General features: G+C 45.8%; 4 protein-coding genes across 6 annotated transcripts in view; 2 read left to right on the forward strand and 2 right to left on the reverse strand.

Annotated features, from left to right (window-relative positions):
- The window catches only part of ATP6V1G1 (ATPase H+ transporting V1 subunit G1), a 7,586-nt gene extending 7,137 nt beyond the window's left edge, over positions 1-449 (forward strand). Inside the window, exon 3 of the mRNA XM_047768249.1 lies at positions 1-449. This exon is cut by the window's left edge and continues 352 nt beyond it. The gene's annotated coding sequence lies outside the window, so the exon portion shown is untranslated.
- A 2,942-nt stretch (positions 450-3,391) lies between these two features.
- TMEM268 (transmembrane protein 268) lies at positions 3,392-35,775 on the forward strand. 3 transcript variants are annotated; one of them, XM_047768248.1, is made up of 9 exons: positions 3,392-3,588; positions 11,652-11,835; positions 16,839-16,948; positions 19,901-20,008; positions 21,103-21,252; positions 26,127-26,237; positions 26,801-26,881; positions 28,044-28,226; positions 32,770-35,775. In XM_047768248.1, exons 2-9 carry the CDS (start codon positions 11,727-11,729, stop codon positions 32,947-32,949), a joined length of 1,032 nt encoding a protein of 343 aa, XP_047624204.1. In that variant the 5' UTR covers positions 3,392-3,588; positions 11,652-11,726; the 3' UTR covers positions 32,950-35,775. The 3 variants fall into 3 exon arrangements, with proteins under 3 accessions (XP_047624204.1, XP_047624202.1, XP_047624203.1); XM_047768246.1 differs by lacking the exon at positions 3,392-3,588 and adding an exon at positions 9,089-9,206; XM_047768247.1 differs by lacking the exon at positions 3,392-3,588 and having other exon boundaries at positions 9,394-11,835.
- LOC125120855 (translation initiation factor IF-2-like) lies at positions 8,138-10,649 on the reverse strand. The gene is made up of 2 exons (XM_047769256.1): positions 10,562-10,649; positions 8,138-9,521 (listed from the first exon to the last, which is right to left on the reverse strand). The coding sequence occupies exons 1-2, from the start codon at positions 10,647-10,649 to the stop codon at positions 8,611-8,613; spliced, it is 999 nt and encodes a 332-aa protein (XP_047625212.1). The 3' UTR covers positions 8,138-8,610.
- A 13,751-nt stretch (positions 35,776-49,526) lies between the features above and the next one.
- On the reverse strand, positions 49,527-54,404 carry TEX48 (testis expressed 48; the record flags this gene model as incomplete). Its single annotated transcript, XM_047769257.1, has 3 exons — positions 49,527-49,858; positions 51,724-51,852; positions 54,215-54,404. Coding segments are annotated over 3 exons (423 nt in total), but the record flags the coding sequence as incomplete, so codon positions are not given.
- Positions 54,405-70,618: the final 16,214 nt, after the last annotated feature.

The raw sequence follows: 70,618 nt of genomic DNA on the forward strand, positions 1-70,618 counted from the left end.
TAGAGCTCATCCAAAGATTTATCTTCTTTCTTCATACTTTTTAGAAATTTAATGTGTATACGTTGTGTGTTTTCATATGCCTTTTCGCTCAAGCAGCATACACATCAATACTGACTTTTTCTTTCTTAGATATAGTTTTTAAAAAAAACAATTTTCTTAAGAAAGAAAGGGATTAAAGATTTTTTTTCCCCTAAATCTTTCTTGAAGGTCAGGGGCTTTTATCTATGAAAAAGTAGTAAATAGTTATTTGTAACCTATGTGAAGCAGCAGCCAGCCTTAAAATAGTCTTTTCTGGCTGAGGGTTAGAACAATGGGTACTAGTATAATTGTTTGGGCTGCTTTTAGTTTTTCTTAATCAAAATTACTAGATAATAGAATTCAAGAACTTGTTACATGTTACTACTTGATGTACCAATGCTGTACTGATAAAAGTACTTTTAAAAAAGTAAGGACTCTGTCATGCATTTTTTTCCCCAGTTTCATCCTTTCTCATGATGCACAGTGAACTTTGACCCAGATGTTCAGCATGTCACTGAGGAAATTAGTACATGTGTCACATTCTCATGCATACTTAAAAAATGCTCATGGTATGCATCTCAGCGGGAAGGAAATCACTTGTGATTTCACCCAACAGCTGTTTTGAAAAACGGGGTAAGCAACTAGTAAATGAGAAGTTTGCTTTTTCTCTAGAGCACCCTGTCCTAGGCAGCCTTGGGCAGGTTATAAGCATACTTCCTTCCTGGTGGGCTAAATGCTCTGTGTAGCACCTATACTAACTTCACACTAACACTTTAGAATTAAATCCCCACACCGCCCCACTTGTAAGCCAGAAGTCTTTGGCCGCAAGATAATTTCTGGTTGGTAGAAACAATCGAAAGAGAACATTGCTCTGAAACTCTGAGAGAATTAGGTGGCCTTTTAAAAAATTACATAATTTTTTATATGACTCAGGATGGGTCCATCTCAGGGCTGTCTCTGGTTCCTTTTTAAAGAATTCATCATCAGAAATTTTTTTTTTTTGGTCTTTTTGCCTTTTCTAGGGCCACGCCCTTGGCATATGGAGGTTCCCAGGCTAGGGGTCCAATCAGAGCTGTAGCCGTCGGCCTATGTCACAGCCACAGCAACGCAGGATCTGAGCCGCATCTGCGACCTGCACCACAGCTCACGGCAACGCCGGATCCTTAACCCACTGAGCAAGGCCAGGGATCAAACCTGCAACCTCATGGTTCCTAGTCAGATTTGTTAACCACTGAGCCACGATGAGAACTCCCAGAATTTTCTATACAACCTTTTCCATTCTTCACTGTTAAAGTACTCCAGTCAGGCTTGCCACGTCATTGAAAGTGCTTAAAGATGAACAGGTTGGGGTCCACTCTTCTGTCTGCTTGATCTTCAGTGCTGTTGAACAGGGTTGATGTCTCCTCAGGCCACTTCCTCAGCTTCCCTTCTGCAGTAATGTGCTACCTGGCTTCTCAGTCTCTTGCTGCCTCCTCCCTGTCTCTTCCCAAGGATTTGTTCTTAGATGTCTCTACACTCTTCCCCCTGCTGAGACCATCTACATTTCATGGCATTAGTACCATCTATATTGGAGATCCAGATTTATATCTCCAACTTACCTCTTCTGAATTTGAGAGTTCTCAGATTGCTTGATATTTGTCTTTTGTTTTTTAGAGCCGCCCCCGCAACACATGGAGGTTCCTAGGCTAGGGGTCAAATTGGAGCTATAGCGCTGGACTCCACACCACAGCAAGGTGGGATCCAAGCCACATCTGCAACCTACACCACAGCTCGTGGCAACCCCAGATCCTTAACCCACTGAGCAAAGGCCAGGGATAGAACCAGTGTCCTCATGGATACTAGTTGGGTTCGTTAACTGCTGAGCCACGGCAGGAACATCGATGGTTCTTTTTTGTTTTTAACAATTTTTTTATTCTAGTTGATTTACAATGCTTATTTGATATTTTGATTTAGGTATCTAATAAGTATCTCCATCCTAACGTGTCCCAAACTATACCTGGTTTGGCTAAGACCTTACTCTTTGTATTGCTAAGTGTAGCAACTCCAACCTCGACTACTGCAGATAACAGATTTCCCAAACTGGAGGACCATGAAGGAGGAACACCACATTCAATGGTGTAGACCCAGTATCCTTAACCTGGTGGCCACCAGTATTTTCATGATGGACTTAGAGTTGTGCTTAGCTGATTCCTTGACTCAACTTCCAGCCAACCACCTGAATGCCGCCAGCATGACAGAAGCAACAGAGGGAAGGATTTCAAAAAGGGTGTGAACTAGGGTTAGTGGAGAGGACAAGATCAGATCTAAAAAGAGCTTGGTGACCTGGGAGAGGGAACTAAGGAGTTTGAAGAGTGACCTGAATGTAAAGTGAGCAAGGGGAGAGGACCCAGTGGCTGGTGGAGGTGGTGGTTTGAAGGAAGTGATGACATTTTTAAATGCTGGCGGGAAAGGTGATGGGACTGGAGAAGGCTTTTAGGTGGGGTGAGATCCCTGAGGGAGCTCCGTGAAATCCAGGGCACTGGTGGAGAAATGAGGTCTGTGGTTGTCCACCTTAATTGTACCCAGCGAAAATGGTGGCTGCTAAGAACCCCCCCCCACCCCCGGGCCAGTGAATCAGTCTCTGGGGGTGGGGCCAGGACTAAGATTTTTAAACATTTCCCTTTGAGAGGGGCTTCCATTGTAGCCTGACTTGAGAAATCAGCATCTGGTAGGTTCTTTGCCCACTAAGGCAGATGCATTGGTTCTAATGTAGAATGACCCTCATGACACACATGCATAACTGTGTGATCTGTTCCCATTGAGCATAAAAAGCTATACACATGCCTATACTGCATGTGCACAGTGTATCTAGAAGACAGAAGACATTGGTGCAAGCAGTGATTATCTCAAGGGAAGGTCTGGGCTGTGGTGGGAGGGTTACTTTTTATTCACTTACCTACCCAGACTTTCAGCAGTGTCCTTGACCTCTCCCCACTAGAGGCCAGGAGTACCCCTTCAGTTGTGACAATCAAAAATGTTTCCAGACATTGTCAGATGTCCCCTGGGGGGCAAAAGCATGTGGTTGAGAAAATACCCTTCTACAGCAACAACAGCAGAATTACTGACAGTACCATGTGATTCCTGGAACATTCTCAGTACTCAATAATGTTTCCTTATTTTCCACAGTGTGCCTGTCCTTTCCTTGTCCTAATCATCCTTGATTAAAGTCTAATAATAGCTCTTATTGGTCTGGGGGGGGGGTAATACGCTGAAGTCTCAGTGGCTTAAGACAACGAAGGTGTATTTTTTATGATGTTTGATACAAGCTGAGTGACCAGGGTAGCTGTTCCCCCTGTGGTGATTCGGTAATTCAGATTACTTCCACTTTGTGGTGCTACATTTTTAGCACGTGGTTTCCATGATTTCAGAGGCAGAGGAAGAAAAAGGTAGTAAATGTGCACCGGCTCTTCCATGCTTCAGTCCTGAAATAATACGACACTTGTTCTTAGCTCATTGACCCACGTGGATTACATAAGCCAACCTGACTCGACAAGGGAGACTAAGAAATGAGGCAGTGCCTATGGTTGTTTGGTGAGTAAAAAAATGTCTCTGCTACATTGCTAACAGTAGCTGTCTCCATGCCAGCTAGTGATTGTCACGTGCATTGTCAGTAAACAGTAGTATTTTGAAACTCATTTTTTTTTTTTTTCTGAGTAGTAGGTCTCAACAGTGGGTTTAAAATATTCAGTAAACCATGTTTTAAACAAGTGTTTTGTCATCCAGGCTTTGTTGATCCTTTTATATTTTAGAGTGCAGGCAGAGTAGATGTAACACAATTCTTAAGGGCCCTAGGATTTTCGGAATGATCATTGAGCACTGGCATCAACTTCGAGTCACCAGCTGCATTAGCCCCTGATAAGAGAGAACCTGTCCTTTGAAGTTTGAAGCCAGGCACTGACTTCTCTCTAGTAATGAAAGTCCCAGACGGCATCTTCTTCCAAAATGAGATTTTTGTCTATATTGAAAATATGTTTAATGTAGCCACTTTCATGAATTATCTTAGCCTGATCTGAATAACTTGCTGCAGCTTTTATGTCAGCAATTACTGCTTCACCTGGTACTTTTATCTAATGGAGATGGCTTCCTTCCTTCAATTACATGAACCAACCCCTGCTAGCTTTGAACTTCTGCAACTTCTTCATCTCTCTCAGCCTTCGTAGATCTGTGAGTTAGGATCTTGCTCTGGATCAGGCTTTGGTTTAAGGGAAGGTTGTGGCGGATTTGATCTTCTCTAGAGACCACTAAAATTTTCTCCAATCATCGATGAGACTGCTTTGCTTTCTTATCATGCATGTGTCCACTGGAGCAGCGCTCTTCATTTCCTTTAAGACCTTTTCCTTTGCATTCGCAACTTGGCTAATTGGCACAAGAAGCCTAGCGTTCGACCTTGGCTTGGCTTTCGACTTGCCTTCCTCACTAAGCTTAAGCATTTTTGTGTTTTGATTTAAAATGAGAGATGTGCACTTCTTCCTTTCCCGTGAATACTTAGAGGTCACTCTAGGATTATTTACTGGCCTACGTTCAATACCGTGTCTCAGGGAATAGGGAGGGCCAGGGAGAGGGACAGATAGAGGAAAATAACCGGTCAGTGGAATCATCAGAAAAACACACAACATTTATCAAGGCCACCATCTTATTTGGGCGTGGTTTCTGGCACCCCAAAACAATAGTAACATCAGACATCACTGATCATACATCACCAGAACAAATATAATAATGAAAAAGTTGGAAATCCTACGAGAACTATCAAAATGTGCAGAGACACGAAGTGAGCACATGCTGTTGGAAAAATGATGCCCATAGACTTGCTTGACGTAGGGTTGCCACAAACCTTTGATTTGTTAAAAAAAAACAAAAACAAAAACGCAGTTATCTCTGAAGCGCAAAAAGCAATAAAACGAAGTATCCTGTGGGCAGGTCTTAAGAGACAGGAGAGGCACATTATTGTTAGTTTGTTGTTTTTGATTTTTAGGGCCGCACGGGCGGCATATGGAAGTCCCCAGGCTGGGTGTTGAATTGGAGCTGCGGCTTCCAGTGTACACCACAGCCACAGCAACGCAGGATCTGGATCTGTGCCACGTCTGTGACCTACAGCACAGGTCATGACAACACCGGATTCTTAACCCACGGAGCAAGGCATACCAGTCAGGTTTGTAACCCACTGAGCCACAAAGGGAACTCCCGAGGCACATCTTTTATTGAAAGATTTGGCAAGTAGTTTAGGGAGAAGAAGCTGCCAGATCATGTCAACATCTCCTTCTTTGGCTTTTAAAAAATTTCAAATGATACTGGCTGACTGGCTCCGGGGTCAAGTGTGAATTCAAAGCTCCCTGTGTTTGGTGGAATGATTGATGGGGATGGGTGGGCTTGGAGAGTCTGGGGGCAGGCAGGCAACTCTTTTTTATTTTATTTTTCTGCTTATAACTTACAAAGGGTAGAGCAGCAGCATTTGCAGATGAGGAGAGAAGTGAGGCTGGTTGTTCTGAGAGCACGATTGTCTACTCTTGTCTTACGGGGTTTTTTTTAAATTAAGATGGGACAGTGGAGCTTTCTAGTTAAAAGCCTGGTAACCTTCAATTGCCTCTGCCTCCCGACCCCAGCCAGATGCCAGTTCTTCCCCTTCAGTCCCTGCCCCCTCTAAGTCCCTTTGTATCATGGCACCTGTCACAGTGTAGAAATTGATGCCTGCACCCTGGGGATTGGTGGCCTTCCTGACAGAAATTCAGAGTAACTCTTTTGGTTTTGACCCCCTTTCTTTCTTTTTCTTTTTCTTTTTTTTTTGTCTTTTTTGCCTTTTCTAGGGCCGCTCCTACGGCATATGGAGGTTCCCAGGCTAGGGGTCGAATTGGAGTTGTAGCCGCTGGCCTATGGACCCCATTTCCTGACAGCGTGTGATGTGTCTAACCCCCTGCACACTGCTGACAAGGACACTTGCGTGTTTAGACCTAAGTTCCCACCTGTATACCTTAGAACGGAGAAGCCACCATGTGATGTGACTTCCAGGATTCGGAGCAATGGAACCTTCTGTGGGACATGCTTTTGGAAATACTCTCTAGGATCGCTCTAATTCGTGGCAAAGCCTAGATCTGGACCCAGGTCTGTCTGACTTCCCAGCCTTAGCAGCTGTATGATTTGGTTCACTTTGTTCAGGCCACGGCAATGTTTCAAGCAGTACGCTACTCAAAGAGTGAGAAAGTCCACAGCTGGCCGACCAGTTCCCAAAAGCAGATCTAATTTTTGATCTTTGCCTTTTCACTTACCCAGTGGTTCTGAAGCTCCACGCTTGAAGAGTCTGCCAGGCTAGGAAGAAGTTCTTTCCCCTCTTGCTTCACCAAGGTCGCCAGATGTTTGGCAGCTAGCCTTCAGACACGGGTTTGTAACCCTGGCAAGCAGGAAGAGACAGATGGTACAGATGTTGAGTAAGGGTGGCTTTGACTGGGGTTTGCAGTTATTTCAATTTGTCTGTAGTTGAGGTCCTGGTCATTTCATTCATAGCTCTTCATTCACCAATTCAGATGCATGTAACAAATACCAAGGGTGTTGGGGGACAGCCATGAGGATGAGCAGAAACAGAACTGTGCCCCAAAGGTTTATTCTCTTTTGGGGAAAGGGGACATTGAACAGTGACCATACCGTGTGCCAGGTGTAGCCAAAGGGTCAGCAAGGGTATCTATGAGAACAGGGGCGTGGCCTGGGCCCAAGACAGGAAAGGGCTCCCAGGAAAAGGGCCCTTTCAGCTGAGACGTGACAGTGTGTCAGTTAACCAGACAGTGAGGTGGGGATGAAGACTGAAGGTTACCTTCCAGATGCAGAAGGATGGCAACCATTGAGAACTGGAAGTGAGAGCACGGCTGTAGGAGGAACTGAGAGATGATCTGTGTTCTTGGAGCTGAGGGTTTTCAAAAGTTGGGGCATGATGGGTAAAGATGAGCACAGGGTAGGCTGGGGGTGGGGAGGGGCTTGGGCCTACCACACAGAGCCCTGTGATAAAGATAACGCTACTGAAGTCTGCTTTCCAGCGGACTTCACTACATATTCCTTACCTTTTATTGGGTTTCATTCATCTATCTCCATTCTCCACAGAGCCCCCACTTCCTCATGCCATAGTACCAGGCCTTGCCATGTGCCGTGGTTTTGGAGATGCCGAAGAATTGCCCAGAAATACAGTTCACTTTTACTGAGGACTTTCTGCTAAGCACTTCATCATATAATTCTTAAAATCTCTGTTTAGCAGATATCATTATCCTTCTTTGTAAGTGAGGGAATTGAAGCTTAGAGAGAGGACCCGACCTGTGCAAGTTCAGATGCCAGGGAGTGCTGGAATCTGCACAGCCAGTTCCAAAGGCCCATGACTCCTGTGCCTCCCTAGCAAAGGAGACTGATGTGTCAACATATAAGTTCATGCTGGAGCAACAAGCAGTGAGAAATGCAGAGTGAAGGAAGCCCAATAGGGCAGGGGTATGATATCCAGCTTCATGAAGGAAATAGGCCTTGCTGGATAGAGGGGCAGGATTTAGCTAGACGGCGACCAGGCCACACACCTGTCCAAGGATCTCTTTCAACATCCTATCAGCAGGAAAACTGCAATGGCCCACAAGTCTTGCTGCCAGGCCTCCAAATTTTGCTTGAGGAAATTAGGCATACTAAATAGGAATCTTGCATGTCTTGCTCAGTGGTGATCAGAACAACTCCTGGCACTGAGCAGGCACCCGATGTCCATCTGTTGATGAATAAATGAATGAACCTCATTTCTAGTAGCCTCCTGGATCCTCATCTGCCTGGTGAATGAGGACGCCTGGGAAGCATCTCCTGTTTCCTCCTCAATCACTGCTGGCTGTCCCCAAGCATTCCACTTCTGCCTCTGGCAGAACACCAAGCCAACTAAGTCCTGTGATCAGAGAGGCCCCCAGCAACTTGGCAATATCTCTTGAGATAAAAAAAAAAAAAAAAATGCATCCATATTCTGACTCAGCAAGTCTACTTGTAGATAAGCTTGGCATGGTGGCTATGGCCATCCCAACAAGCTCTGTGAGCAAAAGTGGGAACCCCCCACATGTCCAGCAGTGGGGAGGAGCAAGGGAGAAAAAGAGCCTTCCTACAGTATATGGACATTCATGCAGCCCTTAAAAAGAATTGAGGCAGAGCAGAGCACACGGTCAGGAGGTGAATGCTAAGGGACTTTGCTGAATGAAAAAGCCGGGTGCACAACAGAACAGGTGGTCCCTTTTGTATAAACACAGTGGAAGCATCTGTCCATACGTGCCCTAAGGGAACCTGCACAAGGTTAGTGTTTCCTCAGGGGAGGAGGCGCTATTCGCTGCAGATCCCCCTGAAACGCCCAGTGATGGTGATGGGAGGCGGGGGTGGGGGTATGGCCAATGCCCAGTGAGCCGCTATCATGCCTCTGGCAGTTGCATACACTCCACACAGATTATCTCATTAAAACTCTACTACACAGTCCCGTGATATAATCTGTTTGTTGTTGTTTTGTTTTGTTTTGTTTTGTTTTACAGAAAACGAAGGCGCAGAGAGGTTAAACACTATAAAGATGATCTAAAATCTGGAGACCCCGGGCTTAGAGCTCAGGTAGCCAGACGGCCACGCTGATGCTCTCAACACAGGGCACAGAGCATTTTTCGTTAAAAACAAAGTCCCTGAGAAGTTTCTGGTCCCAAATATTGCCTCATCCACGATCCCGTGACTGTCAGACGTGGCCTGGGCTCTCACGATAGGGAGACGGAGGCTCGGAGAGGGGCCCTGGCCTTGAGCAGCCGATTCTCGCCCAACTTGTTCCCGCAGGCCGGGGCGCGGCGCACGTGCTCGGCGAGCGCGGAGGCGCCTCCCGGCATCCCGGGAGGAAGCCTGGCTGATGAAAGGCAGCTCCCAGCTCGGCTCCGACACGGCCCCGGGAGCCGGCTTCCCTCTTGGCCCTGAGGCGAGCCCGGCGGGCGGCTCCTCCCGGTGGGGTGACCGCGCGAGGCCGGCCCGGCCCGGGGGCGGGACCGGGGAGGGCGGCGCGCGCCGCGGGCGGCGGGCGGGGCGCGAGCGGCGGTGCCGGGAGACTGAGGCGCGGAGGGGCAGCTTTGCCCCCAACCTTCCGCGTTCCCGGGCGGCGGTGAGGGCGACGGCGGCGGCGGCGGCGCGGACGGGTGAGTGTGCGCGGGCCCGGGGCGCGCGCCCCGTGTCTGGTCGCGAGCGCGGGCGGCCGCGAGCCCAGATTTGAGCTGCGGGGGTCCGGCTCTGCGCTGCAGCCTGGGCGCCTCCTTCCCGGCCTGGGTGGGCGCCGTGGGCCGCGTCCGCCTTCTTCCGGCGCCTTTGGGCCCATTTCCCCGTGCGGTGCGTGGTGCTGCTCGCCTGCGACCCCTGCGAGCCGGTGGCGGGGCACCGTGGGGCTGGTTTCGGGGGTGAGGGAGACCCAGAAGCAGCAGACCAGCCTTGAGGGCAGAACCTGGGGTAAGACTCAGCTGCTTAAGGCCAAGGCCAAATGTGGAGGAACATCCCAGGCTGGATCGAGCTCCGTTGCATTCTGGCTGTATCCCCCAACTGGCTCCTTGACCTTGGATAGTTCACTTTCGTTTCTAGGTCTTAGTTTCCTCCTGCGTAAAGTGGAGAGCTTGGAACCCTTGTCTCACAAGGCTTTTCCACCCCCCAAACTTCTGTGGCAGACCCCCTATGGCCCCTTGCTGGGACTTTCCAGTTTAAGAAAAACAGAACCTGACGTGAAAACTGTAGAATTCCTCCCCTCCCCCAACACACACACGCACACACACACCCCTCAGTGAGGCACATGGTCTTCTGGGGGAGCTGGGCACGCAGTGTCTGCAGAAATGGAGACCTTTGCTCAGGGGAACTTTAAGATATCTTCGTTTGCAGGGGCTTCCCACCCAACTACGGTTAAATGGAAAGGCCAGTTAAATGCACAGTCAGCAAAGGGAGCTAAGGAAACTGGGGAGTGGATGACCAGTTGGTTGCAGAAACCTCAGGCTGTGCTCGATCCCTGGTTCTGTGCCTCCCTCTCATGTCCCCCAGGGCTGGTGTGGGGCGGAGCAGGATGGCAGCTAGCGGGTCAGCACCTGCCCTTGGGCAGTCATACCAACACCCCTCCTGCCCTCTGCAGCTTCCAGGGCCACAGGGTGAGAGCAGAGCCCGAGCTGCCCTCTGGTTTGTACCTCTCCCCACTTGGCAGTCTCTTCTCTCGCTCCACCTGTGCCAAGCCTGGAGCCTCCTTCTCTGCGCCAGGAAGCGTCCTGAAGAACTCTTCCCTCAAAGTGCCGCTGGCTCCCGCCAGATGGTGGTAGCCAGGAGGGAGAGCTGAACAGGGACTTAAGGTTTTACTTCTGGTTTTATAGAAGGCATAGGGCCTGGCACTAGAAGGTTCTTAGGGGATGACTGTGGAGTAGAAATAATGATAGCTGTATTCCTTTTTGCTCTGTGCTGCTCTTGAGTGATTTAAGTATGAGCTCTTTAAGCCTCACAACAACCTAGTTACATTATTCCCATTTACATGTGGCAAAACTGAGGCCGATGTAAGTCACTTGCTCTGGATCATACACGTGGGAAGTGGCAGGATCCTGCAGGTTACTTTTATCCATGACACTAAAATCCTTCAGGTGAATGAATTCTTCTGATTGAGACTTTGTGGGAGGCTGATTAGGCCAACGGGGGTACTGGGATTTCTTCCCAAAGACAGTGCCTAGTTGTGGGATTTTGCAACTACTGAACCTTCCATGCAGTCTGGAAAGAAGTCTTTGCAGCTCCAGCTTGTGGGTGGTCCCTGCTGCCTGGAGGAGAGAAGGTGGGCTCCTGGGGCCCACAGGCCTGTCTGAGACTTCAGTACGGCCTCTCTGGGCTGCAGCCTCCTAGCTATGATGTGCCTGGGTCCCTTGTCTGGAAAATGGATCTAAGGATTCTATTTGTCTTGTGGGTCTGGGCCTTCGTTTTCTCTCCTGTGACATGGGAGGAAAAAAAAAAAAAAAAAACAAAAACCTGCGAGGAAATGGGTCTATGGTGAGCAAGGTACTAGATGCCACACTTGTAGTTCCTTCTGTTATCCTCACAGCAGCTCTGTCAGGTAGGCCTCCCTGAACCCATTTTACAGATAAGGACAGCAAGGCTCAGGGAGTTAAATGCCTTGACACCGAATGTCCCAGAGCATGCGAGAGGTAAGTGAGGGTTCAAGTCTTGGTCCTTTGGTGCTAGAGGCCTTGCTCTTTTCATCACATTTTGCTGCGGGTAAAAACAAGGCTCCCATGATGACTATACCTGTCCCGTACTCGGTCAGGAAGGGAAATCTCAGAAGCCTGGGAGTGGGGCCTGGTCAGCTCATGAGTTTCCTGTGGGTCCTTGGATGTGTCTGAGCTGGAGAAGATCCAAGACCAGGGGAAGTTCTCAGCTGAGGCCTCAGAGGCTCTCAGTTCCTTCTCCTCATTCCCTCTGAAAACATTTTTTTAGCATGATCAGCAAGACTGCAGTCGGAAGAAAGACCCAGGGTGGCTTTCCCTGGCCTGGAGGTGGCTTTGGCCTTGAAGAGCTGGAGAGCCCAGCCAGCCCAGGAACAGGCCTGAAGTTCTTTCCTGTGATGTTGTTTTCCAAAGGCAAGTGCAGCTGAGCTGGCTACTCCAGGATGAACCGCAGCCCTGAGAAGGGGAAGAAGTCCCGCTGGCTCTGCTATGGCCTGTGAACCACAGATGGACCCCGGTGGGGCAGCTGGCCCCTTGCCCACCACCTCTCCTGGCTGGAGCGCCCTCCCTAGTGGGAGCCCTCCTGGCTGGGGGCAAGGTAGGGTCATGACCCTTGATTCCTTCCTCCTCTGCCCTCCCCTCCCCCTCAAGTTGCGGAGCTAGACTCACATAGTATGAGTGAGTGGAGGGGAGGGGAAGGGCACAGAAGTGGCTTTGGATAGAGGTGCACATTTGGGGATGTTTCCAGGCCAGTCTTTGTCATTTCTACCTGTACTCTCTGTCACCAACTCCTTAGATCGCCCTCTGCTTGGATCTCTGCAGTAGCTTCTTAGTGCCTCTCCTCCTTGCCTCCTCTATTCTCTGCATGGCATCAGAGAAAGATCTTTTCTAAATGCACAACCAACCATGTCACTTTCTGTTTCATTGTTTCCCATTGGGCTTAGCGTGAAGATCTATCATTCACCAGCTCGCAAGGCCTGTTCTCTTAATGGCTCTTGCTGCTCCTGTTCTCTGTTCCTGCCATGCTGCCCTGCCCCAGGATCTTTGCACCTGCTGTCCCTTCTGCATGTTATGCCCTTTTCCTGCCTATTTTCCCTTGCTTAATTTCCATTCACCCCTCACAGCTCAGTTCAGGTATCCATTCCGTGGAGAATCCTCTTCTGATGGCCCCGCCTAAGTAAGAACCCCTCTGATATAGTCATTGACTGTAATTAAATAATAACCTGTGTAATAAAGTATTCAATGTCCAGCTTCCTCACTAGAATGTAAGCCCCACGAGGACAGGGGCTCAGTGTTGCTTTGTTCACCCCTATGTCTATAGTACTTAGCGCATGGCTTGGCCTGTAGTAGATGCTCAATCAGTATTTTGTTGAATGAATGAATGGGCATAGGCAAGGGGCGGTAGCATTTTGCATTGTGGCTGGTTACTTAGGTGATAGGAAACTTAAAAACAAGGGTTCCTTTTATGGCTACTATTATTAGGAAAGCAGTTCACAAATACACACACACATACACCAGTAGAATGAAATGCAATGGAATAATTTGCCTTCAGCTCTTTGAAGACATTGCTCTACTGGTTTTTGGCAAGTCAGTTCTTGCTTCGTTATAGGAAATAGTTCCCCCTACCAGCTACCCCTCCCTCCCCTGCCACACTTCTTTGGTAGCTTTTCAGATCCCTTTTCTTCGATTAGGTGTAAAAACAAGTATTTCTAAATGGAGGACTTGCAGTTCTTACTTTAAGGAACAGATGAGAGAGGTTATTGCCAAGAATCCAGGAACTCATGGTTTGAAAGGCAGAGACGCCGTGGAAGGTCTTTGCATTGCTCAGGCAAACACTTCCTCAAAATGCCAAAGAGAACCAGGCTAGGGGACCAGTTCTCAAACTGCATGCCTGGGCTCCAGATCAGCATGGGTTTCCCGCTCTGTGCTGTGCCATGGAGGGCTAGTCTGAGGCCCCCTGCAGCATGACTGCCTGCATTTTCTGTGCTACCCTTTTCCTCACTTCTTCTCTTTCTTACTTTCATTTCCCCTGGTAACACAGGGCAAGCTGGTTCTCCTTTCAGAGGCTCTATTTTCTTTTCCATCTTATTGGTTTTCCACCTTCTAGGGCTCTCAGAGGGCTAAACAGAATCACTTTGTGAAGCCGAAAACCTGTACCTGGTGCACTGTAAGGGCTTGATCCTTGGAAGCTATTATTTTTTTTTCCCATTTTTTAAATTAAAGTATAGTTGATTTACAATGTTGTGCCAATTTCTGCTGTTCAGCAGTGACCCAGTCATACCTATATATACATTCCCTTTCTTATGTTATCTTCCATCATGGTCTATCCCAAAGACCAGATATAGCTCCCTCTGCTATATAGCAGGACCTCATTGCTTATCCATCCTAAAAGTAATAGTTTGCATCTACTAGCCCCAAACTCCCAGTGCTTTCCACTACCTCCCCTCTCTCCCTTGGCAACCATAAATCTGTTCTCTCTGTGAGTCTGTTTCTGTTTTGTAGATAGGTTCCTTTGTGCCACATTTCAGATTCCACATATGAGTGATATCATATAGTATTTCTCTTTCTCTTTCTGACTTACTTCACTTAGTATGAGAATCTCTAGTTGCATCCATGTTGCTGCAAATGGCATTATTTCATTCTTTTTATGGCTGAGTCATAGTCCATTGTATGTAGGTACCACCTTTGGAAGCTATTCTTATTTTATTGTTCTGTTTTATTTCTGCCTTCATCTTTTTGTTTATTTTTCCTCGTTTGCTTATGTTTAAAGCAATTTTATCATTTTATCTTTCTGTAGTTTATTTGTATGAAGCCACCTTAAATCCTTTCTGGAACAAGGTGTGGGACGATAAAAACCAATACAACTAAATCAGTGTGGCTCTCTTGTAACTTACGAGCTCTGACAAGATGGCTTTTAGGTTATGACAACAATAGCAGCTAGTTCTTCAGCACCCATTTTGCACCAAGTGCTTTATTTTCATCATCTTAATCATTTGGAGACTCCTCTGTGGTGGATATGATCATCCTCTAAGGGGATGGCCCGGGATTATGTTGCTTCTTCAAGGGTTCTCTGTTAGTGAGAGACTGAGTTACAATTTGACTCCCAAACTATCTAGCTTGTGATTTTCCCCATGTCATTTATACATGAAACATTTATGTAGTGCCTACTGTATACCAGGCACTGACCCCCAGCTCAAGGGATTCAATGATGCGCAAAACCAATGTGGGTGTAGATAGTCTGATGGAGATAATGGACTTTAATCAAGTAACTGCATCCATGTGTGCTCCTCTTTGATGAGCATAAAGGAGACGAGCAAGTGGTGATGGGCAGATTTATCAGACAGATTTGACCTGTTAAGAGTATAGAGTGTCACGGAAGACTCCCTGGGAAAGGGGTTAATGAGCTGGAACACAAATGATGACTAGGATCTAATGGCGTGACACTAGGTGGATGTGTTCTAGGGAGAGAGGGAGAAGAGCATATGCAAAGGTCCTGGGGTGGGAGAGAAAACACGGCATGTTCAAGGAACCAAAGAGGCTGGGGTGGCAAGACACAGAATGAGACTGAGCCCTCAAGGGGAGTTTGGCAGGAGGCTAAAGAGTTTGGTTTTCACCAGGGCACTGGGAAGCTATTGAAAGTTTTACTCAGAGGGTTGGTATCATGTGATTTATGCTCTGGCCACATCGTAGGAGGAAGAGCAAGTTGAAGAAGCCAGGCAGGGTACAGGGAGAGGCGAAGGTAGCCTGGTCTGGTGTTGCAGTGAAGATGCCGAGGGGTACATGGAGCTAGGAGGGATTTTGTCGGTCCTGTTGGCAGGGTCCGGGGATGGCCTGGGTCAGGGGGTGGAGAAGCGTTTGGGTGGGCCAGGATTCCCTGGAAGCAGGTCATTTTGCTTTAAGTATTGCCTAGAGCTGGGCTCTGAGCCAGCAGATGGGATGTTTATTGTTCAGTCCCTTCAGTGCTGCCTCATTTTCTGAGCAACGGCTATGGAAAATGTGCTGAGATATCCAGCCTCCAGCCTTGCACAGCTGACTGCTGGGCTCTAGAATCTCAGGGCTGGGATTCCCCCCAGCACTGCCCTGGCTGCTGACTGGTGGCTCCTGGGGCCTTCAACGTGATGGAAGGATATCTCTCCTTTTGTCTAGAGTGACTCTTCTCAGATCAGAAGGTTAGGTGTCTTTCTGCTGCTTTTCCTCGCCGGGTGGGAGAGGCTGTCACTGTAGCTGGCCAGGCTCCAGCTCCTGGTCTGGCTTTATTGCAGCCCCCCAAGGCAAGAGTTTTGATAGCTGCTATAATGAGCCTGAGTTGAAGTATGATTTCACTCAAATTCTGCTGTTAAGATGTCGAGCAAGTGCAGATATCCTGGGGAGGGCTCACCAATAAGTTAGCAGATTAGTTTTCTGTGGCTGCTGTAACAAATTCCACTAACATAGTGGCTTAGAAAACCCACAGTTATTCTCTTAGAGTTGTGTAGGTTAGAAGTCTGATACTGGCCTCCCTGAGGTGAAATCACGAGGTCAATAGGGCTGCATTCCTTCAGGAAGCTCCAGGGCAGAATGCGTTTCCTTTCCTTTTCCAGCTTCTCAAGGCTGCCGACATTCCTTGGCTCCTGAAGCCTTCCTCCATTTTCAAAGCCAGCAATGTTCTCTCTATATATACCTTTTTCCCACAGTCACATCCCTCTGGCTCTTTTGCTGCTTCCTTCTTCCACTTTTTTTTTTTTTTTCCTTTTTAGGGCTGCACCTGTGGCGTATGGAAGTTCCCAGGCTAAGGGTCAAATGGGAGCTGCAGCTGCCAGCCTACACCACAGCCACAGCCACAGCAGCTCCGGATCTGCATCACATCTGTGACCTATACCACAGCTTGCAGCAACACTGCATCCTTAACCCACTGAGCAAGGCCAGGGATGGAACCCAAATCCTCGTGGATACTAGTCAGGTTCTTAACCTGCTGAGCCACAGTAGGCACTCCCTCCCACTTCCACTTTTAAGGATCCTTGTGATTACAATGGGCCCACCCAGATAATCTAGGATACTCACCCTATTTCAAGCTAGCTGATTAGCACCCTAAGTCAGCTACAACCTTCATTCTCCTTTGCCACCTAAAGTGACATGTTCAAAGGTTCAGGGGATTGGGGCTGGGACATCCTTGGGGGTATACTGTTCTACCTACCACATTGTTCTCTCTTACTTAAACTCTGAGCCCACTAGGGATGTAAATTGCTTGGTTGAGCTTCCTTCGAAGTGCTCAAGTTAACATCTGCTAGATCGTGTCCTCAATGTAGTCAGTGGTTCAGTTTCTATTTAAATATCCTTTGTGAGGGGGAGCTCACTCCCTCCCAGTCTGTGTGTGACCAGCTCACATTCTTGGGCAATTCTTCCCTTTATGATCTCGAATAGTGTCCTAATAGCCTCTGGCCTCAGGTCTGCCTCCTGGGGGCTTTCTGGTCAAGGGAAGTCCTTCTTCGGTAGGTTTGAGGATGGCAAGTCCCCCCTTACCATGAGAATGTTCTTAAGGCCAAAGCAAGTGATGCCATCCAGGTCGAGGCTCACTCAGTGTACTTAAGGCTCAGCCAGATGAAGCTTCTGGTCTGCTTTCAGAGCTCCACAATGGCCAGGTCCTCACAGTTCTCCGGATTGACAATACCTGTGCACCTATCTCCTTCGATCTGGGAGCCGCAGAAGAGCAGCTGCAGACCTGGGGCATTCAGGTGAGAGCTGATTTATTACTTTTTTCTTCTATCCATCCATCCATCAATCCATCCATCCATCTATCCATCCATCCATCCATCCACCTGTCTATTCTATCATCCAGTTATTCACAAAACTTACCTGTACTCAACATGGTAGAGGATATAAGGAAGATGTCTCTCCTTTCAATTAATTCACTCAACAGATGTGTGCTTTGAGGCGTTCACTCTGTGCTGGGTGCATAGCTGGGCACTGAGTACTGCAGAGCTGACTGGGTCCCAGTGCCTGGGCTCACCCTACTCACAGAGCCCAAGTGGGCAAGGTGGACATGCATCAGGTAAATCAGGGTTGCATCAGAGTGGGATGCACAAGGAATTGAAGATGTTCACAGGAAGAAAATGATAAACTCACTTGTGGGTACAGTGGTTATGGAAGTGTCCACCTTAAAACTAAAACAACCATTTATTTTGCCAGCAAAATGAGTTATTTTGGGAATAGCAGAAAATTGCAATTCAGGACAAGCATGCTGTAGCAGAAACTGGGAAAGTCTAGAGAAACAATGGAGAGGACCGTTCCTTTATAAAGGTGGGAGGGAAGTTGTCAGGGACTCTTAAACACAGAGTCCACTGCCGGAAACTGGGGGTTTGAAGTGTAGTGGCTTGTCATTGGCTGAGTTATGACTGTCTGTCATTGGCTGAGCTGTTGCCAGGCAAGGAGAAAATCTTCCTTCTTCCTGCTGAAATGGTAAGGTTGTAACTCCTGTTGGAAATGCGAGGTGATTCTCTTCCTGTTTGGAGTTGGCAGATGGCAATGAGTGGTAGGGCGTAAGAACACCTCCTTTTAGCCTTTCCAACTCCAATTTAAATGAGGGTTCCTTTATTCAATTTTCATAAAAGCTTTGTTGAGGAGTGGATAACTTCATCTGGGCTCTTGAAGGGAAAATAGGAGTTTTCTGGGTGGACAGGAGGAAGGGCATTTTAGGAGAAGGAACTGCTTCTGCAAAGGGAAGATCTGTGAGGAGTTCCCGTCATGGCTCAGTGGTTAACAAATCCGACTAGGAACCATGAGGTTGTGGGTTTGATTCCTGGCCTTGCTCAGTGGGTTAAGGATCCAGCGTTGCCATGAGCTGTGGTGTAGGTTGCAGTCGTGGCTCGGATCCCGCATTGCTGTGGCTCTGGTGTAGGCCGGTGGCTACAGCTCCGATTCAACCACCAGCCTGGGAACCTCTATATGCCGTGGGAGCGGCCCTAGAAAAAGACAAAAAAAAAAAAGATCTGTGAATTCATTAGATAATGCATTACCTTCAAGCATATAGTGATTTGAGGCATAGGCTTCCCAGATTCATAGATCTGGGTTCCGATCCAGTTCTGCTGCTCACTACCTGGGTGACATTAGGCAGGTGACTTAACCTCTCTGAGCCAGTCTCATCATCCATAAAATGAGGACAATATTAATACCTATTATGTAGGGGGTTTTGTGCAGAGTAGGAGAAATAGTGCTTGAGGAACACTTGCGCTGGCTCTGGCACATAGTAAATATTCAATAAATTGTAGCTATTGCTATTGAGTTCCCACAGGTGTGGTTCTGTCTCTTCCCAGAGCCCCCAGCATGATTTTAGGCCTTCATCTTCACTGCCCAGCGAAGATTAATTACAGAGGAGGAGGGGCACTGCTAATTGTACCCTGAAGATTAGAGGGTTTGCTTCTTTAAAACTGAATGGCATGGCGTTCCCATCGTGGCGCAGTGGAAACGAATCCGACAGGAACCATGAGGTTTCGGGTTTGATCCCTGACCTTACTCAGTGGGTTAAGGATCCGGCGTTGCCATGAACTATGGTGTAGACTGCAGACGCAGTTCAGATCTGGCATTGCTGTGGCAGTGGTGTAGGCCGGTGGCTACAGCTCTGATTCGACCCCTAGCCTGGGCACCTCCATATGCCACAGGTGCAGCCTTGAAAAGCAAAAAAAAAAACAAAAAAACAACAAAAAAACCCCACAACTGAACGGCATTATGGTTTAAAACAACATTTTATCACTATTAAAAGAGCCCTTCTCAAGTTGACAGCACTAACCCCACATGAGCACAACAGCTGGTTTTTCTTCCCACGCCTGTGGACAAAAGAACATTTTTCTTGAACAGTTGTCTTCAGATGGGGGTTTTCTTAACTGATGAACAGTTTACATACTGTTCTGCTATGTTCCTAAATATCATCTTTAATGATTAAATTCGAGTTTCTTAAGCAATCCATTCTTGTAGGACCTTTATGACATTTTGTTTGGGCAGAAGATGGGAGTTTTCAGTACTTTGGACTGTCTTACTAGTTATTAATGCTGCAGTTTTGGCACCAGCACTGGGTTTGCCTACACTTAGATCCATATATCTATATAAGAAAGAGAGCAGAGGCCCCCAAAGATGTCCAGATAACATGTGCCTACATATTGTACATATCTTTATGTAAAGTACATATATAAATAATTGTCTCTGTTTTATTATCTTGTCTAATGTGCATACCACCTGTGCATGGTATCCTTATTTTACAGAGAAGGAAAGTGAGGCTCAAAGAAGTGGGGTTACTTGCTCCAGGTCACACAGCACACAAGGGACAGGGCCAAGGTTTGGATGCAGGGCTGGCTGACTCCAGGGCCTGCACCTTAACCCTTAGGATACCCTGGGTCAGCTGTGAGGTGCCGAGCCTTGGGCTCTAGGCTCCCTCTCCCAGATGTCCTCCTGGATCTTGAGCTGTCCAGCCTCCCAGGGATGCCCGTCCTTCTCTGAGCCAGGAGCTGTGCCCCGTGATTGCCATTCAGCGCTCCGAGCTCCTCGTTCTGCCTGCTGGGAGAGCCTGGAATGCACCTCATCCTCCTTCCACGTGATAGCCACATGAACTGGAAACCACATGCCTGCTGGTGGGAAGGAAGCGGGGAGTGGTTCTCCGTCACTGACAGGTCTCTTTCCCTCGGGCGGCCAAGCAGGTCCCGGCTGACCAGTACAGGAGCTTGGCTGAGAGCGCCCTCCTGGAGCCCCAAGTGAGAAGATACATCATCTACAACTCGAGGCCTATGCGGCTGGCCTTTGCCGTGGTAAGAGGGAGCAGAGCCCTAAAGCACCATTGAGTTCAGCATCGTGTCCTGGAGTCCGTTGGTGCGGGGAATGGGTTTGGGGACTGGAGGCCTGGCTGCCCGGGAGAAAGCAGCCTGGGTTTGGTATGAGAGGAGATTCATGAGGGAGAATTGTAACCAGGTCCCCCTGTCAAGGAGGGGAGGTAGGGTTTACTGAGGACAGAGCTGGGGCCTGGGAATCTGCAGACCTGGACTCAATGAGGCTCTGGACTCGATGTCTGGCTTTGCCAGACTTTTCTCCTTTCTGGGACTGGTTTCCCCATCTGTTCAACAGACTGGACCATTTCAGCTCAGTCATATATATATATATATATGTATGTATATATGTATATATGTGTCTATGTGTGTACATATAAACATATCTGGATACCCACATGTGTACACACATACATATGCAGATACATACATGTGTACATACATACATATTTATGGCACAGCCAGTATTTGAACCCAGGCAGTCTGGTTTCAGCATCTGTGCTCTTAACTACTCTGATCTGCTGCTTCTCCATGTGTGTAAATGATCAAGGAGCACTCCTGACTCCCACGTCCTGCTTCTAGGGAGGGGAAGGGATCGCAACTAGCATTTATGAATTTCCTAAGAGGTGCTAGGCGGTTACATATGTTATCTTATTAACCTTTATAACAACCCTGTGAAGAGGGTGTTATTATCCCCATTTTGCAGAGGAGGAAATCGAGGCTCAGAGAAGTGTTATAACTTGTCCAAGGCTCCCAGTTGTTGAAGGATCAGGCTTCTGACTCAAACGGATATCACTTCCAAGCCTCCTGCCCTCTTCTATTTTATTTGAAATCAGAGCATAAGTAGGGATTCGGAGTAGCTATTCTAACCCCTTGCCTCCACTTTGCTCTTGAACAAGGAACAAAGGCTCTCACAACCCCCCCATCTCCCTCCCTGGCCCCAGTCAGTCTCTGACTGGCCCTGTGAGCTCTCTGAATCCAGGGAGGGTGTCAGAAGTGTCTAGCAGGTCCCTTGGGATGGAGCTGCTCCGTTCAAGGACTGGAGGTCCCCACCGTGCCCTTTCTCTGGCTTCTCACAGGTGTTCTACGTGGTGGTGTGGGCCAACATCTACTCCACCAGCCAGATGTTTGCCCTGGGGAAGCACTGGGTGGGTGTGCTACTCGTGACCCTGGCTGCTGTGAGCCTGACCCTGACTCTTGTGCTCATCTTCGAGAGACACCAGAGAAAGGTGAGACCAGCCCCTACCTCGGGGACCCCAGCCAAGCTCCCTCCAGAAAGACTGGGTGGGCAGGAGAATCTCATGTCAGGTTTTTCTTTCACCTGCTTCAAAGAGTTTCCCCAACCATGAAAATTCACCCTGGCCCACGGGCCCAGTGACTAAAAGAAATGAAATCACATGCACAATTAAATCCTCTCTGTTTTCCTATCAAATCCCTGTGGGTTGTTTTTTTCTGGGAGCAAGGTATGTTTTGAAGAGTCTGGGAGCAGAGATGGAGGCAGTTTGAGGCAATGGAGCCCTTTCATGAACCTTCTGCTGGGTGCTTCTGATGGCCCTGTGAGCCTGGAGGGGGTTCCTGGGCCCACCTTGCAGCACAAGTACCTGGGGAGAGGTGGATGGACTCTGATCTGCTGTTCTGTTGACAGTTGTGTCTCATTTTATCCCATGATGATCCTTGAGTTAGAGAGCGGGTGATTGGGGTGTTTAGCTAAGTTGTCCCAATCCCACTGTGAGTGACAGGGTCGGGGTTCAAAGCCTGCACCCTCTGATTCCCCTTCTCATTCTCAAAGGAGATCCATACCTCCCAGCTTAATGTATGGTTTACTCATTGTCTTCTGCTTCTTCAGTGTCTGTCTTTTGTCACTGTTGAGCACATCATGTGTGGTAGGTTGTCTATTAAACACTTTGCATATGTTAACTTATTAAACCCCCCAGTAAGTCTCTGGGTAGAGTCTTTTACATTCATTTTACAGATGAGAAACCCGAGCCCAAGGAGTAGTCCAAGCTCAGGCTGCTGCTAAGTGGCAGAGCTGGAATTCAAGGCCAGGATGCTCAGGTTCCAAGCCATGTTCTAGGTCAATACCCAACAGTGTTGGCATTCTGTGGCTATAACAGGTAACCACAAATGTCGTAAATGGCTTAAAGCAACAGAAATGTGTGATCTTACAGTCCGGTCATTTAAAAGTTCGGCAGGGCAGGGCTGCCCCCTTTCTGGAGCCTCCAGGGGGAGAATCTGTGTCCTTGTCTTTTCTAGCTCCTGGAAGCCACCTGCATCTGTCGGCTTGTGGCCTCTTTCTCCGTCTTCAGAGTCAGCAGTGGTGGGTTGAGTCCTTCTCACATCCTTGCCTCTGAGTCTTCTGCCTCCTTTTCCCACATTTAAGGGCCCTTGTGATTACATTGGGCTGTCTGGATAATCCGGGACAATCTTTTTATTCTAAGGCTACCTAATTAACAGTCTTAGTTCCATCTACAACCTTAATCCCTCTGTGCCACGTAACATAAATTCACAGGTTCTGAGCAGTAGTATTTAAACATCCTTGGGGGGCTGTTATTCTGCCTACCACACTTCCACTGTCTCTCTAGCTGCTTAGGACGCTTCCCCAGCACCTGGCTCAGGGCTGGACTTTGAGATCTTTAGCAAACACACCATCCTTGCCCATCTCAGGAGGAGAGGGTGGGATGTTGGGAAATGTGGTCAGGGTTTGGGGTCTCATCTAGTGCCTCTGCTCTCTGGGACAAATAGGAACTTTCTGGCTTAATCATTCTGAAATGCTCTTTGTTGGGCACTGCGAAGAGGCTGACAAAATAATGCTGCTCCTGGGCTCGGTTGAAGCTTTCATGGCCCATGTGTTTGGCCTATAAAAAAGAAATTGAGCTGCCTGCCTCTACAGCAAAAAACTTCTCTTGGGGAGGGGGAGAAAGCCAAGCGTTCTGCTTTACTAGGAGCAAGCAAAATATCTGCCACCTGGCAGGTGCTTCGTGGATGCAGTTCAGGGAGTGCCTGCTGTGGCTCTCTGACTCTCTTCCTTTTCTTCCTTAGTCAGCTGGAGCCCCAGCAAGTACCAGGTAATGTGCTAGGCACAGGGCATGGAGATGAACAGCAGCCTGTGTCTTTACTCAGGTGCAGCATGGAGGTCCCAGGTGCCTAGTGACCCTTCTGTCATCACTGCTGTTTCAGGGGAACCCCTCCAGGGTCCTTTCCTTTCTAATAATGCCCATCATTTAATGAGCACTTATTATGTGCTCTGTGTTTGGTGCCTGATATCTCTGCCTGACAACAACCTGATAAGGAGGCAAGATACCTCTGCCATTTACTAGCCCTGCAACCTGGGGTAATTTATGACTTAACTTCTCAGGGCCTTAGTTTTCTCATCTGTAAAACAGGATATTAAATGTAGCTCCCTCATAGGGTTGTTGGGAGAACTGGATGACTTAGTACATGTGACGGGCTTCTGACCCTACCAGGTATTACCTTAATGCTCACCAAGTATTAAACTGCTGTGATTATTTACTTTTCACCAGTGGGGAAACCAAAGCTCAGAGGGGTTAAGTAGAACGTCTGTGGTCACACAGCATTCCTGAGGTCTTCCTCTGAGCCTCAGCCGAAGGACTTCTTTCTCCCCAGATCCCTCGTCACTTAAGACAATGCAGATCTCCCTTCTTGACCATTTTCACTCTTACTGTTTGTGTCCTGCCTGCATCACATAGCATCCTTGAGAGCCTCCGCATTTGGTACACAGGGCCTTGTTTTCCCCTTGCGTGGGGCATTATTAGCCTTTCTCAAGATCAGAAGGCTTTATGAAGGCACGTAAGACCCTGCCGTATATCCCCTACAGAGTAAAACACACCACTAGAGTATATGAGAAATTCCTAAAAGTGTTTATTTGTAGCCAACTTTGTACAGTGGGAAACATGATGTCCTCAGTTCAGTGTCATCATCATAATTGTATAACTAGGTGACATATATTGAGTGTTCATTCTTCCAAGTGTCCTACATGGATTAACTCATTTCATCCTGATTATAACCCTTATTATTAGGGGGTGGTGTCTCCAATTTAGAGTGAGGATATGCCGGCAGAGAGATGGTGAGCAATTTGCCCAAGGTTGTACAGGTAGTTAGAGATGGAGTCAGGATTTGAACTCTTGGTGGTGACAGGGCTAATATAGGCAGACCTTGGAGATACTGTGGGTTTGGATCCAGACCACTACCATGAAGTGAATACTGCAATAAAGCAAGTCACACGGATTTTTTTTTTTTTGTCTTTTTGCCATTTCTTGGGCTGATCCCACAGCATATGGAGGTTCCCAGGCTAGGGGTCGAATCGGAGCTGTAGCCACTGGCCTACGCCAGAGCCACAGCAATGCAGGATCGAGCTGCGTCTGCATCTACACCACAGCTCAACCCACTGAGCTCAACCCACAACGCCGGATCCTCAACCCACTGAGCAAGGCTGGGAATTGAACCCACAACCTCATGGTTCCTGGTCGGATTCGTTAACCACTGCACCACAATGGGAACGCCACGTGGATTTTTTTTTTTTTTGGTTTGCTACTGCATACACAAGTTGTGTTTGCACTATACTATAGTCTATTAAGTGTGTGAAAGTATTATTTCTAAACAAGCAATATAATGCTGTTGGTGTTCCCGCTATGATGCAGTGGGTTAAGGAACCGGCATTGCTGCAGCTGGGCTGTAGGTCATGGATGGCGCTCAGATTTGATCCCCGGCCCAGGAACTTCCAAATGCTGTGAGTGCAGCCAAAAAAAAAAAAAAGAAAAAAAAAAGAAAAAAAATGCTGTTGGAAAATGGTGCCATTAGACTTGCTCAACTCAGAACTGCCACAGACCTTCAATTTGTGAAAAATGCAATATCTGTGAAGTACAATCAAGTGAAGCCCAATAAATGAGGTATGCCTTTAGTGGCATTCCTGGAAAAATACGATGTATTTTAAAACCCATTCAGGAAACTCTTTAGCTTTATATATAAAATGGAGCCAGGTTGGCCAGTCAGAGAATTATAAATAGATTTTCTGTGTGTCCACATCCTGTGGGGCATTTGGGGTTCAGGGAGGCTGGGGGACAGTTCTTTCATGTGTGGGATTGTCTCTCAGGGGGGTGGCCCACAGTGGAAGGCATGTGTTTAGCATCCTTTGTCCTCATCCCTAAGTGCCAGCATGACCTGTCCCATACCTTTGACAATCATAAGGGCCTTTTCACACTTCCAAAAGCCCCCTAAAGGGATCCTGCCTCTTTTGGGGACCATGGTCCTAGACTGGACTGCCTTCTAGTTTCTGTGGGATTCTTCAGAGTTTTGGGTCCTGTCGCCCTTCCTTTCTTCCCCTCCCCCACCTGCTTAGCACTGACTTGGTCAACCGAATCCATGGCATCGATCGGTTCTGGTGGGAAAAGAAGGAGACAGATTCCCGGAACCCCCTTCACAGGGCCAGGCACTAGGCTAGGTACTTCGGAAAGTAGGTGCCTTATTTCCACAAGAGATGCTCAAATCCCTCCAACTCCCTCTCTTCCCGCAGGTATGTGTTGCACCTGACTGTGTCCCGGGCAGTGGGTGAAATGCTTCACACATAGTCTCAGTTAAATCTAAGGACCACGGCACTCTTCATCCTTAGTCTACGACTGAAGATAGCAAGACTCAGAGAAGAGACCCACTTCCCTGCCACTCTGCCGGGAAGTAGCAGAGCTGGGCTTTATCCCAGGGCTTTCTGACCCTGCTGAATTCATTGTCCCAGCAACCCCACAGTCCCTTTAATAGGGGAGACAATGAATGTGTCTCGCAGACAAGGATTGACCAGTGGTGTCGGGTGGGTCAGTGCTGACATTTGCCTTTTGTGGGGGACAGGGATTGCACCCATGGCATATGGAGGTTCCCAGACTAGGGGTCGAATTGGAGCCAAAGCTGCTGGCCTACGCCACAGCCACAGCAACATGGGATTTGAGCCATGTCTGTGACCTATACCACACCTCATGGCAACACTGGATCCTTAACCTACTGAGTGAGGCCAGGGATCAAACCTGCGTCTTCATGGATACTAGTCAGATTTGTTACCACTGAGCCACAGTGGGAACTCCTGGCATTTGTCTTACAGGCCAACACCAACACGGACCTAAGGCTGGCAGCTGCCAACGGAGCCCTTCTGAGGCACCGGGTGCTGTTGGGGGTGACGGACACGGTGGAAGGCTGCCAGAGCGTGATTCAGGTACTGTGTCTTGGAGTGACCTCTCCTGTGGGTGTACTTGGGCCTGGCCTCCCAGTCTGCCCACTGTGTCCTGGAGTCTGCTAATGGAGACAGTGTCAGCAGCCCTTCCCTCTTCCCTGCTCCCTTGTTTCTTTCTGGAGACTCCTCTCTGGGTGTGACCAGCAGCCTAAAACCAGATATGAAGATACCTTTGCCACTGCAGATGGAGGAGGGGGAGCCCCATGCAGATACGCAATGCCCAGGACGGTCTGGAATCTATCTGAGATGCTCAGTGACTTAGGAGCAGTGGGGCTCCAGTCATTTCGAACAGGGCTTGACAGTTCCCAATTTGCACACAAAGCTACTTGTCTATCAGCCATCCAGAGGAGGCCTCGCCATGCGAGGGGACCCTGGGAGAGAGCAAAATGGTGTGCTCCTGCCAGACACCAGGATGAAGCTAGTGGTTCTCAGAAGGGCAGGCCTCGGGCAAGGAGGCAGGAGGTGGCGCTGGCCCCAGGGATGGAGAGTTAGTTCCAGGTCTGGCGAGCTTTGGCCTCAGCAGTCACGGCTGCCTCTCTCCCCAGCTCTGGTTTGTCTACTTCGACCTGGACACCTGTGTGCAGTTTTTGTCTGACCACGTCCGAGAAATGAAGATGAGCCACGAGGTAAGATACCTTAACTGAAAAACAAACCGAAACATAAACCCGGAGGCTAAATTGTATAGATTGTATTACTTCAATGTGGGGAAAATGTCTAAGGAAAAGTTACTTGAAAGGAAGAATACCTCTGTGGGAGTCACAGTTGGTTTTGCCTAGGGAGTTACGGCTGTTTTTCTCTTCCTTTTTAACTAATCCCTTGTCGTTCCACATTTCCTACAGTGAGCATATATTTTCTTTATAATTATAATGATAAATAACTGAGATTGTAATTATCAATAATAATAAAAAATATCCCGGCAGAAAGAAAGACTGTATATTTATTTATTTATTTATTTTTAAATTACTCAATGAATTTAGTACATTTATAGCTGTACAATGATCATCACAATCCACTTTTATAGGATTTCCATCCCACAACCCCAGCGCATCCCCCCAACCCCCCAAACTGTCTCCTTTGGAGACCATAAGTTCTTCAAAGTCTGTGAGTCAGTATCTGTTCTCCAAAGAAGTTCATTGTGTCCTTTTTTCAGATTCCACATGTCAGTGAAAGCATTTGATGTTGGTGTCTCATTGTCTGACTGACTTCACTTAGCATGGCAATTTCTAGGTCCATCCATGTTGCAAAAAAAGCCGAAATACCGTATATTTAGATGACTTTCACTTGTTCAAAATCTCAAACATTTCGAAGAAGAACAGGGAGATTTTGCTCCAGTTCTACCGAGGAGAGAACTGAAGCTCTGAGAAGCCACGGGGTGGCTGGTTATGAGGGGTTTGGAGCCCAGCCCTCTTGTCCTGAGCCCTGTGCTTCTTCCCTGGAAAGCCGTAGTTGGACTTGAAGTCACTGAGCCAGCCCGTTTGTTCCTGTGTGGCTTTGGGCAGACCTTGGAGCTCCAGTTTGCTCATCCGCAACATATGGATAAAGAGTCGCACATCCCAGGCTCCTTTAAGGAGCAGATGAGAGCAGGGATGGGAAAGTGCTTCTGATCATACTTTTTGCAGGGAATTATCTGCTCTCAGCAGTGTGGCTCTGCTGCCAATTCTGAGGTCAGCATCTGAGTCTGTAAATTGTCCAGCTGTCCTCTGTGGGTCTGCAGCTCAGGAAGCCACCTGGCCTCCTATGTCCACCCAACTTAGGACACCACCAAGCCCCTCTCTGTTTCCTTTGCAGTCCTTGCTGAGAAGCAGATTGAGCCAGCTGTGCGTTGTCATGGAGACTGGGGTGAGCCCGGAGGCTGAGGGGCCGGAGAACCTGCTGGAGGAAGCTCCTCTCCTGCCCAGCAGTCCTGGTCCCATGGAGAGGCCACTCATGCAGACCGAGCTTCGCCAGCTTGTTCCTGAGGCTGAGCCGGAGGTAACAGGCACTCGGGTCAGTCAGGGCCTCCCTCCCTCACCCGGTGTCCACATGGCGTCCGTGTGGGACTCTCCAGTTCTAGAGTCCTGGGGACGTGCGTTTACTGAGTTGGTAGGGACCATACACATTTTCCAGCCTACTAGTTTCCATAGTTTTTTCCTCACCCCAGCACTTTAAAAGATAACTTAGGAGTTCCCATCGTGGCTCAGTGGTTAACGAATCTGACTAGGAACCATGAGGTTGCGAGTAGGCCTTGCTCAGTGGGTTAGGGATCCTGCGTTGCTGTGAACTGTGGTGTAGGTTGTAGATGCAGCTCGGATCCTGCGTTGCTGTGGCTGCGGCGTAGGCCAGTGGCTACAGCTCTGATTGGACCCCTAGCCTGGGAACCTCCACATACCGTGGGAGCAGCCCAAGAAATGGCAAAAAAAGACAAAAAAAAAAGATAGAGGAATCGTTTTATACTTACTGGCTTCCCTCCCCCATTTAAAAATATCTTAAGGAGTTCCTGTCATGGCTCAGCTGAAATGAATCTGACTACTATCCATGAGGATCCAGGATTAATCCCTGGCCTTGCTCAGTGGGCTTAGGATCCGGCATTGCTGTGAGCTGTGGTGTAGGTCGAAGACACCGTAGGAGCTGGCGTTGCTGTGGCTGTGGCGTGGGCCAGTGGCTACAGCTCCAATTAGACCCCTAGCTTGGCAACCTCCATATGCCGTGGGTGTGGCCCTAAAAATACAAGAGAAAAAAAACTTAAGGTGTTCTCCTGTGGCGTAGCAGGTTAAGGACCTGGCATTGTCACTGTAGTGGCTTGGGTTGCTACTGTGGTGTTAAGTTCCATCCCTGGTCCAGAAACTTCCATATACTGTGGGTGTGGCCAAAATTATCTATTTTCCTATTATATATATAAAGGTATAGGTATTAGATTTATAATATCCACATTATAACATTAGATATGTAATGTATCTAATACAATATCTATATTATAATATTATATATATATTTTTAGATATATAATTAGATTTTATATATTTTATATATATATATATATATATACATATATATATATAGATGTATCTCTATCGATCTATCTGTATCTTGGTATTCTTTTTGGTGGTTGCATTGGATGTGTAGCTGAATGTTGATGGATCATGGCCTACCTCACCGTGAACATGTTGATGAATCTTTGGGTCATTTTAAAATCTATTTATCAATCTATTTATCAACCGCTATCATCTATCTATCCATCTACTGAAATTGTGGATATTTAAATCTTATGCATCTCTGTTGAATCCCATTTCCTCCTGCGCCATCATTCTTTTAGGGCCTGCCACCCAAGCTGTCTGTTGGGTATGGCCAAGAGCTGGTAGACCAGAAGTCTGGTAATGTGGTTTGCAGTTTGTGCTACCCCCTTCTCACTGTGAAGACAGACCCACTGTATGGGAGGCATGCAGTACAGGGTGACCTCAGGCAGGGTGTGATGCGGGAAAGCCCTTGCATTTTCATTTTAGCCGACAGATTTGAGGATTAAAGATCTGAACCAGCCCCAGCTTTCCCTTTTGCATGAATGGGCAGTGGGGTCCTTGCAAGTAGGACTGTTACAAGAGAAAATGATAAATATATTAATCTCATCAAAGAGCTGAAAAGATTGATAAGGTCACATTCTTTCTTGTGCACGCATGTCTGGGTTTATGTGAAATAGCCTATTAACTATGATGGGTCTTTTAAATTATTTTCCCAAATCCATTCAAACCAATAGTAATACAATTTCCTGTCATGAATATCAAGTCTCAGTGTGTGTGCACATGTTTCTAAAGTAGCTGCCCTTATAATGTAGCTAAAGAAAACACAATAGATGTCCAAGACGCAGCCTGGGCCAGACTGTCATATTTCAGTAGGAACCCAGTGTGTGTGAAAGGCAGAGAAATAGTTATAATGACTTTTTACATTTTTACAGATTTTTATCATGCATAAAATTCTTTAGCTCACCCTCTGAGGTATGGATTATTTTCCCTTCTTCCTTGATGAGTGAAATAAGCTTCCAAGAGGTCAGCTGACCCACTCAAGGTCACAGAACAAGAGAGAAAGTGGTCAAGTCCAGGGCAGAAGCCAGCCCTACCGATTCTCAGTAGGACAATTTTCTTGGCACAGTTCTTTGCTTCTTATGTTATTGATTCTAGAGTAAATGGGCGAGAAGACCAATCTGAGTTAGTAAGTGATAGGCTGTTTGAAGTTTTCAACATTTTTTAGCACCAAGGGTAGCTCCAAGGAAGCACTGATCCTACTGAGGTAGATGGAGTTTCTGCTTTTCTGAATAATGATAATGGCAACGATATCGATGACATTTATTGAGCACTAGGTATTGGGCTTTTAGTCATAAATTCCTTTAACCCTCACTCCAGCTTCCCCAGATGGATACTGTGACATTTCCCTTTTTTACTGATGAAGAAATGGACCCAGCAAGAAGAAGGGAGTTGCCTGAGTTCTGTCCCAGTGTGGCCAAGCCGACACTCCCACTTGCCCCTTTTTGATTCGAAAGCCCATTCCTTTTTTTTTTTTTTTTTTAATTTTTATTTCTTCCATTATAGTTTGGTTTACAGTATTCTGTCAATTTTCTACTGTATAGCGAAGTGACCCAGTCATACATACATATATACATTCTTTTTCTCACCTTATCCTCCATCATGCTCCATCACAAGTGACTAGACATATTCCCTGTGCTACACAGCAGGATCTCATTGCTTATCCACTCCAAAGGCAATAGTTTGCATCTGTTAACTCCAGACTCCCAGTCCATCCCACTCCCTCCACCTCCCCCTTGGCAACCACAAGTCTGTTCTCCAAGTTCATGATTTTCTTTTCTGTGGAAAGGTTCATGTGTGCTGTATAATAGATTCCAGATATAAGCGATATCATATGGTATTTGTCTTTCTCTTTATGACTACCTTCACTTAGTATGAAAGCCCATTCTTGATCACCACTATGCCCATGTGAACAGCCTGGGTGTAACCCACATATTACTTCATTACCTTCAGACTGGACACAAGGACTGGGAGAGACCTCAGTGTCACACCTAAGGCACCGAACGAAGCCTCTTCCCTGGAATCAAAGCTGCCAGATGGGTGGATGAAACTTTAGAGACTGGATATATTAATAATAGCATGCAATTAATACAAGGTTTTAATTTTTTTTTTACTCTTAATAATATAAAATTTATCACCTTAACTAATTTTTTTTTTTTTTTGGTTCTTTTAGGGCTGCACCCATGGCATATGGAGGTTCCCAGGCTAGGGTTCGAATTGGAGCTACAGCTTCCAGCCACAGCCACAGCCACAGCAATGTGGGATCCGGGCTGCATCTCCAATCTACACCACAGCTCATGGCAACACCAGATCCTTAACCTACTGAGTGAGGCCAGGAATTGAACCCGCATCCTCATGGACACTGGTCAGGTTTGTTAACCACTGAGCCACAACGGGAACTCCTCACCTTAACTAGTTTTAAGTGTACAATTCAGGGGCATTGAGTACTTTCACATTGTTGCACAACCATCACTGCATCCACTTCTAGAACGTTTTCATCTTCCCAAATGGAAACAACATGCCCCTTAAATATAAACTCTTTTACCTTCCCCAGTCCCTGGAAACCACGATTCTATTTTCTGTCTCTGTGAACTTATTGCTCTAGGTGCCTCATAGAAGTACAATCATGCAGTGTTTGTTTCTTCACGATAAATCCAATTTTGATAAGCAAACTTTTGCTATAGGAATACTTATCTGAAGCAATCCAGCAGTTACTGCTGTGTGTGAACTGAAGAATCCTGTCACCATAGCGGTATCCCAAACCTGATTCCATTTATTGGTGATTTTCTTTTTTCTTTTCTTTTCTCTTTTTTTTTTTTTTTTTGTCTTTTCAGGGCCACACCTGTGGCATATGGAGGTTCCCAGGCTAGAGGTCTAATCAGAGCTGTAGCCACCGGCCTACACCACAGCCACAGCAACGCGGGATCCGAGCCGCGTCTGCGACCTACACCACAGCTCACAGCAACGCCAGATCCTTAACCCACTGAGCAAGACCAGGGATCAAACCCACCACCTCATGGTTCCTAGTTGGATTTGTTTCCACTGCACCATGACAGGAACTCCTACTGGTAATTTTAAGTGAATTCCTTTGACCTCATGGACTTCATAGAGTCACAGGCATTTGAAACTGCAAAAGGCATGCACTTGGCTGGTATAAACCGATGGTAATTTCTCTGGTACTTTGTCTCCCTAGTTTTTTTTGTGCATGTTATTATCACCTATTAGCAGTTAGGTTACGCACCTTGGAGATGAGGAAACTGAGACTGTAGGAGCCCCACAGAGCTCCAGCCCCAGCTGGAGTCCCTGACCAGGCTGGGCATCTTCCAAGAGCCCCAATGAGGGCGTAGCTGGGTTCTTCCTAGTAAGCATCCCTGCTAGTCCAGGGCTGTGTGGACTGCCTGGCTTCCCCCTCATGTATTAGCCACTTCCCTGTGGCCCTTACTCTGTGTCCCTGCCTCTTCCAGGAAATGGCCCGGCAGCTGTTGGCAGTGTTTGGTGGCTACTACATCCGGCTCCTGGTGACCTCCCAGCTCCCCCAGGCATTGGGGACACGACACACGGACTCTCCAAGGATTCCATGCCCCTGCCAGCTCATAGAAGCCCACATCCTGGGCACAGGGTGCTGCCCCTTCCTGGCCAGGTGACCTCAGGATGAAGGTACTCATCTTCCTCCAAGACTGAAAGTGAGAAGCTGGGGAAGCCTCAGGAGCCCAAGGTGGCCGATGGCGAGCCCCAGGTGAGGAGAGAAGCATCTGAGACCCTCTGAGGGTGTCAGTCACATCAGCAGCGGGGAGGTTGTGCTCACTCCAGGACCCTGAGCACAGATGGCTTGTCGACATCCTATGCTGACCCCTGGCCTTTCAGAAGCCGATGATCCCACTCTGAGCCACTTTCTGTGCTGTTTAGAACTGTGAGCGTGGATGGAAGGGCCACTCGCCCACCCTTTTCATGCCTGGAGAGCCCAGGAAATGTGAAGATGACCAGACTGGGCTGAACCCGTGTCCAAAGCTTGGTCTCAGGCAGCGCTTCCATCCCCACCCCACTTCATGTCACGTGGGGAAACTGAGGCTCAGGGAGGACACTGCTCTTTGTGGCCTTGCTTTGGGCCCCTTAAACTATGAGACACCTCTTCCCAATTTGAAGAAGTACCTTCTCAGAATGTTCTCCATTTTTAAGTTGTTCTTTCCCTGTGCTTGATGGAAAACAGTGGCACGTGGGCTTGTCTGCTAGCACACAGGCCTTTAGGAGACAGAAGGAAGAAACACCCGAAGGAAGAAACTAATGGCACATGGAAGGGCTAATGTGAATATTTGGAAGCGAAGCGCCTGAACCTGTCCGATTGGAGGACTTATTTTGTTCAAGGGCATGCATGCTTGTGGGTGTGGTTTCTTACTGCAGCCATCAAACAGCAGCCCTTTCCCTAACACTAAAGCTGCCCTGGAATGAAGCATAATGTGTCCCTCACGGAATTCCATAAAGAGCTCAGAGTCTTCCAGGTGCTCTGCCTCTGAATGAGTCTAAAGACCCATTATTCTCTCGGCCCAAATCCAAAAGCCCCAGCCTGGCATTGAAAGGTTTACCAATACCCAGGACCTGGCTTTCATCTGCAGTTTTTGCTTTATCGCCCATAAAAGTACTTCATAAATTGAAACTCTTTCCTGGATTGACAAAGCTGTTCCTTTGCATCTGTTTAGACTCCTCTGCATGCTTTAAACATTTTTTTTTTCCAGAAATTTATATAGTTGATATAAATATTATGTAAGCTTCAGGTATAGAACATAGTGACCCACCATTTTAAAACGTTATTCTCCATATAGTTATTATAAAATATTTGCTGTATGCCCTGTGTTGTATATCTCTGTAGCTTATTTATTTTGTATATACTGCTTTGTACCTCCTAACCCCCTCCCCCTATCTTGCCCCTCCCCCTCCTATGCAGGCTTTAAAGCCCAGCTTTATTTTCCCCTCCTTCAGGAAGCCTTTTAACCCTGCCATTCTCTGCCTCCTTTAAATTCTTGATGTAGCTGCTGCCTTTACTGATGTTTTATGTTACCGATTCTGTTTTCCTGTACAAATGCCTATCTTCCTAGCTAGACCATAAGCTCCCCAAGGACAAAAGCTGCATCCTGTACTTTTTGTGCATGACCTGGACCTCTAAGGAAAAAAAAAATCCTGTGGATTGAGTACTTTGTCATCTCTATTGTAGCTTTTACGCATTGCTCTCTGTACTCAATTGAATGATGAGGTTGGCACAGACTGGGATTCTGGTCCTAAACTGCCACTTTTAGCTGCATCACTTTTGGCTGGTCCTCAGTTTACACATCTGTATAATGGGTAGATTGGATGATTCTTAACAGCCCTTCCAAAGCCAAAGATCTAGGAATTTCCAGCTTTTTCTGCTCCATTCTAGCCCTTGGCCTTTCTGTCTGTTATGCCTTTATCTACATGTAGAAAGGTTCTGTAGCCCCACACAGATGAGGTGCCCCAGACCTGACACACAGGCTTAGCTAGCCGGAGACTTGGGTTTTCATCCCAGACCTGCTGCTTCCTAGCACTGTGACCTTGGCTAGGTTAACCTCTCTAAAGGTCAGTTCACTCCTTTATAAATGAATCTGGTGCACATAAAATGTCATTATGCAGGTGACTTACCATGTAAGAGATAAGTCTGACTGTTTGCTTTCTCCGGGCCAAAGAAGATAAATCATCTGCATAGACCAGCCCTTGGAAATGGCTATTTCAGGCATTTCTCTTCAGCTAATTCTTTGGGCAGCTCTGCTCAATGAGAATTATTCATGAAGGCGATCACTGTCTTTCTCACCTGCCACAGAGGAAGTGTGGGCTGTGAATATGATCAATAGAAACCCACATTTTTCCTCCAGCTATAAAGCCCTGGTAAGTATCATAACAAAGAAGGAAAATGTATGTATTTTGACAAAAGAATGGGGTTTTTTTTTTTCATTTTAAGCCTTCCTTAAAGTGGTTTTTCTTTTTTTTCTTCATTTAAAGCCTTCCTGGATGTGCTCTTTCCTGCATTTTCCCTTCTTTAGAGTTTCTGATAGTCTCACCTGGTGGGTGAGGCATTATACATTTCTGCGCATTGAGAGCCCCTCCTTTTCCTCTTTTAGAAAATGCTGTGATCTCTGACTTTCCTACGTCACAAGGTTGTTGTGAAGTTGAGATTCTGCAATAAGGCATGTGCTATTTTAAGGCTTTGTGTTAATGAGAGAGGCATGGCAATGGTGAAAATGGTGCCATGTCAGGAAGTAGGAGCAGAGAGCTTGGATTCTAGAGCCCCTTGTGTTCCAGTCCAAAGTTTGCCTCCCATCCCTGGGTCTCACTACTCAAGTATGGAATAGGGATAAGTGCATCTACCTGGCAGGTGTCTGTGAAGATTAAATGATATGAAAAACAAAGTGTTTACAACTGTGACTTGCAGACTTGAGTAAGAGCTCAATAAACTGTTGCTATTATTGTTGTTTCTTTTTCTTCTCACTATGTCTTATATGTTGTAGGTCCCCAGCATGTTTTTGTGGATGATGTAGTTCATTAACAGTTAACGTTTGGGAGTCCCCGCTGTGGCGTGACAGGATCTGTGGCATCTCTGGAGCACTGGGACGCAGGTTCGATTCCTGGCCCAGCACAGTGGGTTAAGGATCCGCTGTTGCCACAGCTGTGGTGTAGGTTGCAGCTGCATTTCCAATTCCACCCCTGGCCTAGGAATTTCCATATGCATCTGGTGTGGCCATAAAAAAATATTCCAGCCAAATCTCTCTCGAATTCAGTACTGGAAACAGCCTAGCAGGGAAGTTAAGAACAAGCTGGTTGGTAACTTTGGGCCAGATGCTCACCCTCTCTGTTCCTCTTCTGCCTCCCTTTCCTTATATATTAAATGGGCTGTGTGACAATAGGGAGGAGTCATTGCAATGGTGCATATAAAGCACAAGGCCTGGTTTATGGCATGGTCCGTAGTAAGGGTTCTGTTACCCAATGACAGCTTTTCTTCTGCAGTTGCTGCTCGCTGCTTTCTACCTGTACCAGCTTGTGCAAGCTTTTACTTGCCTTATTCAAATCTATATCCTTAATGATTTGGGTTGGTAGGATCTATCAGTGACCAAGGGAGGAAAATTTCCAACTGGAATTATCTTCTGTTTCTCCTTTTACTTTTGACACTTTTTTAAAAATTACGTAATTTAAAAAACTGAGATGAAATGAACATACCAGGCATTCCTGTCGTGGCTCAGTGGTTAATGAACCTGACTAGTGTCTATGAGGACAAGGGTTTGCTCCCTAGTCTCCCGCAGTGGGTTAAGGATCCAGTGTTGCCATGAGCTGTGGTGTAGGTCGCAGACGTGGCTCAGATTCAGCGTTGCTGTGGCTGTGGCATAGTCTGGCAGCTATAGCTCTGACTGGACCCCTAGCCTGGGAACCTCCATATGACATGGGTGAGGCCCTAAAAAAAGACAAAAAAAAATTAACATACCATGACATTCACCATTTTAAAGTATAAAATTTGGTGGGTTTTAGTATATTCACAAGATTGCACAAACATCACCAGTATTTATATCTAGAACATTTTCATTACCTCTTTGCAAAAGCCCCCTAATCCACAGTCACCTTATCTGCTCTCCCTCACCCCTGATTGTCATTAATCTACTTTCTCTCTCTATGGATTTTTCTATTGTGAACTCTTCATGTAAATGCAATCATAGTTTGTGGCTTTTTTTTTTTTTTTTGCTATTTCTTGGGCCGCTCCCGCGGCACATGGAGGTTCCCAGGCTAGGGGTCCAATCAGAGCTGTAGCTGCCGGCCTATGCCAGAGCCACAGCCACGCGGGATCCGAGCCGCGTCTGCAACCTACACCACAGCTCACGGCAACGCCAGATCGTTAACCCACTGAGCAAGGGCAGGGATCGAACCCGCAACCTCATGGTTCCCAGTCAGATTCGTTAACCACTGCGCCATCACGAGAACTCCAGTTTGTGGCCTTTTATGTCAAACTTTTTTCACATAGCATAGTGTTTTCAAGATTCATCCACGTTGTAGCATGTGTCAGTATTTTATTCCTTTTTAATGGCTGAATACTGTTCTGTTGCATGGACCTACCACATTTTGGCTATCTGTTCATCAGCTGGGTTGATGAGTATACTTTTTGGCTTTTATAAATAATGTTGATGTGAACAATTGTGTACAAATTTTTGTGTGAACATTTATTTTAATTCTGACAAATTTTGCTCTTTTATTCCATGTATACAAATTTAGAATTATTTAAACTTCCTGATGGTTTGACCCTTTTAGCTTTATGAAATGTGCCTCTTCACCTCTGGTAGATTTTTGCCTTAAAATCTATTTTGATACAGTAGCTTTCTTTTGATTAGTGATTACATGAAATATCTGTTTAGGAGTTCCTGTTGTGACTCAGCTGGTTAAGAACCTGACATAGTGTCCAAGAGGATGTAGGTTCAATCCCTGGCCTCATTCAGTAGGTTAAGGATCCAGCACTGCCATGAGCTATGTTTAGGTTACAGATGTGGCTTGGATCTAGTGTTGCTGTGGCTGGGGCATAGGCCTGCAGCTGCAGTTTCAATTTGACCCCTCTTTTGGGTACTGCAGGTGTGACTGTAAAAAGAAAAAAAAAAATCTGTTCATCTGTTAACTTTCAATTGATCTGCATCCTTATATTTAAGGTGCCCCTCTTGTGAGCATATGGGATTAAAAAAAAAATCAGCCTTTGTTTTTTAAGTGAAATATTTACTACGCTATGTCTAGTGTGCTTCCTGACACGTTAGATTTGGGTTTAAATATTCCGTCTTACCATTTACTTTCTATTGGTCCTCCCTTTCTGTGTTCTTTTTTCTGTCCTTTTTTGCCTTCTTTTGCAATTAGGTTTTGTGATTTGTGTAATTCCTCCTCTGTTAGCCTGTGAGGTATGTATTCTTTTCTCTTAGCAGTTACTTATTCAAGTCTATTATAAGAGAATCCTTCTATCACTTTCTGGACAATCCAAAGACCTTAGAACTCTTTCACCGTTCTGCCTATTGTGCTATTGTTATTATGGATTCAATTCTGGATACGTGTGTGTGTGTGTGTGTGTGTGTGTGTGTGTGTGTGTAGAGGGGTTTTTTAGTGGATTTGCTGGGTCAGAGTGTGAACATTTTCTTTTTGTCTTTTTAGGCCCACACCCATGACATATGGAGGTTCCCAGGCTAGGGGTCTAATCAGAGCTGTAGCCGCTGGCCTACGCCACAACCATAGCAATGCCAGATACGAGCCACGTCTGCGACCTACACCACAGCTCATGGCAATGCTGGATCCTTAACCCACTGATCAAGGTCAGGGATCAAACCCGCAGCCTCATGGTTCCTAGGCAGATTCGTTTCCACTGCACTTTTTTAAAAACTAAAATAGGAGTTCCCGTCATGGCACAGTGGTTAATGAATCCAACTAGGAACCATGAGGTTGCGGGTTCGGTCCCTGCCCTTGCTCAGTGGGTTAAGGATCCAGCATTGCCATGAGCTGTGGTGTTTAGGTCGCAGACGTGGCTCGGATCCCGTGTTGCTGTGGCTCTGGCGTAGGCCGGAGGCTACAGCTCCGATTCAACCCCTAGACTGGGAACCTCCATGTGCCGTGGGAGCGGCCCTAGAAAAGGCAAAAAGACCAAAAAAAAAAAAGTAAAATATAATGTTGTACCAATTTCTGCTGTACAGCAAAGTGACCTAGTCATACATATATATACACTCTCCTTTCTTATATTATCTTCCATCATGGACTATCCTGAGAGACTGGATAGAGTTCCCTGTGCTATATTGCTTATGTATTCTAAATGTAATTGTTACTTTGCTATTACTCTGTGTCCCTTCCTGCATTTCCACACATTTGTGTAGGGTCATTCACCTTCTTCTGGAACTACCTTTGGAATTCTTCTTCGTATAATATTAATTATATTTAGAATACCTTTAGTATTTTCCCTCCAGTACAGATCTTCTGGTGTCAGATTGAGTTTTTGTCTGTTGAGAGGTCTCTAGTGTGTTATTTATTTATTATGGCCACACTGCAGCATATGGAAGTTGCTGGGCCAAGGATTGAATCTGAGCCACAACTGTGACCTACATCACAGCTGCAGCAACCACCAATCTTTAACCCACTGCACTGGGCCAGGGATCGAATCCTTGCTGCCATAGCAATAACAAGCCTTAACCCACTATGCCACCGTGGAACTCTATAGTGTTTTTATTTTTCAAAGAAGTTTTTGGTAAGTTTTGTTTTGAGCTTTTGGGAGATGGCATTGGCTTTCACTGTATTTTGAAGTCAGCCATCAGTCCCATTGCTGTTTTTAAAATCTTCTCTTTGCTTTGGATTTTAGCAGCTGTATTTTGATGTGCCCAGATATAGCTTTTTTAAAAAATATTTATCCTGTTTGGGGTTCATAGCACATCCTGAATCTGTAACACAGTATTTTTCATTTTTTTACTTTTATTATTAAAAAATTTGTGACAGGAGTTCCCGTTGTGGCGCAGTGGTTAACGGATCCGACTAGGAACCATGAGGTTGCGGGTTCGGTCCCTGCCCTTGCTCAGTGGGTTGAGGATCCGGCGTTGCCGTGAGCTGTGGTGTAGGTTGCAGACGCGGCTCGGATCCCACATGGCTGTGGCTCTGGCGTAGGCCAGTGGCTACAGCTCCAATTGGACCCCTAGCCTGGGAACCTCCATATGCCATGGAAGCAGCCCAAAGAAATAGCAAAAAGACAAAAAAAAAATTTGTGACAGTATTTTTCATCATAGCTTCTACCCGCTTTTTTTCATGTCTCCGGGACTCTAAGGATATGTGTGTTAAGGCCATGTCACTGTATCTCTAAGACTCTTTATGTTTTCTATTCTTTTGGTTCTTCGTGATTTAGTCTGAATTTTTTTTTAATCTTTTTTTTTTTTTTTTGTCTTTTTAGGGCCACACCCTCAGCATATGGCGGTTCCCAGGCTAGGGGTCTAATCAAAGCTGTAGCCTTTGGCCTACTCCACAGCCACAGCAATGCCAGTCCCAAGCCACATCTTCGACCTACACCACAGCTCACAGCCACGCTAGATCCTTAACCCACTGAGTGAGGCCAGGAATCGAACTGAACCCAGGTTCTTAACCCTCTAAGCTACAACAGGAACTCCCCAAAACACTTTACTTTTTCTTTTCTTTTTTTTTCTTTTTTTGGTCTTTTTAGGGCTGCACCTGTGGCATATGGAAGTTCCCAGGCTAGGGGTCGAATCAGAGCTGTAGACACAGCAACATGGGATCTGAACCTCAGCTTCAACCTACACTGCAGCTCACAGCAATGCTAGATCTTTACTCCACTAAATGAGGCCAGGTATCAAACCCATATCCTCATGGATCCTAGTCGAGTTCATTACTGGTGAGCCATGATGGGAACTCCTATTTTCTTCAATATTTTAAAAGACATGTTTGCCAACTCCAGTATCTGGTTCTTCTGTAAAAATATTCCTGTTGCTTTCTTATCAGCCTTATCTTCTAGTATTCCTGGTAATTTTTGATTGAATGCTAGACACTTTTAAAAAGTGAAACATTGAGGAGATATACAAGACTCTGGATATTCCTTCGGAAAGGATTTACTATTGCTTCTGAGAAAAGTCAAGTTGGAATAAACTGACTCTGGGTTTCAGTCCTAGTGAGACCTGGTTTATTTCTGGTTAGCCCTGACTTGCGAGTTCTAGCCCTTCAGGGGTTTTAACAGGAAACCTATTTAAAAGCTTTTAACAACCAGTCCTCTTCCTCCAGGGTGAGTCTTCAGCCTCCAAGCTATGAGTCTGCCAAAAGTTTTGCCTAGTTTTTCAGTCTTTTAGACTCTGCTTAGGAAGTGGCAAGTGCCTTGAGGAAGTCAGAGGACCGTGATGTCCATTTCATCTCTTTGCACTCCTTTCTCTCCAGGGTTGTGGTCCCTCAATTCCTCACTGCATTGGTAGCTCTCTGATGCATTTGGCAGATTTAAGGAAAAGAAACTACAGGCTTTTATTCTGCTCTCAGCAGGAAGGTTGGTCTGATCCCAGCTAATCTGCCATAGTCAGAGATAAGGTCCAGCTGTGGCTTCCATTATTATTGTCATTGTTATGACTTGTAAATCCTCTAGAGAAAGATAGCACCCTGAAGCCAAGAGCCCTTTAACAAGTTCACAGGATGTGAGCCTCCTCCCATCCTTCTGTGAAGTGGCTTCTAAATGATCAAAGCAGTTGACATTTGAGGGGTATCTTTTATGTGCAAAGCACCTGCCATATCTGTTGTAAGATATGGTTCCAAGACATAAGGAACATAGGCTTGAGAGGGGCCCTGGCACGGCGGGTGTTGAGGAACGCATAGGATAAGAAGACTCTGAGTCACCGGGAGGGTTCAGGGGATGCAGCAAGAGAAATGGCAGGAGAAGAGAACATTTGGCAACAAGGCCCCAAAAAAGTGAACTGTCTCTCTCTATATTCTATTGATGCTGTTGAGGATTCTTCTCCTGTGGGGAAGGGGTTATCCAGCCTAGTGGACTGATAAGCCACATATAGTTAGCAAGTCCCCATGTTTCCTTCCTGCTAAGGAAACCTTCCCCAAACCCCCAAGTTGGTTGCAAAATTCCCCATTGTTATTGTTTCCAAATTGTTCTCTATTCTGTGAAGTGATAGGCTTCTGTGCCTGGCTCACTAGCTAAAGTTGAAGCCACTTGGGGTCTCCTGATGTCACTCACATTTGCATGCTCTGTGTTTTAGCACAAACAGCTCTCTATGTCTACCCCTGTTGGGCTGCTGGCTGCAGAGTTTTGTACTACTTGCCCCACTATTCACACTGGCCCTGAACACCAAAAGGAGTCACACAGTAGGTGAGCAGAATTGTGCCCTCAATTTCTAGACAATTATTACAGCATCTATTTATTGCTGCCCATTACGCTGACCAGCTAACTAAGCACTTGGGTGGGTTGGTGAGGAGTGACTAAAAGTTGTTTTAGAATAAAACCTCATTTCTTTAAAGCGTCTATAAGAGATACCATGTTCTAATTGTTCCCTATTCAAGGGGATCTCAGAAGGAGGGTTGGGGTGGGGGAAAGAGGAGAGACACAGGCCTATGGTGCAACTAAGGACTTTAATTGGAGGCAGTTCCTCCGCAGTGGCTTTTCCGGGAGCTGAAGTGACTCTTGATGGTGGCACAGGGGTGGCTCAGACGTCTTCTCCTCTGGGGGAGTTTCCGAATCGGTCTTCATGGCCCCTGTTCACTGCCCTCTTCCTCCCGAAGATGCTCCAGCAGCTGTGTGGCTTCAAAGACCTGCGAGGGGGCTGCCACCTAGGATGCTCAGGGCCTCCCAAGATTACATACCTTCATCGCCAAAATGTTGGGGTGATGATGTGGGTGTCTCTTTTGTCTATTATCTTTATGAGGATCTGTGTTCAGATCTGGAAGAGAGAAGGATGATAGTTATGCTGGGTAAAGGCTTTGAATTCCACGTGAATAAATGGTGTTGGTCATATTCCATTCGGGGCTGGCTCCTATTATTAAGGATTTAAAAAGGAAATTCTGCTTGTTTGAGCTACAAATAACCCCATACTGGGTTAAGGAATTGAGAACTTTGAGCTTACTTGTTACCTCAGCAGAGCCTAGCTGGTCCTGCCTATGACACATTCCAGTTACCGTCTGTTATGTGCATTGGCGGGGGGGGGGGGGGGGGGGGCGTGCACAGTCTAGGCCCTTACATCCATTGCCTCATTTCATCCTCCCCAAACCTGCAGAGCAGGTATTGTATTGTCATGATCCCCGTTTTGCAGAGATGCTGAAGCTCAGAGAGAGGTGCAGAGACAGGCACAGTAAGTGTATGAGGCTGAACTCAGACTGGTATGTGGAACTAAGCCAGTCATCTTTAATCTCTAATAACTAATACAGTTTTTAGGCTGTGCTGTTACAGGTTTGGGTAAAAACTCCCCTTCCACACCCCAAAAGGCATGAAAGAAACCTGAGGTGTCCCAGCAGAAGGTGGCTGGGGAGTCCAAGATCCAGAGAAATAACTCAGGTGTTTTTGCCAAACCACCACACACCCACATCTGGAACCTACTTGAGGTCCGTGTATGATGCTGTTGGCAGGTTGTGTTATTGTGGGAACCAACAGTGGTAGAAGACCCCTCGCAGGGGTAGCAGCAGCAACAGAAGATCTTGGCCGCCATGTTTTGGTGGGCTGTGGGAAGAGGAAGGGGCACTGGGGCATCTGGCTCTGCAGCCCAATCCCAGAAGCCCATTGTTATTTAAGCAGTGGGTCATACTGGGCCAGCCTCTCCCACAGTATCACACCCCTCCTCTCCCAGACCTCGTGTAGCGCCAGTAGGTCCAGGTCTTCTTTTGTCCAAAGTTCTCTTTTAACTGTGGAAAGGACTGGAACCTCTGCTCTGCCAGTCTTTACCACAGGACCACCTCCTTGAATTGGCAGATCTTGGGGTCTGGCACAGTTCTCTGGATGGAGCTATTTCCTAAATTATACTACTCTGGCCAAAAAAGGCCAGTCCCCTCTCTGCCAGGCCCTGGGGCAGCCCAGCACATGCAGCAGCACCCACAGACAAGCCCGTGCTTGGGAGTCTGTCCTCTGCTTTCTAGGTGTGTACTCTTGGGCTGATTCTGTCATCTCTTTGAGCCTCACTTTCCCGCTGAAAAATGGGAACAGTTGTGCCCACCTTAGCGGAGTAAATGCTTAACTATGCACAGTGACCCCTGGGAGGACAGGCACATAGACGTGCTGGCTCAGTGCTCATTCTTTCCATTCCTTCTTTTTATGTGCCTCACAGGCTCTATTCCCACTGGGCTCTGGTCCCATGGCAGCCTGGTAATGCCGCTCAGCCTTGCCAGCTCAGCTCCTGCTTCTGCCACTAACCTGCCTTGTCGCTCTGGGCCTGGGCTCCCATCTGTAACAGGAGGTGCTGGGGTTGCACCAGCTCTTTAAGGATCCTTCCAGCTCTGATGACACAGCTTGTAAGTCCTTGTCTTAGGCCCAGTTTCCTTTCCTCTACCAGACCCTGGCCTTCTCCTTCTTTTATCCCCCTTTCCCTGTGGCCAAAGCCCCCATCCTGGGCATTTCCATCTCGGTGGCTGGATTCACCAACATCACACTGGGTTCCTTCCACGGCCTCACCCTTGTGCCCCCGCTTTGCACCCCTTCCAGCCACACCACCATCTCTCACCTGGAGTATTGTTTTGGCCTCTCTTCTTTTTCCACCCTGGTCTTTGTTAGTGTCAGCACGGCAGAATCCTCTCACAGCATAAGCTGGATCATGTCACACCTCTGCTGTGAGTCTCCCAGAGCCTTCACATATCACGCAGGGCGAAAGCCGAAGTCCTTCTCTGGGCTTTCCCTGAAAGATGGGCCGTTCTAGCTGCTACCTTTGTCTACTCCTCCTTGCTGTCTCCCCCATCCTCTCTTCATTCCATTCTGGCCTCACCTAACAGAACTGCCTTTGCCTGTGCTCTGTCCTTGGCCTGGAATGCTCTTCCCTGGAGATCCATAGACCCATTCCCTACCTCCTCCAAGCCTTTGCTTAATGGTTGGTTGCCTTTCTAGCAAGGTCCTCTGGTCTGTTCACCCTGATTATCCACCATCTTTAAATGCCCTTCCCCTCCCCCGCTTCACACGTCTCTGTAACCCCCGGAAGGTGCTAGCACTAGCACATCCTAGAATTTATTTATCTGCCTAGGCTCTGTCTTCCCAGGAGTCAACCACATGAAGACAAGCAAGCAGTCTCCTTTGATCAGTGCTGGATCCCCAGTATGGGGCATAGAGCAGGCAGCTAGGACATGTTGGTGGAATGGTTAAATTTTTGGTTGAACTCTAGTCCTGGGTGCAAGCAGGTGCTGTCACCAGGGAACCACAGGGGGTGAGGTGAATCATTTATGTTCCAAGAATGTCACAACCGGTAGAACACTTCTTGCCTCATCTACATGCCAAGCTGACTGATGGCTTTAAGGACTTTTAATAGGTTTGTTTCTGGCTGCTTGCTGGTGGGGCCACTGCCCATCTTGCCCTCCTCAATGCAGACTGGTGTTTTTCTCTCTTCCCATGTTTCCTGTTTGGGGGTCAGTTCCTACTATTCACTTTGTGTCTGGATCCAGAAATGGGGACCCCTTCTTCACCTCCTGCCACCCCACTTCCCTTCCTTCCCCGTTCAGCTATTCATCAAGCCATTTTTGATTCTTGAATCAAATCTCTCCTTGAGTCTTAATTCACATATCTTGAATCAAATATTATCAATACTACTCCTCCATCACTTGCCCCTTGTATCCCACCACTGCCCTCACCTGGGCTACGATAACCAGAGCTTCCCCACTGGATCTCCTGGTTCACCTGCAACCAGAAGATCTGCTTCTAGTGCAGATCCCATCAAGTCACTCCTCTGCCTCAAACCATCAGTGACTCCACATCCTGCTGCTCAAAATTGCTTTGTGATCTGGCTTCACCAGGTTTGCCAGCTTCATTTGCTCCCAGCCTCACTTACTACTCTCTGGCTGTAGAAATACGAAGATGTGCTCTCATTATTCTACCACAGTGCCTTTGCACAAGCCAGTCCTTCCAGCTCCCTGTTCTCTCTTCACTCCTTCATCCATCATCCTTGAAGACTCACCTCAGGTGTCACTCCCTCCACAGAGCCATCTCTTATACCTTATACATTTTTTGCTTAGGTGGACCTGGGGTTTCATTTTTGTACCTTGCTGCATAGTTTAGAGCAATTTCACCTCCTCAAACCTCACTTTTCATATTTGTAAAATTGGGATGGTAAAATCTACCCCAGGTTGTTATTGTGAGGATTGGGTGGCAAATAAGTGAAATGCTTAGCACAGCTATCTGGCACACAGTAGACACTTAACCTGAGCACTGCTGATGGCAAGAGAAATGCTGGCCCCAGTGGAGTAGGTGTGGTGTACCTTGCACTACCAGCACCTCCTCTAGATGGAAGCAGAAGCCACTGTTGGGTTACCCCACCCACAACAGTGGGCTGTGAACTTCAGGTCTCCAGTCCCCACAGCACTTCCACCAGAACAAGACAAATCAAAGAGATCACGCAAGAAGACTTCTGGAGCTGGAGAAGCACTTAGGGGTCATTTGGCACACATGAGGAGACTGGGATTCAGAGAGAGAAAATTGGGGTTATGGTAAGCACGATGGCATCTGCTTCCTGGAGCAAAGTGAAACGGTGCCCTGGAGTGATGGAAACGTGGTCCCTTTAAGTACAGAAAAAAATACCCTTTCTGCTCTCAGGTCTAACCTTTGAGCCTCACTCACCTGCAGCTGGCAAAGCAGAGATGGGGCTGTCTGTGATGTCACAGAGCCTGGGAACCAGGGAATGTTGGGGACAGAGGGGTTTGACTGGACCACAAAGGTAGGGAGGAGGCAGCAAGTCTACTGACCCTCCCACCCGTGGTCCGTCCTTCTTTTTTTTTTTTGGCTTTTTTTTTTTTTTGGCTTTTTGCTTTTCTACAGCTGCTCCCACGGCATATGAAGGTTCCCAGGCTAGGTGTCTAATCAGAGCTGTAGCCACTGGCCTACACCACAGCCACAGCGACACCAGATCCGAGCCTCGTCTGTGACCTACACCACAGTTCACGGCAGTGCCAGATCCTTAACCCACTGAGCGAGGCCAGGGATTGAACCCCCTACCTCATGGTTACTAGTCAGATTCATTAACCAATGGGAACGCCCATGGTCCTTCCTTCTGTCCATGGTACCATGCTACGCATCATGCTCATCAAGCTGGCGGGGGTGGTTCTGCCTCATGTAGCTTCTATCCTGGGAATAGTAGGCTATTGAGGCATGTTCTTCTCATGAGGGTTCTAGAGGCATGTAATAGCAAGCCCCACTGTGAAAACACATTTCTAAGTCTCTACTGGTTCTTATCACAGGATATTGAATATAGTTCCCTGTGCTATACAGTACCCTATGTTTATAATTTTTCCTAAGTTAATTTTTAAATTTAGCACGGTCACAATGAAAATATCAGTATTTTAATGGAGCTAGACAAATTGATACTAATATTTATATGTAAAGAAACATGCAAGTATAAGACCACCTGGTACCAGAAGATGAACAGACTTACCAGTAAAATAAAAAGTTCAGAAAGAGACCAAATACATACGACATTTTCCATACATGATGTAAAGGAGTAAGCTCAAGTGACTGGGCCAAAGATGGTTTGTTTTGGGGTTTTTTTTTTGTCTTTTTGCCTTTTCTAGGGCCGCCTCCACGGCATATGGAAGTTCCCAGGCCAGGGGTCCAGTCGGAGCTGTAGCCACCAGCCTACACCAGGGCCACAGCAATGCGGGATCCAAGCCGTGTCTGCAACCTTCACCACAGCTCACGGCAACGCTGGACCCTTAACCCGCTGAGCAAGGGCAGGGATCGAACCCTCAACCTCATGGTTCCTAGTTGGATTTGTTAACCACTGCACCACAACGGGAACTCCCAAAGATGGTTTTTTAAGTAAATGTGCTGGAATGACTAGTCATTTGGAAAGAAGATACAGATCCACTTGGAAAAAAAGAATATATATATATATGTAAAATATATATTATATATATAAAATGCCAAATGGAACAGGGATCTAGATGTTACAAAATAAAAGTATACATGCATGTTAGAAAACATGACAGAATTCTATAAACTGAATTTCCTGAAAGACTTTCTAACCATGACCCAAAATCTGAATGCAATAAAATAATAAATTTGACTTCAAGACAAAGATCATCACAAGCAAAATCAAAAGACAAATGGAAAACTGCAGAAACTTTCAAAATGTCTATCTTGTATAAAAAACTAATATCCCTAGTAAATAAAAAATACCTAAGAATTAAAAAGATGACAGTTTTTAAAAAAGGACAGATGAAATGAACAAGAAATGTCACAAGGATACGTAATAATGGACCTAAAACATCCTTTTTTTAAATAGTAGGAGATTAACTAATGAATGTAGAAGGAATAAGGGAGTTAGAGAAACCATTATTTGGCAAATATCATAGTAACAATTGATTCCAACCAGAATTATTTTGAGTTGTTTAAACTAGTGAGTGAAAGTTTGGTGGGGAACCAGATATTCACAGAGTCTCACGGTATCCCCCTCCCTCAATGTACCCATTCCTTTCAAAGAGAAAAGTCGTCATTTTCAGTAGAGAAACATGGCAGCAAACACCACCTTAATCATATTAAGATAACATTGCGAAGAGGACCCAGCTACAACATGTGCCTCCTGATATGATGCACTGAGGACCCCATATTGCTGCTGTGGTATTCCTGCAAAAATATGCAAAGCTGGAATCTAATCACAGGGGCATAGCAGATAAACCCAAATTGAGGGACATTCCATGAGACAGTCATGCCTGTCCTCCAGAAAGGTGAAGCTCATGAAGATAAAAGATACCATGGTTCCGGATTAAAGGAAACTAGAGGAGTTCCCATGGTGGTGCAGTGGTTAATGAATCCGACTAGGAACCATGAGGTTGCGGGTTCGATCCCTGCCCTTGCTCAGTGGGTTAAGGGTCCGGCGTTGCCATGAGCTGTGGTGTAGGTTGCAGACGCGGCTTGGATCCAGTGTTGCTGTGGCTCTGGCGTAGGCCGGTGGCTACAGCCCCGATTGGACCCCTAGCCTGGGAACCTCCATATACCACCAGAACAGCCCTAGAAAAGGCAAAAGACAAAAAAAAAAAGGAAACTAGAGAGACATGGCAACAGGATGCAGTTATAATGTGGGATTAGATGTTGGACTGGGCAAAAAGGTACCATAAGACATTTGTGGGACAACTGAAATTTGAATAGTATCATATCAGTGTTGAATTTCTTGCTTTTGGTAACAGTGCTGTTATGTTAAAGAATATCCTCATTTTTAGGAAGTACACACTGAAGTATTAAAGGTAAAGGGACATAATATGCACAACTCACTCAAATGATTTAGAAAAAAATAATAGAGTATATAGAGATGGTGAAGCAAATGGGGAAGATGTTAAGAATTGGTGAATTTGGGTAAAAAGCAAATGGGAATTATTTGTGTTATTCTTGCAACTTTTCTGTAAGTTAGAAATTATTTTAAAATTAAAAAAAAAACTATCCAGAAGGTTAAAACAATTTGTTTTAGGATCATTCGGTGTGACAGTATATTTAAAAATGATAAGATGCAATTTGGAAGTGATACTCCCTGGTAAGGGGGAGGGGAAAAGAAGAAGGACACAGGCCTTTGATGTCACCAGACTTTAATTGGAGGCAGCTCCTCCGCAGTGGCTTTTCTGGGAGCTGAAGTGATTCTCGCTGGTGGCCCAGGGGGTGGTTCAGACATCTTCTCCTCCTCTGGGGGAGTTTCCGAATCGGTCTTCATGGCCCCTGTTCACCGCCCTCTTCCTCCTGGAGGCACTCCAGCAGCCATGCAGCTTCAAAGACCTGCGAGGGGGCAGCCGTCTAGAATGTTCAGGGTCTCCCAATGCGGCACGGCGGGTATGGCCAGTGATCCTGGGAGTAGCGGTTTAGGTTTCTCTTGTGAAAACCTCTTTTGGAAACATGTGAATTCACATCTGAAAGAAGAAAGGAAACAAATTACACCGAGTGAAGCCTTGGCTTTTGGCCTGGCTGGACTGCTCCATCACCTCCATCCCTGATCCCTGTCAGATGGAGAACACTGTGTAAGCCACGGGGACTGTGGCCTGGGGCACTCTGGTACCCCATCGGAGCATCCGGTGACAGCAGGGTGTCTTGCAAAGTGCACAGGCCTGGAAAATAGAAGAATTGGGTCCATCCTGTTTCTTTTTTTTTTTTTGTCTTTTTGTTGTTGTTGTTGTTGCTATTTCTTGGGCCGCTCCCGCGGCACATGGAGGTTCCCAGGCTAGGGGTTGAATCGGAGCTGTAGCCACCGGCCCACGCCAGAGCCACAGCAACGCAGGATCCGAGCCACGTCTGCAACCTACACCGCAGCTCACGGCAACGCCGGATCGTTAACCCATTGAGCAAGGGCAGGGATCGAACCCGCAACCTCATGGTTCCTAGTCGGATTCGTTAACCACTGCGCCACGACGGGAACTCCTCCATCCTGTTTCTGACACTAACGATCACCCTGCTGGGCTTTTGCAAAGTCCCTTCCTGCTGCGGCTCTCAGGCTTCTCTATACAACCAGAGGTGTTTTGTTTTTGTTTTTGTTTTGTTTTGTTTGGGGCCACATCTGCAGCATATGGAAGTTCCCAGACTAGGGATCGAATCAGAGCTGCAGCTGCCAGCCTATGCCACAGCCACAGCAATTGCAGATCCTTAACCCACTGAGCGAGGCCAGGGATCAAACTTGCATCCTCATGATTACTGCTGGTTTGTTACTGCTGAGCCGCGACGGGAACTCCTAGAGGTATGTTTTTCATTCTGTTCCATGGAGCCCTGTGGTGGGAGGGGAAGGGATATGGAGGGGGTAGGTGAGCTAGTGGGACTCCCAGACCCCCATCCTGAATTAAAGAAAACAGGATGCTTTTTATAGAAATTTGACTCAGATTTTGATTGCCAGGAGCATTTAGAGAATTTTTTTTTTTTTTTGGTCTTTTTGCTATTTCTTTGGGCCGCTCCCGCAGCATATGGAGGTTCCCAGGCTAGGGGTCGAATCGGAGCTGTAGCCACCGGCCTACGACAGAGCCACAGCAACGCGGGATCCGAGCCGCGTCTGCAACCTACACCACAGCTCACGGCAACGCTGGATCGTCAACCCACTGAGTAAGGGCAGGGACCGAACCCGCAACCTCATGGTTCCTAGTCGGATTCGTTAACCACTGCGCCACGACGGGAACTCCAATTTAGAGAATTTTGAGGTGGGCTGGCTAATCCTTACCTCCCAACAGCCAGCATCATGGGGTGGTTGTGAGCTATGCCAGGTCACCTGGGTACAGCATTGGTACCTTATCAGTGGGGCTGCATTTCTTCTTCCTGGCTATGGCTACTGCCCAAGATCCAGAGGCATTTCTCCCCCAAGCGGACTGTGCTCAGTCCACAAGCATTTTCTGGCACTTCACCTGCCATGAACCTGGCTGAGTTTGGGGGAACAAACCCAACCAGGAATTTACTGTCTGCTGATTGAAGCTGACATTGAGCAAACAACCATACACAATGCCCATATGAGACGATGCCACCAGGGCTGAGGAGTAATGTATGGACCTGTGTTCTTTCCTCCCAGGCCCTCTGCTCCTTGTGTAATTCGCAGCTCAGAGGATCATGCACGCAAGTCTTAGACCCCTGGACTCTGTTCAGTGTGTTCTCGATGTGACTGCAGCTGCCTCAGGGAGTGGTTCTGCTTCTCCTGTCACCCCACTTAGCTTAGCTCAGTATCAAATTGAGGTTTGGTCGTTGGGACCAGGCCCCCTCCCCCAGAGGTTCCTGGTCAGCATTAGGACCCCAGTTTGAAACTCACCCTCAAATTCACTGCTGCTGAAACAGGAGGCCGTCTTCCCTGGACGGATCAGGCATTGTCCTGGGACAATGCAGGGCGTTGCGCTTTTGTGCTTGGGATTTTGTCCATCAAGTTCATCCTTCCGCAAACCTGGAAATGGTAACGCCATGTGGTCATGAGGGAAGACTCAGGGAAGATGGTGGAAGTGAAGGTGTTTTGCTAAATCTGGAGCAGTGCATGTGGACCAGCGGTGGCTATTAAGGTATGGGGAGTACCTGCACCTGCATCATCTAGTTTTTTGAGTTTTCCCCTCATAGGCAGAAACTGGATTCAAAATATGTATTCTTTTTAAAATATGAAATATGCTTTTTTCCTGTTTATAAATATAATGAATATCCATTACAGAACAGCTAGGAAATATCAAAGAATATGAAACAGGAAAAGAATGTTTTAAAAAATCCCTTCCCTTAGCAATTATCACAGTCCCAGTGTTTGCCTATGCATATTTTAAGAGATATATATATTATGCGTGCATTTTACTTTGTACATATCAACGTTTTTCTCATGCCATTAAACTTTAAGAAATAATGGTTGGAGTTCCCATCTGGCTCAGTGGTTAATGAATCTGACTAGGAACCATGAGGTTGCGGGTTCGATCCCTGGCCTTGCTCAGTGGGTTGGGGGTCTGGCATTGCCATGAGCTGTGGTGTAGGTTGCAGACATGGCTCGGATCTGGCATTGCTCTGGCTGTGGTGTAGGCCGGTGGCTACAGCTCCAACTGGACCCCTAGCCTGGGAATCTCCATTTGCCATGAGAGCGGCCCTAGAAGAGGCAAAAAGACAAAAAAAAAAAAAAGAATAAAAAGAAGTAATGGTTGCATATTATTCTATTTTATGGATAATTCAGGATTTATTTAACCAATATTCTATTGTTGGGTGTTTAGACTGTTTTCAAGTTTTGCTATCGTAAATACCACTGTGATGAACATTGTTGTCTCTAAGGCTTTGTTTTGATATATACTCCTACAGCCTTATGTGTGTAACGTACACTCTTGTCAACAGGCTAAGCTGTGTTCTATAATAAACAACCCTGAGCTTTCTTAGCTGTATACCTTGAACGAATGGCTTCACCTCTCTCTATCCCTCTTTTTTCAGATCTGCAAAATGACACATCATTTCTGGATAATCTGGACCACTTCTTAGAGTCATTATAGGGATTAAATAAGATCACTTTTCTAGTATGTAAGCTCTGCAACAGTAGGGAATTTATCTGATCACAGCTGGGTCCCTTATGCCTAGACAGTGCCTTGCATATGATCAAGGCTCAGTAATTATCATTATTATCTTGGGAAAAGGGACTGACGTTTTTAAGGTTCTTGGTTTTTATCATGAAATTATTTCCAGGGGAAGTATTTTAAAGTCTTCCCTGTGGATTTCTAGCAAAATATGTCATGAGAATTTTCTTCCTTGCCATTGAACTGTCCCATCTCTTTGTGGGACCATTCTAGCTGCCCGACTAGCCTCCCTGACCCCACTACTTGCTGCCCTACTATGTGTTGGTCAGTCCTAGCTTTGCCTGATCTTGACAATAATGCTGTTTTGTTTTTGTTTTTGTTTTTTTTTTCTATCTGAAACTGCTGATTTTGATCCCTGGTCTTCTCCACTATGACCTTTTGTCCTGGATCTCAAGAAGGGTGTCATTACAAACTGAAGGCCTTCTCTCTCTCTCCCCTGCTACATAGTAGCCTTGGAAGCCATGTGTTCCAAATGCACTGGCTAAAGATGAAAAGGGGATGGTTGATGTGTAACAGACTTTGCATGAGCAAGAGATACACTTTCCTTGTTATAAACCATTGAGACTTAAAGGCCTATTTGTTTTAACAGCAGAGCCTATCCTACCCTGGCCAATACCCCTATACAACAGTTTCCATTTGTTGGTTTTTGTTGAATGCCTGCTTTGCACAGGCCCCAGGCTCAGTGCTTCTATACATTCTCTCATGCAGTACTCCCAATGATCCTGAAAAGTAATAGTACAGTATGGGTATCCCCATTTTACAGGTTAGGACACTGAAGCTCAGAGTGAGAGGGTAACTGACTTGCTCAATTCTGTGAGCAGAGCTGATGGGAGCTAGCCCCAGTCCCAAAGGCAGGGATCTTAACCATTATCTTTATAGTCTATAACAAATGCTTCTCAAACTGTAATGTACATTCAGGTTTCCCCACAGGTCATGTTAAAATGTAGGTTCTAATTCAGTAGTTCTGAGTAGGTCTGAAAGTGCAGTTCTAACAAGCTCCCAGGTGATGCTAATGTTACTGGTCCATGAATCACACTTTAAGTATCAAGATTTTAAACTCTATTGTTTATCAATTTGGGTACTTAACCACCCCATCTTCCCCTCATTTTCTGTTGGAATTTTTCACTCAAAGGCTGAAGGAATTCTGAGGGTATCTCAGCAGGAGGGGGATCAGCAAAATGAGTTCTCCAGAGGCCGGGCAGGGTGCCTGTTACCTACCATGCTTGGGCGGCTGAAGCTCTTGGGTTTGACTGGGGGTCTTGCCGTCATCTATGGTACTGGGCTCCTCACAGTATTTGCAGCATAAACAGAAGATCTTCAAGGCCAGGTTTTGGTGGGCTGCTGTATGAAGTGAAGGAATGGGGGCCTTGGGTTCTGGGCCCTGAATGCCATATGCCCTACTGGAAATTCACTGTGATGGAGGTCATACAGGTTCAGACTCTCCCAAGGTATAGCTCTCCCCCATAGCCAGCAGGTCCAGACCCTTCATCCTAGGTTGCTCTCTCTCTTAAGGCCACTTTCTCTATTTCATACAAAATCTTCTTACCCATGGAAAGGAGTCGACACCTCTATCCTTCCAGCTTTGCTTGCAGGGGGAACTTACTGAATCAGCTGATCTTGAACTTGAGCCCCGTTCCTTGGGCAGGGTTGTTTCCTAAATAAACGGAAGACCAAGGGTGAAAAATGCCAGTCCTTTACCTGTGCTTACATTCCAGATAGGACCTCATTATGGCAAAACCCCAGCCCACATAGAAATACACATGATCATGCTTGGCTTTTAGAGAGATCTGTATTCCACCCCATTTCTAGGGATATGTTCTTGGGGGGGATTCCTTAACCTTCTTAAGCCTCACTTTTATCACCTGGAAAATGGGAATAACAGTGCCTCCTTTGCTGAAGTAAGGGTTTGAACAATCAAAAGTGATCCCTGTGGTTCTAGGTACACAATGTGCCCAGTCAGTGGTCATTCCATTTCCTTTCCCTTCCCTTCATGATGCCCATTGGCTCCAAACTATTCTGGCTGGTCCAGGTCCCACAAGGACATGGTAATGAGGCACAGTCTTGTACATGTAGTTCCTGGTTCTGCTGCCCACCTGCTATATGGCTTTGAGTAAGTCCAAGCTTGTCTCTGGGTCTCAAGGGCCTCATCAGTGATAAGAGGAAGTTAGGTTAGATGAGCTCTTCAAGGTTCTTCCTAGTTCTGATGGTCTAGAAGTATAAGGCCTGGTTTTCATCCCAAACTCCTTTCATTGTGTATCAAATTTTCCAGGTCTCCGAATACTTCCTGTTCTCCCCTCCCTTTCTGTGGCAAACCCCCTCCCCCGACTCATCATACCCAGCTCTCACTGTGTGAGCTGTCTCATTCATAGGCATTTGCTTTTCACTCTGTTGCTATACTGTCCAAGCCACCATCATCTCTTGCCTGAATTATAGCAATCTTACCCTTGGCTTCTTTTACCCTTGACTGCTTAATAATTAATACAAAATCTCTAATTTTCTGCACATAAGTTATTCAAGATAGCACAGTGTGTATACTGTGCCTAGATATACCCAGCAGACTAGTTACATCCCACTGACTAAACACATACAGATGTCCCCACTGCATGGGGTCCTCGAACCAAGAGGAATGACTTTATTTTATGACTTTATTTTCTTTAATGACTTTATTTTCTTAGGATTTATAAACAAATAGAAATTTATGGAGTTACCACTGCGGCTCAGTGGAAAGGAACCCAACTAGTACCCATGAGGACACAGGTTTGATCTCTGGTTGCTCAGTGGGTTAAGGATCCAGCGCTGCCATGAGCTGCAGTGTAGGTCACAGATGTGGCTCAGATCCCTCGTTGCTGTGGTTGTGTAGGCTGGCAGCTGCAGCTCTGATTGGACCCCTAGCCTGGGAATTTCCATATGCCACAGGTGTGGCCTTAAGAAGATTTTTTAAAAAAGAGAGAGAGAGAGAGAAAGGTTGAATAGATTCCTGGACACTTTCAAAGAACATTCTGGGGTAGATCAATAGCTTAAGTAGAAGGAGCCTTTTCTTCTTGCAAAGGACTCAGACCTGAAGTAGGGAACTTTAGTATGATAAATTTGAATGTTGAAATCTCAACTTTGATCTCCTTATTATTTTCAAATAGTCCTAAAAATTACCTAGAAATTAAATAATCTTATGGCCCCTTGGATAAAACAAGTCGCTCCTGAAATGAAAACAGGGCCAAAAGTTTCTCTGTTCTCAGAGAATATGGAGCCTGTGGATGAAGGTAGTTGTATATTCTTTGAGCAGAAAGACCGTTGGAAGAACTTATGCTTCTTAATGGCCAAAGGACAGCTGTCTAAATCTGTCCAAGGATGCCACTCTAAGGAGAACTTAGCACTCGACATTCTCCTGTCCTTCCCCTAAACTCCTAAGGAAAATTGTTGATACATAAATGTTAGCAATAAAACTGCTTGATTGTTGACATGGTTTATTTCTTACGGGGACATCAGACTCTTCAGTGCCAACAAGGATTAAGGCTGACTGTTCTTTGTGATGAATACATGGACCAAGTGCGTACCTCCTTAGCAAGGGGAAAAAAAAAACCCTTCATGCGGTCACCAACACCCCAGACTTCTGAGGTCAGCGACCCTGCCAATAGAGGTGGACAACACAGATGCTCATTTTCCTTCACCTTGGCTGACATAATACATAATACAGCTCACACCCTAGGGCACCACTGACCAATCGAAAATCCTTAGCTCAAGTAACTATGGATAATAGAATACCTTTGGATTTTATTGTGGCTAATCAGGGGGAGTATGCACTGTTATCATCACTTCATGTTGCTCCTTGATTAATACCACAAGTAAAGTTAATCTATGTCTAAGCCCAAAGAAAAGGCAACCTAATTATTTCAGGTAGACCTAGGGTATCATTTTGAGATTTATCTTCTTGATCATGCCTGGGAAATCATGGGCTATAATTCTAAAGCGCCTTCCAGAACTCTTTTAAAAGTACTTTTAATTATTATTGTTTGCCTCACAGTCATTCATTGGCTGTTGTCCAGAGGGTTGAATACTTTTATGTAGCAACTGGCCCAGCATATAGTTCTGCAGATGATTTAGAGACAAAAACAACGGGCTGGCTGATGCTCAAACTGAATATCAGATTTCTGTAAGTGGAAAAATGGAACTGTGTCTTCAAGGAAAGACAACAAGAGTGGTCAAGATCCAGAAAATCCCCGAGGGGTTCTCCTGCAGCTGTGGTTGAGGGAGAGCGGAGCTAGGGAGATTGAGAATAAAAAAGGAGTTCCCATGCTCCTCAGTGAAGACCGATTGCCCTGGAACCATGGTAATCATCATCAGAACCTGTTTAAACCCATTTAATCTATTTTAATAAGCTTTTACCCTGATGACCATTCTCCTGAAAGCAATAGACAGACAGGAGTTATATTGTCACGGGCGATGGTCTGCCATTCCTAAGCACTCTGCCTCTGAAATCCCACCCGTCCACGAATTCAATACCTCCCCAAATGCCTTAAATATTAGCCATTAGCTTTGTTCATGGACTTTGTCATTGGTGTATGATTCTCCCTTGCGTTATGAGAAATAAGTTCAGTTTTTGTTTGTTCCACATGTTGAATGGAGGTCTCTTCTGCTAAAGTAGCTTATGTATTACACAGTATCTTGGAGATCATTTTGTAGCATCAGCTCAGCAGAGCTTTTAAATTTAAGTTTAATTATATTTGGTCTGAATCTAGCACCAATGGTGTTCATAGCTTTCCTCTGTAGCAATTTCCTGAGAAAAAGAAGGACGTAGAACCACTTTCTCCTCTAAGGGTTGGTAGCCAAGTGTTTTGAACCTTTGAACCCTCTTCAGAAATGGGAAGGCTCGTAGGGAGAGCAGTGTCACAATTACAAGCACATTCTTTGGGGTATAATTCCTAAGGGCTTACTACCCGTTAGCTATGAACGTTAAAAGAAATTAACTTTCTTGAACCTCTGTTTCCTTATCTGTAAAATGGGAATGATAATAGAACTATCTACCCTAGAATGTGGTTGGAGAATTATATCATGATGGAAAGTGCTTAGCACAGCTGTCTGGCACCTTGTGAAGTCTCAATAAATGTAAATACAGATGCTGATGAAAATGTGGAGTTGATTTTGGCTGGGGCGGAGGGGTGTGATGTTCCTTGCACTACCAGCACCCCCCTCTAGATGGAAGCAGGAGCCAAAGAAAGGGGCCCTTGGGGTACCTCCCCCCGCGCCCCGCGCCGCTCCCCGCCGCCGCCGCCCCCACCGCAACAGTGGACTGTGAGCTACAGGTCTCCAGTGACCCCACAGCACTTCCACCAGAAGACAGATCAGTCACTCAAGAAGACTTCTGGAGCTAGAGGAGCACTTAGGGTCATTCAGCACACACGGGGAGACTGGGATTCAGAGAGAAAATTGGGGTTATGGTAAGCACGATGGCATCTGCTTCCTGGAGCAAAGTGAAACGGTGCCCTGGAGTGATGGAAACGTGGTCCCTTTAAGTACAGAAAAAAATACCCTTTCTGCTCTCAGGTCTAACCTTTGAGCCTCACTCACCTGCAGCTGGCAGAGCAGAGTTGGGGCTGTCTGTGATGTCACAGAGCCTGGGAACCAGGGAACGTTAGGGACAGGGGTTTGGACCGACTGTGAAGGGAGGAAGGAGAAAGCAAATGCTCACTGTTTCTCCAGTGGTCTTTCCCACTGTTCCCAATGCCATGCAGTCCTTTGGGCGCACTGAAACGAAGTCCTGGTGCCTCTTGTGAATGCATCCTCTGGTGAGGATGGCTGAGCCATAAGGGGGCAGTACCGGAAGCCAAAGACCTGGGTCTGCATTCTGTCTCCCTACCCAGCTAGGTGGTAATCTTAGGCCAATAGACTTTACTCCTCGGTTTCTTCCTCTTTAAAATGGGAACAATAATAATAATTATTAATTTGTCTAATTAAGCAATTGAGTCAGTTATACTTTCGGGATTAAGTGCCAGCAGGAAAACATTTCACATGGCGTCTAGGTGTAGTAAACACTCAAGAAATTGTTACTAATGTTATGTGCAAAAATAAAGGCACATTCTCTGCTTTTTCAGGAAAAGGAGAATCATTTTATATTGGAATCCTGGCAAAATCTCTCACCTTTAGGGCACTCTCTATTCCTTTATTTAGGACAGCTGAGTACTATTTTGGGAAGCCAAATTAGGTTGAAATGTTCTCAATCAGTGCTATTTTTGGAGGCTTATAGGAGGTCACCTGATACAAGAGGAACAGAAGAAAGCAAAAATTCAGCACAGTTTTGGTGTCCTGGTGGAAAGGTGAGTGGGAGTTGAGGTGTGAGGGAGGTGTGACCTAACCATTGCGAATACTTGATGGTGGGTTAAATAGTCTTTTAAACCTCACTTGTAAAGAAGTACTCCCGAATGGTAACATTGAAAGTTGTCAACTCTGGCTGCAAGTGAGTTTCAACTGAGATGTTTTTAAAATGTAAGATTGCCCTGGGGCCTAACTCCAGATAAATTAGCATCCCTGGGGGGAGTGGCAGGTGGAGCCTGGGGATCAGTATTTTTACAAGCTTTCTAGGTGATTCTTACATGGAATCAGGATGAAAACTACTGGAGTTCTCATCGTGGCTCAGTGGTTAATGAATCTGATTAGGAACCATGAGGTTTCAGTGTTCAATCCCTGGTCCCACTCAGAGGGTTAAGGATCTGGTGTTGCCATGAGCTGTGGTATAGGTCGAAGATGCAGCTCGGATCCCTCGTTGCTGCGGCTGTGGTGTAGGCTGGCTACAGCTCCAATTAGACCCCTATCCTAGGAACCTCCATGTGCTGCAGGTGTGGCCCTAGGAAAAACAAACAAACAAGCAAACAAAGACTGAAAACTACTAACTTTTTATTAGGAAGCAAAGACTTCCCTTAGAGTCACAGGAGGAATTTCTAAAAATGCCTCACCTGGTGTCCACTTTATAGGCCAGGAAAATCACTATTTCTGGGCATCGGTAGTTTTTAAAGCTCCCCAGATCTCCCTCCCCTTTAAAAAAGTGATTTATACTTGTCATATTAACATTGTGTAATTTTGAGACGTACATGTTAGTTTGATACATTTATATATGACAACATGATTACTATAGTAGTGTTAGCTAACACCCCCATCACAGCACATATTTATATTTCCTTTTCATGTTGAGAACAATTAAGATCTAGTCTCTTAGTTGGAGCACCCACTGTGGCTCAGTGGGCTAAGAACCTGGCATAGTATCTGTGCAGATGCAGGTTTGATCCCTGGCCTCCCTCAGTGGGTTAAGATCAGGGATTGCTGCAAGCAGTGGTGTAGGCCGTGGATCTGGCAGTGCTGTGGCTGTGGTGTTGGTCGGCGGATGTAGTTTGCATTCGACCCCTAGCCTGGGAACTTCCATATGCCGCAGGTGCAGCCAGAAAAAGAAAAAAAGAAAAAAAAAAGATCCAGTCTGTTAGCAGCTTTGAAGTTTACAATACAGTATGATTTTTAACTTGCAGCCAGTGTAGTAAACTACAACAAATTTAAAAAATCTAACTTTTCTTGATGCTGTATAAATGGATATTTTAGCTTTTCAGGAACAGCCTTCTCTATATGGATTGAAAAAAGGGCATTTTTTTTCAAATAACCTGAGAAATGAAAACATTACACTCTAGAAACCTGTGTTAAATGAAAATTGTAGGAGTTCCCACTGCGGTGCTGCAGAAACAAATCCGACTAGTATCCATGAAGATGCAGGTTCAATCCCTGGTCTTGCTCAGTGGGTTGGGGATCTGGCATTGCTGTGAGCTATGATGTAGGTTGCAGATATGGCTCAGATCCCAGTGTTGCTGTGGCTGTGGCTGTGGCGTAGGCTGGCATCTACAGCTCCAATTCGACCCCTAGCCTGGGAACTTCCATATGCTGTGGGTGCGGCCCTAAAAAGCAAACAAAACAAAACTCAAATCTTAACACTGTAACTAGCTATAATGGAAAAAATAATCATTAAAAAAAAAAAAGAAAATTGTAAAGATACTGATGTTAGAGATGTATGAGAAGCGTTTGAATGAAATCGTTTCAGACAATTGGGAGAGTGAGGATAGCAGTATTTCCAAACTTACATATTTTATATAATATGCCGCTATATACACATGTCCTGTATTGGATCCTTGTAAATAGAAGCTTGGTTATTTCACACATAACGCTAAATACATATGTATTCAAGTTGGCCAAAATGCTTATAAAAAAACTTTGCATAGGAAAGTTAGGAGACTCTTCTGTTTGGGGTGGTTTACCATTCAAGCATAAATGGTATGGTTGCTTCCTTTTTCTTGGCTCTGGGGTAGAAGTCCAGTCAGCAGGCCCCTGTACTAATTCTTGGTCCAGGTCAAGAGTAATTAAGTCCTGAACTAACACACTGGCCTAAGACGAGTGGGTGGATTTTGAATCTGGTGATTCCAAAGAGTATGGGCTCTGGAGTTCGGTGGCTTGAGTGAGAAGCTTGCCCTTGTAACTTGGTGTATGACCTTGGCCGTGGCCATTAACCCCTCTAATCTTCAGTTTTCTTACCTTTAAAATGGGAATAATGGAGTTTCTATCGTGGCTCAGTGGTTAATTAACCCAACTAGTATCCATGAGGACACGGGTTTGATCCCTGGCCTCGCTCAGTGGGTTAAGGATCCGGCATTGCTGTGAGCTGTGGTGTAGGTTGCAGACGCAGCTCAGATCTGGTGTTGCTGTGGCTGTGGTGTAGGCTGGTGGCTACAGCTCAGATTAGACCCCTTGCCTGGGAACCTCCACATGCCTCCAGTTCAGCCCTAAAATAACAAAAAGACCAAAAAAAAAATAAAATTAAAAAATTAAAAAATAAAACTGGAATAATAATAGAATTGATGTGGGATTGATGTGAGGAATACTTTATTTTATTTATTTTAATTTTTTAAATTAAAAAAATTTTTTTTTCTTTTTAGGCCCACACCCACTGCATATGGAAGTTCCCAGGCTAGGGGTCCAATCAGAGCTGCAGCTGCTGGCCTACACCACAGCCACAACAAAGCAGGATCTGAGCTGTGTCTGTGACCTACACCACAGCTCACAGCAACGCTGGATCCTTAACCCACTGAGCAGGGCCAGGGATCGTACCCACAACCTCATGGTTCCTAGTCAGATTCGTTTCTGCTGTGCCACGACGGGAATTCCAATGTGAGGAAAACTTTAGACCAGCCATGGCATGTTGTCAGTGTACAGCTGTCCCTTGGTGTCTTCAGGGAATTGCTTCCAGGACCCACCCCCAAGGATATCAAATCAGAAGATGCTCAAGTTCCTTATATAAAATGGTGTTGTATTTGTATATAATCTCTGCAGAATCTTTCATATAATTTAAATCCATAGATTACTTATAATACTTAATACAGTGTAAATGCTATGTAAAGCATTGCTGGAGTGCAGCAAATTCAAGTTTTGCTTTGGGGAATTTTCCAGATTTTTTTTTTTTTCCCTGAGTATTTTCTATTGTGGTTGGTTGAATCTGTGGCTGTAACCCCTTGGATATGGAGAGCTGACTGTAGTGCTCTCAGTCTTCTCCTGGAAGAGAAGCAGCATTCAGTAAATATGACCTATTTTGCTTTCTTTCTTCTTCTTCTTCTTTTTTTTTTTTTTTTTTTTTGTCTTTTTAGGGCCTCCTGAGTGGCATTTGCAGGTTCCCAGACTAGGGGTCGAATCTGAGCTGTAGCTGCCGACCTGCACCACAGCCATGGCAACACTGGATCCTTAACCCACTGAGTGAGGCCAGGGATCGAACCTGTGTCCTCATGGATACTAGTCAGATTCTTTTCCCCTGAGCCACAACAGGAACTCCATCCACTATTTGTCTTGTTATTTGATATTGGGAGTGAAGGTTAAGGGGGAGCTGGGCTGCTGCCTGTGTGTCTACATTTCACATGTGTGGCTATGAAATTAGAGAATTCAGAAGGAGTAAATTTTGGGTATAGGTTTTCAAAAAACTTATTTTGAAATAATTACAAATTCATAGGAAGTTGCAAGGAAATGTGCACAAACCCTGACCCAGACTCCCCTCATGTTAATATTTTGTGTCCCCAATGGTATAAAAACCTGGATGGAGTTCCCACTGTGGTGCAGTGGAAACGAATCCAACTGGGAACCACGAGGTTGTGGGTTCGCTCCCTGGCCTCTCTCAGTGGGTTAAGCATCTGGTGTTGCCGTGAGCTGTGGTGTAGGTCGCAGATGCAGCTTGGATCTGGCATTGCTGTGGCTGTGGGATAGACCAGCAGCTACAGCTCCGATTCGACCCTTAGCCTGGGAACCTCCATATGCCTAGGGTGAGGGCCTAGAAAGACAAAAGACAAACAAACAAACAAACAAAATGATATCAAAACCGGGAAATTAGCACTGGTACAATCCACAGAACTTATTCAAAGTTCACCAGTTATGTTGTGTATGTGTGTAGCTGTACACAATGTTATCATAAGTGGCTTCATGTAACCACCATCACAACCAAGACACTTAACTACTTCGGGGAGCCGAGAAAATGCAGGGACTCAAAACAGGGACCTTGCCTGATGGCAAAAACACCTGAAAGCAGGTTCTTAACCAAGAAAGGGAGCTCACCTGAACGGTACAAGCCGAAGGTGGGCTTCTGGTCAGGAAAAAAGCTCACCTGAGCGGTGCATGCCGAAGGTGGGCCTCTGGTCAGCATAAAAGCCTGCCTGCATGGTACAAGCCTAGGGCAGGCCTCAGGTTACTCAGCTCTCACTTTGATGTTGATGGGGAAGACTTAGGGCTTTCCTGGGAAAACAATTTCCATGTTTGCGTTGGAGAACGTGGATTGTTTCTCGGGTAACCTAGTCTTTCCCGATGTTTTATTTACTATTCAGTTCTTCTCAGTCTTTCCTGATTATTTACTTATTATTCTTATTTCCCATTCTATTGTCCTGTCCTGTGGTGATTTGTGACAACAATAGTATAATAAAAATTTCATCCTGAAGGACTTTTCCCCTATTTAAATCCAACTTAGTCAAAACATAGTGTTTATCTATTAACTAGTTATATAGTAACTTTAGAGTTAGGATTTTAATGAGGTCCATAGAAGTTGGCCATATCTTATCCAAAAAACCTAGCTGTGAGTTTTGTCTTTGATTTTAAAAGCTTTTTAGTGATAGCTAGTTTAATTAAGTTGGTTTATATTTACTCATACTGTCTCCCTGCCATAACGCTTTGAAGATAAATACCAGTCTACAAACAAAGTTTGTAAATGCTAAATTCTTGTGTCTATGGCCTCTTCAAAGTACTCACTAAGTTTAGTTAAGATAGAGATCTAAAAACAGGATGTATAGCTGCTATACCATGTAATAGTTAACCAATGTACTTTTAACACTGTAATGTAATCTATAGTGAAAAACTGTCTATATAATCAACCACTGTTGCCAATAAAGTTTGAGCATCCAGCGCCCTGAAAGAAGGGACAAAGAGGCTATCTCCAATACAAAAGCTGACGTCCGTCCATCTTCTTCGGGAAAAAGCATACGCTCCCTAGCTGCCTGAGCGGGCCTCCGGCAAACTACCATCACCTCTTGCTCTGTTTTTTTTTTTTTAGCCATGCTTTTGGTGGGGAAGTTCCCAGGCCAGGGATCGAACCTGTGCCACAACTCTAACCAGAGCCACAGTAGTGACAATGCCATATCCTTAACCTGCTGAGCCAGGAGAGAACTCCCATCACCTCTTTATTGCCACACCACCCCCTATCCCTACCATCTCTAACTCCTGGAAACCACTAAGTTATAATTGTGTCATTTCATGAATGTTCACAAATGGAAACATGCAGTGTGTATGGATTTTTTTTTCATTCAGCGTAATTTCCTTGAGACTCATCCAAGTTTTATGTGTCAGTAGTTTAGCTCTTTTCATTGCTGACTCATAACCCATGGTATGGATGTACCACAGTTTGTTTCACCAGTCACCTACTGAAAGATATTTGAATGGTTTCTAGTTTTTGGCCATTACCAATAAAGCTACTCTGAACATTCATGGACTAGTTTCTGGGTGAAAATAAGTTTTCACTTCGGTAGGGTAAATGCCCAAGTGCAATTTCTGGATTGTATGGTAAACCCATTTTTAGTTCTAAAAGAAAGTGCCAAATTGTTACCGATCTGCCCAAGTTGATCCCCAACAAGGGTCCTCCTGCTTCCTGTTGCTCCCACCAATAGAAGGAGACCGAGTTGGGGTTGGAAGCAAAGGAAAATTTTATTCTTTGATCAATGAATGGAGGGGAGTTCCCATCATGGCACGGTGGACACCAATCTGACTAGGAACCGTGAGGTTGTGGATTTGATTCCTGGCCTCGCTCAGTGGGTTAAGGATCGGGCGTTGCCCTGAGCGGTGGTGTAGGTTGCAGATGAGGATCAGATCTGGCATTACTGTGGCTGCCCCGTAGACCAGAAGCTGTAGCTCTGATTTGACCCCTAGCCTGGGAACCTCCATGTACCTCAGGTGTGGCCCTAAAAAGCAGCAAAAAAAAAAAAAAATTATGGAGAGATGTGAATTCCTGTTCCAGGATCCACATTCTTCCCCACCCCCACCCCCCAGGCCCAGGGCGGGATTGCTCGGTGGGGATCTGGGGCAGGGGCGGAGTCCTCGCAGGTCCTGCAGGGCTGTGCTGCGCATGCTCCGGGTCCCAGTGCCTGGCGCAGCCTCTCTGTGCGTGGCCGGCCGCCATCTTGAGTGGCAGTGTCGTGCGCAGCTCCTCTGCACCCGTTGGAGACGCGACTGTTAGAGCGTTAACTCTGTCTCAAAGCTAAGGACACCAGTTGAATGCAGCTGTTTCAAGCTAAGAACGCTGGTCTCTGTCTCTGGTATCCTATGAGGGAATGATGCAGACTAAGCACAAAGGAAAAGAAAATAAAAAGGTTAGATTTTATTTTACTACCCAGATTCTGTTTTTAGTTCTCGGGAGTTGTGAGTGGGCTTTGCCAGTGACGAAATTATTTTATTGTGCCGTTTTATTTCAAAGTGTTATTGATGTATAGTTGATTTATAAGATTGTGATAATTTCTGCTGTACAACAAAGTAATTCAGTCATACATATATACATATCCATTCTTGTTCAGATTCTTTTCCCACACAGATGATCACAGAATACTGGGTAGAGTCCTCTGTGCTCTACAGCAGGTCCCCATTGGCCAGTCATTCGGGACACCTCAGTGTGTATATGCTTGTGCCATTTTAGCGTCCTGCCAGCAGTGAATGAGTGGTTCTTTTCTATTCACCAGTGTTTTTTTCCGCTAGGTTTTTGTTTGTTTTGTAATTTTAGTCATTCTAATAGGTGTGTCCTGGTATCTAATTGTGCTTTTTTTTTTTTTTTGTCTTTTTGGCATTTCTTGGGCCGCTCCTGGGGCATATGGAGGTTCCCAGGCTAGGGGTCGAATCGGAGCTGTAGCCACCGGCCTACGCCAGAGCCACAGCAACGCGGGATCCGAGCCGCGTCTGCAGCCTACACCACAGCTCACGGCAACGCCGGATCGTTAACCCACTGAGCAAGGGCAGGGACCGAACCCGCAATCTCATGGTTCCTAGTTGGATTCGTTAACCACTGCGCCACTATGGGAACTCCCAAATAGTAGTATTTTAATATTTATTACCGGTTGCAGATAGTTCTCAGGTGCAAAGCAAATTCGGAAAGATAATTTCCAAGCACAATCACCAACCACATTAGCAATAAGTAGATTTTAAAGTTTGTTCACTTCCACAAAGTCCAAAGTTCTATAAGTTAAACAGTGAATTTCCAAGGGTGCTTATCAGTGTGAATAAATAAGGTGTGGTGATACCCACACAGGCAGTGCTTTCTTTTTTTTTTATTTTTTTATTTTTTGTCTTTTGTCTTTTTGTTGTTGTTGTTGTTGCTATTTCTTGGACCGCTCCCGCGGCATATGGAGGTTCCCAAGCTAGGGGTCTAATCGGAGCTGTAGCCACCGGCCTACGCCAGAGCCACAGCAACGCGGGATCCGAGCCGCGTCTGCAGCCTACACCACAGCTCACGGCAACGCCAGATCGTTAACCCACTGAGCAAGGGCAGGGACCGAACCCGCAACCTCATGGTTCCTAGTCGGATTCGTTAACCACTGCGCCACGACGGGAACTCCTCATTGTGCTTTTAATGTGCATTTCCTTATTAGCTGCTGACGTTGAACGTCTTTATTAGTCACCCAGACATCTTCTTTGGTGAACTGTCTCTTCATGTCCCATGCCCAATTTTTTTTTTTCCCCTTGGCTACACCCACAGCATGCAAAAGTTCCCTAGCCAGGGATCGAACCTGTGCCACAGTGATGACCTGAGCCTCAGCAGTGAGGATTCTGGATCCTTAACGGACCAAGAGGAAACTCCCCTTTGCCCACTTTCTAATTGGATTGTTTATAAAATTCAGTTTTTAAAATGACGGCTTATTGAGATATAATTCATACGCCATAAATTTTACACTTTTAAAGTGTACAAGTCAGTAGCTCTTAGTGTATTCATAAAGTTGTGCAACCATCACCACTAATTCCTGAATATTTGCATCACCCCCCAAGGAACCTCCATACCCATAACAGTTCCTCAGTATTCCCCATTCCTTCCAGCCCCTGGCAACCACTAATCTGCTTTCTGTCTTGATGGATTTACCTATTCTGGACATTTCATATAAATTAACTCATTCAATATGTAGTCTTTTGTATCTCATTTCTTTCACTTATCACAATCTTTTGATTCATCCATGTTGTTTCATGTATCAGTTCTTCATTCTTTTGTGTTGCCAAGTAATAGCCCATTGTATGGATACATGATGTTTTGTTCGCCTGCCCATCTGTTGATGGACATTTAGGTTGTCTCCCTATTTTGGCTCTGAAAAATACTGCTGTGAATGTTTGTGTGCAAATTTTTTTTTTTTTAGTGGACATATGCTTTCTTTTCTTTTGGGTGTATATACCTGGAGGTGAAATTTGCTGAGTCATTTGATAACTCAGTTTTAACATTTTGAGAAACAGCAAACTGTTTTCAGGGTGGTGCTACCATTTTATGGTGCTTCCAGCAGTGCATGAAAATTTCAGTCTCTTGACATCCTCAATAACATTTGTTGTTGTCTTTTTTTTTTTAACTATCTCAGTGAGTATGAATAGTGGCTCCTTGTGGTCTTTTTTTTTTTTTTTTGTCTTTTTGTCTTTTTGTCCTTTGAGGGCCGCTTTCGCGGCATATGGAGGTTCCCAGGCTAGGGTCTAATCAGAGCTGTAGCTGCTGGCCTACACCAGAGCCACAGCAACGCCAGATCCGAGCCGCGTCTGCAACCTACACCACAGCTCACGGCAACGCCAGATCCTTAACCCACTGAGTGAGGCCAGGGATCGAACCCTCACCCTCATGCTTCCTCGTTGTATTCGTTTCCTCTGCGCCATGATGGGAACTTCTGTTGTGGTCTTGATTTGTGTTTTCATAATGACTAATGGTATTGCATATATTTTCATGTATTTATTGGCCATTCGTACATCTTGTTTGGAGAAGTGTCTATTAAATGCCTTTGCCCACTTGAAAATTAGATTGTCTTTTTATGGTTGAATTTCAAGAGTGTTCCTTATATTCTGGATATCAGACCATTATCAGATATATGATTTGCAAATATTTCTTGCATTCTGTTGATTTTTTCACATTCTTGATGATGTCATTTGAAGCACAAAAGTTTTAATTTTTTTTTGTCTTTTTTTGTTGTTGTTGTTGTTGTTATTGTTGTTGTTGTTGTTGCTATTTCTTGGGCCGCTCCCGCGGCATATGGAGGTTCCCAGGCTAGGGGTTGAATCGGAGCTGTAGCCACCGGCCTACGCCAGAGCCACAGCAACGCGGGATCCGAGCCGCATCTGCAACCTACACCGCAGCTCATGGCAACGCCGGATCGTTAACCCACTGAGCAAGGGCAGGGACCAAACCCGCAACCTCATGGTTCCTAGTCGGATTCGTTAACCACTGCGCCACGACGGGAACTCCAAAAGTTTTAAATTTTGATGAAGTTCATGTAACCATTTTTTCTTTTGTTGCTTGTGTTTTTGATGTCTTATTAAGCAAATCAACCACTTAACCTAAGGGCATGAAGATTTGCTCCCTTCTAAGAATTTTGTAGTTTTAACTCTTACATGTAGGTCTTTGCTTTGAGTTAATAATTGTATGTAGTGTGAGGTAGAGGTCCCAACTTCACTGTTTTGCATGTCGATTTCCAGTGGTCCCAGCACCATTTGTTGAAAAGATGTTCTTTGCCCATTGAATGGTCTTAGCACTGTTGTCAAGAATCAGTAGACCATAAATGTAAGAACTTAGATTTACTTCTGAGAATGTTGCATTTGTTAATGTAAGAGAGAGTCAGTTGAAGTTTTCCAGAAAGGTCAAATGAAATATAGAGTGTAGTAAAATGTATTTCCCTGTGTTTGATTTTGAACTTGTCTAAGTATCTTGCTTTGGTCTGTGGTTTGTGGGTACAAAGGACATTTTTGGAGTTTCAAACATAGAATGTCTAACATGTTGCCACTTCTGCTTTTGTTTCTCTGCCACTGCCCTGATGGAATATTAGTCCCAGAAGGAGAATAAGAGACCTAAATCAGAGTCACTCCAGGCAGGCAGTCCAGCTAAGCCCCCAGCTTAGATCAACCAACCCCATGCAACTCACAGACAATAATAAGTGACCATTGCCACTGAGTTTGGAGGGGTATTTGTTATGCAGCAGTGATTAAGTGAGACACAGGGCATGGGATCTTTATATATAATGTATATAATGTATTATCCACATAAGAAGAAAGATTGAGATTGTTTATTCTACTTTCTTTTAATCTACTGTTGGAACAAGAGCTCTGGTCAATTAGAGACCTTGGAATGTTTTCGAGGTGCAGGCATTAGCACAATATTTTCCCTAAGTGTGGGGCACAGTCCCCTAGTGGGAAGTGCAGTGACTTAAGGTCAGACATGGACATGACATTATACAGCATTGAATCATGTCATGAGAGAGTGACTTCCTTTTCAGTCTTTTCATTTACATAAAGGGAGAAGTCTCAGCTAGGTGCTGCCCACTCTGTAATGCCTGCAGAAAGTCGACAATCTCCCTTTGTAACAAAAAGAAAACAGCCTGCAGGCTTGACAGCATCATACCAGGATTTAAGCACATTATTTTGTTTTTATTTTTTTATATTGACCTTTTCCATTTATGGTACCTCTGTTTTAGCATAAAATAATGAAATGGTTTAAAGAAAAGTATTAAGGAAATACTATTAGAAGTAATAGGCAGATCTAACAATGATGTGTGAACAAATGGAGTTTAGGAAATATTGATTTGTTCCTTTCTAAGCAGCTTGTGGAAGGACATCATTTTAGATGTAAACTCATCTCTTGCCCTTACTCTTTGAGCTGAAAATTTGGTTTATTCTTTCAAAAAAATTTAGGCTTCTCAATTTCCAGGAATCTTAACCCCTGGACTCCCTTCAAAGCCCAAAGGTGATGGTCACAAATAAAACCCTTCTGTGGCTCTTACATAATTGAGACTTAATGAACCTTTTGGAAAAATCCTCCTCCGTAATCTCACATTCTAAAAAATAGGCTTGACTTTTGGATTGTTT

Source organism: Phacochoerus africanus, chromosome 2 (genome assembly GCF_016906955.1).
Source record: "Phacochoerus africanus isolate WHEZ1 chromosome 2, ROS_Pafr_v1, whole genome shotgun sequence".
Lineage (NCBI taxonomy): Eukaryota > Metazoa > Chordata > Mammalia > Artiodactyla > Suidae > Phacochoerus > Phacochoerus africanus.

What these genes read in the sequence shown, in the direction of transcription:
- LOC125120855 (XM_047769256.1), bottom strand. Translation starts at nt 10,649, where the DNA reads ATGGATAAAAGTAACCTGCAGGATCCTGCCACTTCCCACGTGTATGAT. An exon ending in CGGCCTCAGTTTTGCCACAT is followed by an intron (nt 9,522 to 10,561) that starts GTAAATGGGAAT and finishes GGCCTTAAGCAG; the next exon opens with CTGAGTCTTACCCCAGGTTC.
- TMEM268 (XM_047768248.1), top strand. Translation starts at nt 11,727, where the DNA reads ATGGCCTGTGAACCACAGATGGACCCCGGTGGGGCAGCTGGCCCCTTG. An exon ending in TGCAGACCTGGGGCATTCAG is followed by an intron (nt 16,949 to 19,900) that starts GTGAGAGCTGAT and finishes GCGGCCAAGCAG; the next exon opens with GTCCCGGCTGACCAGTACAG. An exon ending in TCGAGAGACACCAGAGAAAG is followed by an intron (nt 21,253 to 26,126) that starts GTGAGACCAGCC and finishes TTTGTCTTACAG; the next exon opens with GCCAACACCAACACGGACCT.